This window comes from Sorex fumeus, unplaced genomic scaffold (assembly GCF_029834395.1).
Source record: "Sorex fumeus unplaced genomic scaffold, SorFum_2.1 ptg000063l, whole genome shotgun sequence".
NCBI lineage: Eukaryota > Metazoa > Chordata > Mammalia > Eulipotyphla > Soricidae > Sorex > Sorex fumeus.
Window position 1 is genome coordinate 6,567,093 of NW_026606120.1, and position 72,089 is coordinate 6,639,181.

Sequence of the window (72,089 nt, forward strand, 5' to 3'; positions counted from 1 at the left end):
CTTTGTCTTGGTGTTAATCTTCTACCTCCTAACACTTGTGGGAAACACAACAATCATCCTTGTCTCCTGCCTGGATCCCATGCTCCACACACCCATGTATTATTTTCTCACCAATCTTTCCTTTGTTGATCTATGCTTTACCACCAGCATTGTCCCACAGTTGCTGTGGAACCTCCATGGTCCAGACAAGACAATTACTCCTATAGGTTGTGCCATTCAACTCTATGTGTCTCTGGCACTGGGATCCACGGAGTGTGTGCTCCTTGCGGTCATGGCATTTGATCGTTATGCTGCTGTTTGCCAACCACTTCACTATGCTACAGTTATGCATCCACAACTTTGCCATTCACTTGCAGCAATAGCATGGTTAAGTGGGCTGGGGAATACCCTGATTCAAGGCACCATTACACTTAGATTGCCTCGTTGTGGAAACCGTAGAATATATCATTTCATTTGTGAAGTACCTGCCATGATCAAATTGGCCTGTGTAGACATTCATGCCAATGAAGTCCAACTCTTTATGGCATCGTTGGTACTGCTTCTACTTCCACTAGGGCTCATATTGATCTCATATGGCTTCATTGCCCAAGCGGTAATGAAAATAAAATCAGCTCAAGCGTGGCGAAAGGCACTTGGAACATGTGGGTCTCATCTTTTGGTGGTAACTCTCTTCTATGGAACCATCACAGCTGTCTATATCCAACCAAATAGCTCCTACGCCCGCAGTCAAGGAAAGTTTATAACTCTTCTGTATACTGTAGTAACGCCTACCTTTAACCCTCTCATTTACACTTTGAGAAACAAAGATGTAAAAGGAGCTTTGAAAAGACTGGTACTGAAGGATCTTAACAAGTCAAAGTGAAGATTCTAGTGAAGTAACCTAGCAGATCTGGCCTTAACTCAGGAAAAAGTGCTGAACAAAAGATATCAGGAGGTATTTTCTCAACAGAGTCTGACATATATACTGCAAATATAAAGACAAAAAAATATTTTGAAAAATTCACAAGCTACTGAAATGTTATCTTTCATCTCCTATTTGAATAACATGTTGTTATCTTTTAGCCAATTGGTTTACACAATAAAGTACAAACAACTCTTATTGTTCCCATAATTTTTATAGTTAAATTGTTCCCTCTCCATTCTTTTTCTTACATGGAACATGGCTTTTCCTTATTAAGGTAAATTTATTGATTTTTCTCCAAAATTAGTGCCATGCACTAATTAGAAAATATATTTTAATTGTTATTTAGCAGAGTATTTTAGAGGCTTTCTTATGTATTGCTTATCTGGATCTTGTGCCAACAGAAACTTATAGCCAAAAAGTGCACCTGAGATGGAAAACTGGACACTTTTATTCACCTTCTTTCGGCCACTCTTTAAGATGAAACATTCTACATCTACTTCTTTATAATGTTAACATCTCATTCATATTTTTCCTACATATATTTAATTGTATTAACAAGTAATGTGGTGGAATTTTCAAATTTTAGTTTTGAGATTTATGTTTTTGTGACTAAGTGATTTTAATTTTTAGTTTTTAAGTAAGCACTGTAATTTACAAAGTTTTTCATAATAGAGTTTCATACATAAAATGTTCCAACACCAACACTGCCGCCAGTGTCAAACCACCTTCTACCAGTGTCCCCAGGTTCCACCCAGCCCCCAATACACCTCTTTAACAGGAATATTTTAAGTTTTCTTATTGCAGTTTTGGTCTTGTGGTTTATATATGTACACATACCACATCTCTACAACACTAATGTGACTAAAGACCCTACCCCTATACCCATTACCCACTCCCTTTCATCTATTCTTAATCAATGGAATGGTATACAGCTGCAAGGAATTATGAAATTCCCTATAACTTGTATGGGACTGGAGAATATTATGCTAAGTAAGACAGAAGTAAAAATGCCAGATGATCTATTGTTATGTAATATATGGAATAACAGGACAAGGTCACTCGAGGTATCAAAGGGAAGATCCCTAGTTGATCCGAGACTACAGAAATAAGAAGGAAAGGAAGGGAAAGAAATCGAGGGGGATTAAGTGACTTTTTTCAGGACACCACTAATGTCAGTTGAAAGTGACAGTGAATTTGATTTTATTTGGGCAGAGAGAGAGAAATAGAGATCTTTTGAGTATTCTACCTTTATTTGTTTTAGGAGTAATATTTAGGGTAAAGTGCTCTTTAATCTTTTGCATCTGTTTTGACAGAATTACCTCTGCATTTTTTGTTTGTAAATTGCATATATGTGGTAGGTCCACTAATTATTAATGGCTGCAAAAGTGAAAAAAAGTTGGATTCATTTAGCTACACAGTTTGGTAGCTTACCATTAAACATGCTATAACCATGGTATTCAACAATTGTGTTCATTGATATTTAGTCAAAGGGTTTGAAATTTTAGTTCTATCTGATTTCTGTGAAAACATTTTATTAGGATTTTTAACTTGTCGCAAAGCTTGTCTCTTAAGACTCAAGCTTCTTTGTTTAGTCTTTTTGAGGCTACCCATGGCAGTTCCCAGGTTTACTCTTGGCTCTGTGCTCAGGAATCACTTCTGGTGGGACTTTAAGGAATCATATAGGTGTCCAGAATCTGTATCAGCTATATGCAAGGCAATTAAGAGACTCCCTCATTGATCTGGGCCCCGAGGCACAAACTTATGCTCATTTCTTTGAGAACTAGTAAAATTCTTTGTCTCTGACCTGCAGATGTGTATTTGGGGGTAGTAGGAGTCAGTAAGATATTAGACAGGATATTAAAATATTTTGTTTACATACAAAATGTTATAAAACCTTACTATCACCATTGTTTCCTAGTTCTTTATTTACTGAAGTATCACTTGTATCACTTGTCATCCCATTGCTCATCAATTTGCTCGAGTGGGCGCCAGTAACATCTCCATTCATCCCTATTGTGTGCTCGTGTAGTCCAATGGCACCTGCTCACTCCAGGAACACGAAAAGCATCAAACTGTTCATTCAGGGTCTTGACGAAGAAGTTCAACCATCTCGTAAGTGGGCAGCCAGGTGTTCTTTTGATGTCCCATGGAATCCAGCCGGTAATGGCTCTAGTCCAGTGGTCATCTCCAAATCACATTATGTGTCTGGCCCATCTGATTTTTGACACCTTGGCAAACGAGGCAGCATCCCTGATCCTTGATCCGCAACAGAGGTCGGAACTCTGGATTCCTTCTCTCACTTGAATGAAGCATGATACTCCAAGCATACTATTTCAAATTTTCACTCACTCTGTCACAAACTTCTGACTAGGGAAAAGTCAAGTTTTTTATTTGAGTTTTAACCATGCTACATGTTTTTTGTGCCCTGCTCTCAGACCATAAATTAAGTGGAAAGTGCATCTGTGTCATTTTGTTTTTGTTTTGGGCCAGATTTGGCAGTGCTCAATGATTAATCTTGGCCCTGCATTCATGGATAACTCCTAACAGTGCTCAGGAGATCATGTAGAATGCCCTAGATTGAACTTGGGTAGGCAGCATGTGAGCCAATCTGGGTCTCCAGCCATGCTATTTTGTGTGTTTGTCTCTAAACAGTCCAAAATCTACCTACACTTCTGTACACTTCGACAATTCCAAGTAAATTTAGAAAGTTTTAAAAATTTTTGTATGACTTATAGTCAGCTTTTATGCTTATTAAATTCTATCATAGAAGTGACATTATCATTAAAAATATCTCATAATACGAGCGGCTCTCCGGCACGGCCACCGCCCCGGAGGCACAAGGACTTAGCACAGAGAACCAGCCGCTTGGAGCAGAAAAGCAAACGGACTATGTGTTAAACCGCGCCACCAAGCCTGCCCGGAGGGGAAAGGGTGGGGTCCCGCTCGCCTGCTCCTCTCTGGAAAGAAAGATGGCGGCCGCACGGGAGCCTTGTGGACAGCAGGTCTGAGCCGGGCGCGGGGGGCAGCGGGGGCCTCATGGGAAGGGGGGCGTTCTGGGCCGTCCTTCACGCCCGACCGAGGTCACCGGCTGCCCCCCACGAGCGGCTCTCCGGCACGGCCACGACTCCAGAGCACAGAAACCAATCTCTTAACTATCTAACTTTGAATAGAAATACTTCCAGGGTTAATAAGTGAAACAGTAGAAATCCAAAACTGCGCGGCCGCTACTGCGGCCGCGCGACATCATTTTATTATACCAAGCTGTAGAAAGCAAATCATTTCACAACACTGTTTCAGCATATCTGATTGGGGGGGTTCGTAAACTCTAAACAATAATTGTGTTTCTTCTATCGAAACAATGTATCTAGTCAAAGTAGATAGAGTATTAACTAGAACTCATCTGCCTCACAGGAATTGGGAGGGGTGGGAGGTGGGGTTCTATTGGGGTCCACGGTTAAAAATAAGTATTGGTAAAGGGAAATGTGTTTGATACTTACATGACTGAGACCTAAACCCGAAAGCTCTGTAACTTTTCCCACAGTGATTCAATAAAGAAATAAACTATTTTAAAAAAAATTTTAAAAAAATATCTCATAATAATGAGCAAGGAGTGACAAAATTCTGACTCCTATTTACTTCCCATATCACATCTTTTTTTAAAAAGTAGTTTGAGGGAGCTGGAGCGATAGCACAGCTGGTAGGGCATTTGCCTTGCACGTGTCCAAGCCGGGTTCGATTCCCAGCATCCCATATGGTCCCCTGAGCACCGCCAGGGTTGATTCCTAAGTGCAGAGCCAGCAGTGACCCAAAAAGCAAAAAAAACTTGCCATCCCCCATTGCCACCCCAGATCAGGATTCTGTGAAACATGCCTGCTTCCTGGCTAAGCCTCAGTTCGACCACAGGATGCTCTGGAAGGTCTTGCCCTTTATCCTATGAACTCAAAGCATCTAGGAAATAGTTGGGAATCTTCACTTAGAGCTTGCCATCTCACCCCAAGATCAGAACACTGTGAAGTACACCTGTCAACTGGCTAGGCCTACCTCAGCACTGTGAGGCTCTGGAAGTTCCCAAGTAGTCCTGGAAGGCTCCAGCTAGGCCTAGGAAGGCCCTGGCACAATCCCATAAATTCAAAGCTTCTAGGTAAGCTACACTTAGAACTTTCCATCTAGACACAGATCAGGACCCCTTCAAAGTATGCCTTCTATCTGGCTAGACCACACTTCTGTCCTGGGAGGTCCCTGAAGGACCTGGCTAGGCCCCGAAGAACTTGTCCTTTGTCTCACAAACTTAATGCATCTAGGAAGTAGCTGGTGAAGCTGCGCTTTGACTTGCCATCTCTCACCAAGGTCATGACAATGGAATGGACAGCCAGTAAAACAGAAGAGGATATCAGAGCAGAAATGATAAAACTACAAGCAGAAATGACATAACTAAGTAATTTGGTTGGATAAAGGATAAAACCTCACTGGAAGACCTCAGCAGAAGACTATCAGAAACTGAAGACAAAATCAGTGAGCTCCAAGATGAGATGTAGAAAACTTCCAGACAATAGAAGAAGGTGTAAAAGAGATTCAAAGTAAATGAACAGTATACAAGAGAACTCTGGGATAAATTCAAGAGGAACATCATAAGAATCATCAAAGTCCCAGAGAGCCAGGAAACAACCCTAATGAAGTAGCAACAGAGATATAATTACCAAGAATTTCCCAGTGCTGAAAAAGTGTGTATGAACCCAGATGCAGGATACCTGGAGTACCAGCTAGAAAAGATCCAAAAACTAATCCAATACAAACCAAACTGAGAATAATTAAAACCATAGATAAAGACAGAATACTGAAAGCAGCAAAATCAAAGAAGGAAATTACATGCAAAGGATCATCAGTAAGATTTCCAGCAGATCTACCAAATGAGACCCTCTGGGCCCATAGACAACAGTGAGAAACAGTGAAAAAAAAAGTCTCAATGAAATGGATGCCTCACCAAGAATACTATACACAGCCAGACTTTCATTCATATCTGAATAAGCTATACAGAAGATAATGGATAAAACCAGCTCAGTAACTTAATAGTTTCAAAACATCTTTATAAGAAGAATTAAAAGGGTTACTTTAAGACAAGATGAATCCCACAAACACCCCAAACTTCTACAGAAAGATGGTACAAAAGTCCATAATAATACCACTCATTGTCAATATGTAGGAGTAGCAATTAGGAGAAATTGAGTGATAGGTGGGTTAGAAATTTGAATCCAACATACTGATTGCTCTCTACAAGAAACACAGTTGAACAGTAAGGGTAAGGTTAGACTCAAATCAAACTTTGAAACACAATACTTTGAGCAAACGTTGCCACAAAAGACTGGGTGGCCACACTGGTTTCAGACAAATGATATTTTAGAATTTAAAACTTATAAAAGATGAAGAGATTAATTTCTTAATGATCAAAGTATAAGCACATTGGAAAAAACTCACACACCCAAATATAGATGCACTTCATGAGGGATCAACAAAGCACGAAAAACAGGTGCTAATATATTTAAAGAAAGACAATGATAGCAAGACAACAGCAATCAGATTCTTCAACACCATCATACAACCACTTGATAGATCAACTAAATAAAAATCATCAAGGAAGAAATGAAAGAAAGGAGTTTAGTAGGGCTTAGTTATATAAAATATAACAAATATGAAATTTTATAAGCTTTCTCAAAAATCCTAATACAATTCTTCTCCGATGCACTTGACATTGACTGTGTGAAACCACATATTGGTCCACAGTACATATCTTCATAAAATCAAGAGCATAGAAATCATTATATTCTCAGACCAGGATGCACTGAAAATAAAAGTTAATCACAAACAGAAATGAAGAAATAAACAACTGGAATTAAACAGTTCATTACTTGTATAATCTCCAGGTGCGGCCAGGCAAGGCGCTGACAGCTCTCCCCTAGCCATTTGAGGGGCCTGGGCCGCTCCCCCAGCCCGGGTGGACAGGGCCATCAGGCAGACAGAGGAGGAAATGAGGGCCAAGCCAATCGATTGATCAGTTGCCATTAATTCCATTTTCCCCATGCGCCTGTTCCAGTCTCTCTGAGCCCCCCATTCTAGTCTCACACTGCCCCTCATTCCATCTCCTCATGTCCCTACCACTCATCTCTCCACGCTCCATCTGACAGCTTGGGTTCTCTCTCTCCACACACCTTCTCCTGTATTATTCTTCTACATTCTTCTCCCTCTGTGCCCCTTGCTAGTCTCTCTGCACTCCATTTTGCTGCCCACTCTTTCTCTCCTCTCCTCCCACTCTCTAGTCTCTCTCCAACCCCCCAGCAGTCTGGGCCAAGAATGCACCCAATCAGACAGCAAAATCAACATAAGAAAATCCTTCTTTTGCTCATCTGGCTCAAGGTCTCAAGGGCAGAAACACCACCTAGAGGTTATTCCAAAGCCCTTCCTGACTTCCCACGGGAAAAATACTTTTTAAGGTGTTTTTCTCCTTTCTTCAGTCCAATAACTCAGTCAACATCTTCACTGTCACTGTCCTCCCATTGGTCATCGATTTGCTCAAGAGGGCTCAGTAACATTGTGAGAATTGTTTCTGTGTTTGGCATATCGAATACATCACAGGTAGCTTGCCAGGCTTTGCCATGCGAGCTAAATACTCTTGGTAGCTTGCCAGGCTCTCTGAGGGGGGTGGAGGAATCGAACTCGGGTCAGCCATGTTGGCTGCGTGCAAGGCAAACGCCCTTCCCTCTGTGCTATTGCTCTAGCCCAATCAACATCTTAATACTAGTTATTTTTGTATGGACAGAGTAAGAGATACATTGAGGCTTGTAGGGCAGCTCTCCTGAGAACGTCTCGCCACAGACTCAGACTACAGTGCTCAAGCCAGATTAATCATTCCAAACCCTAGCAGGGTCCGAATCTACTTATTACTTTTGGATCATAACAGAATTTTTCCATGACCAAGCTCTTAACTTGTGGTTAAGCATTAGGCACTTTGGCCAGGCCCATTTCAATGCCAGGGTAGCACATAGCTCACTGCTTGCCCTGAGTCCATCCAGTCCCTCATCAGGTCCCTGCTTGGGGTGTTAGGAAGTAACGGCAACTGAGGCTTAGGTCTAGAGAACAGATGCCCAGGAGGTATCACTGAGAGTCATATATCACTGAGAGTCAATAAACTCCCATGTTACAAAAGCGTAGCATTTACTGTCTTCTTGTATCCATACAAAAAGGACATTACTCTGAATAAACTATGCAAAGGACTTAAGGAGAATAGAAAAACAATATTTACAATTCAACAGAGCACAAAGAAAGAGGTTACAAATAAACACAGAGGAATGGGAGCACTGTGATGGGAGTAACCCAATAAACCTAAGCACTCTGTGCAAGGTAGAAAGGACAAATCAATGTTATCCTACAATTACTGAATGACTGGTGATTCAGAGAAGAAATCAAAACATTCTTTTTTTTTCTTTTTTTTCCTTAAATTTTTATTAGTGAAACACCATGAGGTACAGTTGTAGACTTACAAACTTTCGTGCTCGGGTTTCAGTTATACAATGATCGAGTACCCATCCCTCCACCAGTGCCCATTTTCCACCACCAATGATCCCAGTATCCCTCTCACCCTTCCACCCCCCCCCCCATCCCACCCTGCCTCTGTAGCAGGGCATTCCCTTTTGTTCTCTCTCTCTTATTGGTTGTTGTGGTTTGCAAAAGAGACATTGAGTCGCAATCTTGTTCGGACTATAGTCTACTCTCATCACGCATTTCCCATCCTGAGAGGAATCTCCCAACACCCTTTATTTGGTGCTCCCTTCTCTATCTGAGCTGCCTTTTCCCCTAGCATATGCGACTGTCCTCAAAGCCATGGAGTAATCCTCCTGGTACTTATCTCGGCTATTCTTGGGTGTTAGTCTCCTATTTTGTTACTTTATGTTCCCCAGATGAATGCAATCTTTCTATGTCTGTCCCTCTCTTTCTGACTCATTTCACTTAGCATGATACTTTCCATGTAGTACCACTTGTATGTAAATTTCATGACTTCATCCTTTCTGACAGCTACATAGTATTCCATTGTGTAGATGTAACAAAGCTTCTTTAACCAGTCATCTGTTCTTGGGCACTTGGGTTTTTTCCAGATTCTAGCTATTGTAAACAATGCTGCAATGTCTGATGTCACTTCGACTATACATTTTTGCCTCTCCGGGGTATATTCCCAGGAGTTGAACTGCTGGGTCAAATGGGAGCTTAATTTCTAGTTTTTTGAGAATCGTCCATACTGTTTTCCAGAAGGGCTGAACCAGTCGGCATTCCCACCAGCAGTGAAGGAGGGTCCCTGTCTCGCCACATCCGCACCAGCACTGGTTGCTTTCGTTCTTTTGCATGTGGGCCAGTCTCTGTGGTGTGAAATGATATCTCATTGTTGTCTTAATCTGCATCTCCCTGATGATTAATGATATAGAGCATTTTCTCATGTGTCTTTTAGCCATTCGAATTTCATCTTTGATGAAGTTTCTGTTCATTTCATCACCCCATTTTCTGATATGGTTGGATGTTTTCTTCTTGTGGAGTTCAACCAGTACTTTGTATATCCTTGATATCAGCCCCTTGTCGGATGTGTGTCTGGCGAACATCCTTTCCCATTCTGTGGACTGTCTTTGTATTTTGGTCATTGTTTCTTTTGAGGTGCAGAAGCATCTTAGTTTAATATAGTCCCATTTGTCTATCTCTGTTTTCACTTGCTTAGCCAGTGGCGTGACTTCTTTGAAGACACTATTAGCTTCAATGTCATGGAGGGTTTTGCCAACTTTGTCTTCAATGTACCTTATGGATTCCGGTCTGATTTTGAGGTCTTTAATCCATTTTGATATTACTTTTGTGCATGGTGTTAGGTAGAGATCTGAGCCCATTTTTTTTGCATGTAGCCGTCCAGTTTTGCCAGCACCATTTGTTAAAGAGGCTTTCCTTACTCCACTTCACATTTCTTGCTCCTTAATCAAAGATTAGGTGATCATATGTTTGGGGGGAGATGTCAGTATATTCAACTCTGTTCCATTGGTCTGCTGTTCTGCCTTTGTTCCAGTACCATGCTGTTTTAATTATTATTGCTTTGTAGTAGAGTTTGAAGTTAGGAAGGTTGATTCCTCCCATTTTCTTTTTCCCAAGAATTGCTGTAGCTATACGTGGGGGCTTATTGTTCCATATAAATTTCAGGAGTATTTGCTCCAGTTCTTTGAAGAATGTCATGGGTATCTTAATAGGGATCACGTTGAATTTGTACAGTGCTTTGGGAAGTATTGCCATTTTGACATTGTTAATCCTCCCGATGCATGAACAGGGCATATTTTTCCATTTTCTCGTGTCCTCTTTTATTTCCTGAAGCAGCGTTTTGTAGTTTTCTTTGTACAGGTCCTTTACTTCTTTAGTTAAGCTAATTCCTAGGTTGTTGAATTTCTGGGGCACAGCAGTGAATGGGATTGTTTTCTTCATGTTGTTTTCTTCTCTCTCACTGTTTGCATATAGGAAAGCCATAGACTTTTGGGTATTGATTTTATAGCGTGCAACTTTACTATACAGATCTATTGTTTCTAGGAGTTTCTTGGTAGAGGTTTTAGGGTTCTCTAAGTATAGTATCATATCATCTCCGAATAGTGAGAGCTTGCTTTCTTCCTTTCCTACTTGGATGCCCTTAATATCTTTTTCTTGTCTAATTGCTATTGCAAGTACTTCCAGTATTATATTGAACAGTAGTGGAGAGAGTGGACATCCTTTTCTCGTCCCTGATCTTAAGTGGAAGGTTCTTAGTTTTTCCCCATTGAGGATGATGCTTGCTGTAGACTTATGGCAGATGGCTTTAACTATATTGAGAAAAGTCCCTTCTATCCCCAGTTTGGTGAGGCTTTTCATCATAAACGGGTGCTGGATCTTGTCAAATGCTTTCTCTGCGTCTATTGATATGATCATATGATTTTTATCTTTTCTTTTGTTGATCTGATGGATTATGTTGATTGATTTCCGAATGTTAAACCATCCTTGCATCCCCGGGATGAATCCCACTTGGTCATGGTGTATGATCTTTCTGATGAGTTGTTGAATTCTATTTGCTAGTATTTTGTTGAGAATCTTCTCATCCGTGTTCATCAGGGATATAGGCCTGTAGTTTTCTTTTTTTGTGTTGTCCTTTTTTTCCTTTTGATATTAGGGAGATATGGGCCTCATAGAAACTGTTTGGGAGGATTTCTGTTTTTTCAATTTCCTGGATAAGCTTGAGAAGAACTGGTAATAGGTCTTCTTTAAATGTTTGGAAAAATTCACTAGTGAATCCATCTGGACCTGGGCTTTTGTTTTTGGGAAGAGTTTTGATTACAGTTTCAATTTCCTTGATGTTAATAGGTCTATTCAGGTACTCTATATCTTCTTGATTCAGCTTCGGGAGATTATAGGAATCCAGGAATTTATCCATTTCTTCGAGGTTCTCTTGTTTCGTGGCATACAGACTTTCAAAGTAGCCTCTGATGATCTTTTTAATTTCTTTGGTTTCTGTTGTGATATCCCCATTCTCATTTCTTATTTGTTTTATTAGGGTGGGGCTGGAGCGATAGCACAGAGGTAGGGCGTTTGCCTTGCACGCAGCCAACATGGCCCACCCGAGTTCGATTCCTCCGCCCCTCTCGGAGAGCCAGGCAAGCTACCAAGAGTATCTCGCCCGCACGGCAGAGCCTGGCAAGCTCCCCGTGGTGTATTCGATATGCCAAACACAGTAACAACAAAGTCTCCAATGGAGACGTTACTGGGCCCGCTCAAGCAAATTGACAAACAACGGGAGGGCCTTTACCTTTATTAGGGTTCTCTCTCTCTGTTTCTTTGTGAGTGTTGCTAGTGGTTTATCTGTCTTATTTATTTTCTCGAATAACCAACTCTTAGTTTTATTGATCTTTCGGATTGTTTCTTTGGTTTCCATGTCGTTGATTTCTGCTCTAAGTTTTGTGATCTCTTTCCTTCTGCCTACTTTGGGCTCCTTCTGTTGATCCTTTTCTAGGATCTTGAGCTGTGAAGTCAAGTTTTTTATGTGCATCCTTTCTTCCATCTTGAGGTATGCTTGCAGAGCTATAAATTTTCCCGTTAATACTGCTTTCACTGCATCCCATAAGTTCCGGTAGCTCGTGTCTTCATTCTCATTTGTTTCCAGGTATCTTTTGATCTCATCCTTTACTTCCTTCCTGATCCATTCATTGCTCAGCATTGAGTTGTTTAGTTTCCAGGTGTTTGATTTGGTTCTCCGTGTCTGTGTGTGATTCATTTCTATTCTCAGTGCTTTGTTGTCTGAAAAGATTGTTGGTAGTATTTCTATCTTCCTGATTCTACTGAGGTATGTTTTGTGGCCTAGCACATGGTCTATTTTGGAAAATGTTCTATGCACACTGGAAAAGAATGTGTATTCTTTCTTTTGGGAGTGTAAAGTCCTGTACAGGTCTATAAGTCTATAGGTCCTTTTTCTTCTATTTCTTCTTTCAAAGTCAATGTTTCCTTGCTGAGTTTTGTTCTCATTGATCTAGCCAGAGGGGATAGGGTGATGTTGAAGTCTCCAGCTACTATTGTGCTGCTAGCAATGTCCTCCTTAAAATCCGTTAGCAGTTGTTTCAAGTATTTAGCTAATCCCTCATTAGGTGCGTATACATTTAAGAGTGTGATTTCTTCCTGTTGTATTTATCCCTTGATGAAGAGAAAGTGCCCTTCGCTGTCCCTTCTAATCTTTTTCAACGTGAAATTAATGTTGTCGGATACTAGTATGGCCACCCCAGCTTTTTTGAGGGAGTTGTTTGCTTGCAGGATTGAAAAATCAAAACATTCTTGGAACCAAAAGAGAATCAGGACATGAGTTGCCAGAACTTTTGGGACTTCGAAAAAGTAGTATTAGTAGAAAAATTCATAGCTATGCAAGCATTCATCTGGAAGGAAGAGAGTGACGACATAAACAACTGACTGCAAAGATTAAAAAAATGGAAAATGACCAACAAAAGGTGCCCAAAGTATGGAGGATGATAGAAGCAATAAAACTTAGAGAAGAAATTAACTGAAAAAAATAAAAACAATTGAAAGTATCAATGATACCAATGAAAAAATAAACAAGATCAATAACCACTAATAAGAGTAACAAAGGAAGATAATATGAAATGGCAGGGGGATGCCACAATGGACTCCGAAGAAATCTGAAAGATCATCAGAGATTATGTTGAAAAGTTCTGCCATTAAATGACAGAACCTGGAAGAAAAAGATAAGTTTTTGGAATGCTTTAACTTTACAAGGTTGAACCAAGATGATATAGAATATCTAAATAGACTGCTGCCTACAAGAATGATTCCTGAACAGGCAGGGCAAAAAAAAAAAACTCAGTGTCAAAGGATGGAAAACAATCTTGCATGCAAACAACTCCCTCAAAAAAGCTGGGGTGGCTATACTAGTATCCAACAACGTAGATTTCGGGTTTAAAATGATTAGAAGGGATAGCTAAGACCACTTTTTTGTAAACAAGGGATATGGACAAAAGGAAGAAATCATGCTCCTAAACATGTACTTACCAATGAGGGACCAGCTGAATACTTAAAACAGCTGCTAATAGATTTTAAGGAGGAAATTGGTAGCAACATAATAGTAGTTGGAGACTTCAAAACTGGCTTATCATCTGTGGATAGATCAACAAGATTAAAACTCAGCAAGGAAATACTGATTTTGAAGGAATAAATAGAAGTGAGATGGCTAAAAGACCTATACAGGGTTTTACATCCCCCTCAAAAAGAATACACATTCTTTTTCAGTGCACACAAAATATTTTCCAAACTAGACCACATGCTGGGTCACAAAACATATCTCAATAGAATCAGGAAGATAGAAATTGTATCAACTATCTTTTCAGACCACGATGCACTGAAGATAGAAGCTGATCACTCACAGACACAGAGAACCAAATCAAACACCTGGATATTAAACAATTCAATGTTGAACAATGAGTAGGTCAGGAAGGAAATAAAGAAATAAATCAAAAGATATTTGGAAACTAATAAGAATGAAGACACGAGCTACCAGAACCTGTGACGTAGCTAAAACCATGTTAAGGGGAAAATTCGTAGCTCTGCAAGCATTGCTGAGAAAGGAAAAAAGGTCCCACATGAATAACTTGACTTCACAGCTCAAGATCTTAGGAAATGACCAACAAAAGGAGCCCAAACTAGACAGAAGGAAATAAATAATAAAACTTAGAGCAGAAATTAACTGCATGAAACCACCCCCCAAAAAAAAAAACAATTCAAAAGATCAATGAAACCAAGAGCTGGTTCTTTAAGAAAATAACCAAGATTGATAAGCCACTAGCAAGACTCACAAAGAAAGAGAGAGAACCCTAATAAACCGAATCAGAAAGGAAAAGGGAGACATCACAACATAAACCAAAGAATTCAAAAGATCATCAGAGACTACTTTGAAAATCTGTATGCCATGACACAAGAGAACCTAGAAGAAATGGATAAATTCCAGGATTCCTATAATCTCCCAAGGCTGAACCAAGAAGATTTGGAATACCTGAATAGATCTCTCACTGTTAAGGAAATTGAAACTGTAATCAAAAGTCTTCCCAAAAGCAAAAGTCCAGGTCCAGATGGATTCACTAACAAATTCTTCCAAACATTTAAAGAGAACCTATTGCCAGTTCTTCTCAAGCTTTTCCAGGAAATGAAACAAAAACTCTCTCAAACAGTTTCTATGAGGCACATATCTCCCAAATACCAAAAGCAAACAGAGACACTACAAAAAAAGAAAACTACAGGCCAATAACCCTGATGAACACAGATGCAAAGATCTTCAACAAAATATTAACAAATAGTATCCGACACTCATCAAAAAGATCATACACCACGACCAGGTAGGATTCATCCCAGGGATGCAAGGATGGTTTAACATTCGGAAAATTAATTAACATAATCCATCATATCAACAAAAGAAAATATAAAAACCATATGATAAGATCAATAGATGCAGAGAAAGCATTTGACAAGATCCAGCACCTGTTTATGATGAAAACTTTCACCAAAATGGAATTGAAGGAACTTTCCTCAATATAGTCAAAGATATCTATCACAAGCATATGGCACATTATCCTCAATGGGGAAAAAACTGAAAGCCTTCCCTCTAAGATCAGGGACAAGACAAGGATGCCCACTCTCACCATTTCTGTTCAATATAGTACTGGAAGTACTTGCAAAAGAGGGTAAGCAGAAAAATATATTAAAGACATCCAGATAGGAAAGGAAGAAATCAAGCTCTCACTCTTTGCAGATGGTATGATACTATATTTGGAGAACCCAAAAGCTTCTATCAAGAAACTCCTAGAAACAATAGACTTGTATAGTAAAGTCACAGGCTATAATATCAATACCCCATAGTCCATGGATTTCCTATGCACAATTAATGAAAGAGAAGAAGGTGACATGAATAAAGCAACCCCATTCAAATCAGAAAATCAAGTACCTTAACTAAGGAGATAAAGGAGCTGTACAAAGAAGACTATAAAATGTTACTTCATGAAATATGAGAGGACACAAGTAAATGGAAACATATCCCCTGCTCAGCGATTGGGAGAATTAAGATTGTCAAAATGGCAATAGTTCCCAAAGAATTATACAATTTTAATGAAATCCCTATAAGTATACCCATGAAATTCTTCAAAAAAGTAAATCAAACACTCCTGAAATTCATATGGAACAACAAGCCTCCATGAGTAGCTAAAGCAATTCTTGGGGGGGAGGGGGAAAGATGGGAGGCATCACCTTCTGCAAACTCAAACTGTACTAATTAATAATAATTAATAATTATTAAAATTATTAAAATTAAAACAGCATGGTACTGGAACAAAGACAGAGCATGCTGACCAATGGAACAGGGTTGAATATCGTTACACAAACCTTCAAAAAATATGATCATCTAATATTTGATGAGGCAGCAAGAAATGTGAAGCAAAGCAAGGAAAGCCTCTTTAACAAATGGTGCTGGCAAAATTGGACAGCCACATGCAAAAAAAAAAATGGGCTCAGACCTCTACCTAACACCATGCACAAAAGTCAGATCAAAATGGATTAAAGACCTCAACATCAGACCAGAATCCATCAGGTACACTGAAGACAAAGTTGGCAAAACCCTCCAAGACATTGAAGCTAAAGGTATCTTCAAAGATGACACACCACTGACCAAGCAAGTTGAAACAGAGATAAACAAATGGGACTATCTTTTTTTTTTACTTTTTATTTTTATTTTTATTAGTAAAACACCATGAGGTACAGTTGTAGACTTATAAATTTTTGTGCTTGCATTTCAGTTGTACAATGATCGAGTACCCATCCCTCCACCAGTGCCCATTCTCCACCACCACTAATCCCAGTATCCCTCCCACCCCCTACATCCCCCCACCCCATTCTGCATCTGTGGCAGGGCATTCCCTTTTGTTCTCTCCTTTTGGGTGCTGTGGTTTGCAAAAGAAGCATTGAGTGGCAATCATGTTCGGTCTAGAGTCTACTTTCAGCATGCTTCTCCCATCCTGGGAGGATCCTCCCAATACCCTTTATTTGGTGCTCCCTTTTCTATCTGAGCTGCCTTTACCCCTAGAGTGTGCAACTGGCCTCCAAGCCATGGAGTAAACCTCCTGATATTTATCTCGGCTATTCTTGGGGGTTAGTCTCCTATTTTGTTACTTTATGTTCCCCAGATGAATGGAATTTATGTCTGTCCTTCTTTTTCTATCTCATTTCGCCTAGCATGTAATTTACATGTAGTACCACTTGCATGTAAATTTCACAACTTCATCCTTTCTGACAGCTAAATAGTAATCCATTGTGTAGATGTACCAAAGTTTCTTTAACCAGTCATCTGTACTTGGGCACTCAGGTTTTTTCCAGATTCTAGCTATTGTAAACAGTGCTGCAATAAACAAACAAATGCAGATGTCACTTCTACTATACTTTTTTGCCTCTCCGGGGTATATTCCCAGGAGTGGTATTGCTGGGCCAAATGGGAGCTCAATTTCTCGTTTTTTGAGAATCGTCCATACTGTTTTCCAAAAGGGATGAAGCAGTAGCCATTCCCACCAGCAGTGAAGGAGGGTCCCTTTCTCAGCACATCCGCAACAACACTGGTTGCTTTTGTTCATTTGGATGTGGGCAGTCTTTGTGGTGTGAAATGATATCTCGTTGTTCTGATCTGCATTTCCCTGATGATTAATGATGTAGAGCATTTTTTCATGTGCCTTTTAGCCATTCGGATTTCTTCTTTGAGGAAGTTTCTGTTCATTTCATCGCCCCATTTTCTGATGGAGTTGGATGTTTTCTTCTTGTGGAGTTCAACCAGTACTTTTAAATTCTTGATATCAACCCCTTGTCGGTTGTGTTGGCAAATATCCTTTCCCTTTCTGTAGATTGTCTTTGTATTTTGGTCACTGTTTCTTTTGAGGTGCAGAAGCTTCTTAGTTTAAGATACAAATGGGACTATCTTAAACTAAGAAACTTCTGTACCTCAAAAGAAACAGTGACCAGAATACAAAGACAATCTACAAAATGGGAAAGGAGATTCACCCGATACCCATCTGATAAGAGATTGATATGAAGGATATAGAAGGCACTGGTTGAACTCTACAAGAAGAAAACATTCAACCCCATCACAAAATGGAGAGATGAAATGAACATAGAAGATATTCGATTGGCCAAAAGGCACATAAAAGAAGACATTCCATTGACCAAAAGGCACATAAAAAATGCTCTTCATTACTAATCATCAGGGAGATGCAGATCAAAACAACAATGAGATATCATCACACGCCACAGAGACTGGCACACATCCGAAAGAACAAGAGCAACCAGTGTTGGCATGGTTGTGGGAAGAAAGGGACTCTCCTTCACTTCTGGTGGGAAAGCCGACTGGTTCAGCCCTTTTGGAAAACAGTATGGACGTCTTTCAAAAAACTAGAAATTGACCCAGCAATACCATTTCTGGGAATATATCCCAGAGAGGCAAAAAGGTATAGTAGAAATGACACCTGCACCTGTACGTTCATTGCAGCACTGTTTACAATAGCCAGAATGTGGGGGGGGGAAAGTCCAAGTGCCTGAGAACAGATGATTGGTTAAAGAAACTCTGGTACATCTACACGACAAAATATTATGTAGCTGTTAGAAAAGATAAAGTCATGAAATTTGCATATAAATGGATCAACATCGAGATTATCATGTTAAGTGAAATGAGTCAGAAAGAGAGGACATACATAGAAGGATTGCATTCATTTGTGGAATATAAAGTAACAGAATTGGAGACTAACACTCAAGGATAGTAACGATAAGGACCAGTAAGATTGCTCTATGACTTGGAAGCCAGTTTCACATGCTGCAGGGAAAAGCAACTCAGAAAGAGAATGGACTACTAAGTAAAGGATGCTTGGAGAGCCCGCTCAAGATGTAGATGCATGCTGAAAGTAGACTATAGACTGAACATGATGGCCATTTAATACCTGTATTGCAAACCACAAGACCCAAAAGGAGAGAGAGAGAGCACCTGCCACAGAGGCATGGGAGGATTGGGTGGGGGTGGTGGGAAGGATCACTTGATCACTTGACTTCCTGTTAATCATCGATTTGCTTGAGCAGGCGCCAGTAACGTCTCCATTTGTCCCTGTCACGTGCTAGTGTAGCCCAATGGCGTCTGTTCGTTCTAGGAGCACGAAGAGCCTCAAACCGATCGTTCATGATCTTGATGAAGAAGTCTGGCCATCTGGTAGGTGGGCGGCCATGTGGTCTTTTGATGTCCTGGGAAATCCAGTCAGTAATGGCTCTAGGGCAGCAGTCATCTCCAAATCTCATTACGTGACCAGCCCATCTGATTTTTGACACCTTGGCAAACGAGACAGCATCGTGATTCTTGATTGTGGATGGAGGTCAGAACTCCAGATTCTTTCTCTCATTTGAGTGAAACGTGATACTCCAAGCATAGCTCTTTCAATCCTTCTTTGGGAGACCTGAATAGCGTTCTCATCCTGTTTACATAGGGCCCAGGTCTCTGAGACATATGTTAATGCAGGAAGAACAGTGGAATCAAAGAGATGTGCCCGGAGCTGGAGGTTCTTCGTCCTCTTAGCTATTTCTTCAACGCTCTTGAAAGCGTTCCAAACCGCTCTCTTCCTCCTGCACAGCTCGGGTGCCAGGTCATTTGTCATGTTGACTTCTCGACCTAGGTACACATAACTATTGCATTCGGAGATGGTCGTTCAGTTGAGAGCGAATGGAGAGTCAGGAAAGAGACTGTTTCTCATAAACATTGTTTTCATAAGATTCAACTGTAGTCCAACCTTTCCACACTCACGGTCGAAGTCGGTCAGCATTTGTGCCACTTGGCTAATGTTTGGTGTTATTAAAACAATGTCGTCAGCAAAGTGGAGGTGGTGTAGTTGCCGACCATCTATCTTCACTCCCATTCCTTCCCATTCCAGTCGTCGCATGATGTTCTCGAGGGTGGCACTGAAGAGTTTCGGTGAAATGTTATCACCCTGCCGAACCCCTCTCTTGACAACAATGATTACTTCATTGTAGAATGGTGAGATCCTGGTAGTGAATCCGTAATACAGCTCACGGAGGATCCTGAAGTATTGAGTTTGAATGCCTTGATTGGCTAGGGCTTCAATGACCGCTTCCGTCTCAACAGAATCAAAGGCCTTCTTTAAATCAATGAACATCAGTGATACTTTAAAAATAAAAATAAAGAATAAAATAAAATAAAATACACCCAATTGAATGAGGGAAAAAAGGGATGTCTTGCAGTATTTTTATTTGGATTTCTTGAATCTGGTTGCATGTGCTCTTCAGCTCTAAGAAAGTCTTAGCAATGATGTCTTTGACAGTTTCTCTTCGTCAGGTTTTCTTTCCCTTTATGGGGTACAAAGAAGGAGATTAATTAAAGGCCACATTAGCAGTTGCGGCTCTGAAATTCACTCCCATCAGGTTTCTGACCTATAATTGGAGTTTTAGGGCTCCTTGCAGCTGGAAATCGGAGTTAGGGCTATCTCCTCTGGGTCCCAGGCTCCTGCAGAGTTCTAGAGGCAGCCCTGGCTGTGTCTCTATAAGCCACCTATAACTAACTTCTACTTTCAGCATCACTGAGAAGAGAGATGATATGATCTCTATGCTCTTGACTTTGTGGAGGTGTTTTGTATCCCATCATGTGATGTATCTTGGAAAATATCTCATGTACATTGAAGAAGAATGTTCCTTGGTCTTTTGAGGATGAAAGGCTATATCTGGAGCAATAGCACAGCAGTAAGGCATTTGCCTTGCGCCCAGCCAGCCTGACCACGCTGGGTTTGATTCCTTCGCCCCTCTCGCAGAGCCCGACAAGCTACTGAGAGTATCTCTCCCACACGGCAAAGCATGGCAAGCTACCCGTGACATATTCAATATGCCAAACACAGTAACAAGTCTCAAAAATGGAGATGTTACTGGGCCCGCTCGAGCAAATCAATGAACAACGGGAGGACAGTGTTTGTTTGTTTTATATATATATACTTACTAACCTTCTTTCTTCCATTTATTCCCTCATATAAAGCCTTTCTTGCTGAGATTTAATTAACATATTGGTAAGTGTTGAACAGTGTTGAGGTCTCCACCTACTACACTGTGTTGCTGTCCATGCCTTTCAAGTCTATTAGCATTTGTTCAAAGTATTTTTGCTGGTCCCTGATTAGTGCATAGAAATTTAAGAATGTGAGTTCCTCCTAATATACATATCCTTTGATCATTATGAAATGATCTTCATTGTCTCTTCTAATCTTATTCAGCCTGAAGTCTATGTCATCTAATATTAGTACGGCCACCCCAACCTTTTTCAGGAGTTGTTTTCTTGAAGAATTTGTCTTCCAACATTTGACTTTGATTCTGAGTTTACTCTGACTGTTCAAATTCGTTTTTTGCAGGCAGCAGAGTGTTTATTTCAATTTTCTAATCAATCTCATCACTTTGTCTCTTAATTGAAGCAATGAGCCCATTGACATTGAGAGAAATTATTGTTACAGAGTTTTGTGCAATCTTTCTTCAAGAGTTTGGCATGTTTGCAGGGTTTGTCTTATCTTCAAGTAGCCCATTATTTACTTATAAATACGGTTTTGAGTCTATGAAGTTATTGAGTTGTTGTTTATCTGTGAAACTTTGTGTTGTTCCTTCAAATCTGAATGAGAGTCTGAATGTGATTTCTCATAACATTGAAGATGATGTTGTACATATCTTTGTTGACACAGATATCTCTGGTCCAACTTTTATCCACGTGATAGACATTCTTTTTTTGATTTAAAGACCATGAGTTACAGTTTCAAAGCTGTTCATGGTCAGGTTCCACCCACCCTTCCACCAGTGTAACCAGTGTACATTTCCCACCACCAATGTCCTCAGTTTCCCTGCCACCACTCGCTGCCTCAGATGGTCTCTATGGTAGGTGCTTTCAGCTTTCATTCTCTCTCTCTCCCTTTGTCTTTTTTTCTCTCTCTCTCTCCCTCTCAATACTGAAAGGTTAGTATTTGTTACTTTAACTATTTTCTTCACGCAGTTCTTATCTAGAGTGATCATGTCCAACTATCTTTGTCATACTGTGTTGGAAGGCAGCCTGAGCCCCTTGAGACGGTGACCATGGGCTGAGCTCAGGTCTGGAAATTGACTATGGAAGCGCAGTCATGGAGCACAGGGAATGTCTTGTGCCTCCCTGACATGGGAACAGCCCCAGTCTTTGGTCTCTAGTTTGGGACCTTAATGTGTTATGGTAGTTAACAAGTTAACTAGTAAGTGATCATACATGATCGATGATAAAGGAGGAAATGTGATATGGGATTTACCAGTAATAGGATAATTGCTTTTATTAGTAATAGGAACCGGTTTTTATGATCATGGTAAGTATATAACCACTTGATTTATAGCATTTTTAATGTGCCTCTTGGCTATTTGTATTTTGTCTGAGAAAGTTTCTATTGATTTTTTTAAATGGGGTTGTATTTTTTCTTCTAAAATTCTACCAGAGTCTTATGTCTCTCATGTATTAACCCCTTATCAGATGGGTATTGGGAAAATATTTTTTGCATTCTGTGGGTTGTCTCTATATCATGGTCACCATTCATTTCCTTTGAGTGCAGAAGATTCTGCGTTTAATGCAATCTGATTTGTTTATCTTTGCTTTCACTGCTTGGTCAGTGGTATTTCATCTTTGAAGATGCCTTTATCTTCAATGTCATGCAGTGTTCTGCCTATGTTTTCCTCTATTCACCTTATGGTGTCAGAACTGATAACGAGATATTTAATCAATTTTTATCTGACTTTTGTGCCTGGCGTTAGAAAAAGGTCTGAGTTTGGGGATGAGAGGAATTGTTTGCATCTTTGCTTGTTTGTTTTTTCATGTAGCTGCCCAGTTTTCCCAGCTTCACTTATTGGAGAGGCTTTCCTTGATCCATTTCGTATTTCTTGATTCTTTATTGTTAGTTACTATTCCACAATAACCCGGTGCTTTCGAGGCCTACAGACGATTCCCAGCTGATAGAAAAAGTATGGGTTGCAAACACATTGCCAAACAATAATCAACAACTTTTATTCTTAATACGACAGGCTTGATAAAGGAAAGAGGATCTGTTAGAGAGTTGGAAACAGTGATAGATTGTGAAACAATGCAGGCCAAGTGTAGCACAAAGAAGTTTAACACAAACACATGGAATTTTGAGTATCTCAAAAAGTTCCATAGAAGTGCTGCAATGTGTGAAACAAAAGGGTGGCAGGTAGCTCAATTAACATAACCTTCTAGCAAAGAAAAATAGGCCTATAGCCAAGTTTAATTGCTTGTAATAGAGGAACAATTACTACAAATTATGGGGGGAGAGTTTTCTTTGGCACTCTCTTTGCCATTTTGGGGGGAGAGGAATATCTCTGAATACTTCTAGCTTCAAGGAGAATCTCCAGATGTTTTATCAACAGGGTAGCATTGCCCAGATGGGTCAAGAGCAGTGCCAGTATGGAATTCAACATTTTATCAGAAATTTAGTGATTATATATTCGAGGTCTGTCTCAGGTTACTTAACTCTATTCCATTTATCAGTGGGTCTGTTTTTATTCCACTACCATGTTGTTTTAATTACTATGATTGTGTAGTACAATTTGAAATTGGGGAGTTGATGCCTCCAATTTTCTTTTTCCCAAAGGATTGCTTTAGCAACTCATGGAGATTTGTTTTTCCATATTAAGTTCAGGAGTATTTAATCTATTTCTTTCTTTGAAAAATGTAATGGATATCCTAATAGAGTTAACACTGAATCTATATAATGCTTTGGGGACTATTGCCATTTTGACAATGTTAATTCTCTTAATCCACAAGCAGGAGATGTGTTTCCATTTTCTCATGTATTCATTTTTTTCAAGTAGTGTTTTGTAGTTTTCTTTGTATAGGTCCTTCACCTCTTTATTTAAGCTGATTCTGAGGTACTTGATTTTCTAGGATACAGTTGTGGGTGGGATTATTATTTTCTAATAATATCTTTTTCTCCCTATCATTGTTTGTATATAGGAAAGCCATGGAATTTGGGGTATTGATTTTGTAACCTGCCACTTTACTGTACAAACCTATTGTTTCTAGGAGCATTTTTGTGAGTCTTTACGATTTTCTAAGTACTGTATTATGTCATCCACAAAAAAATAATAAATTGACCTCTTCCTTTCCTATTTGGATGCTCAATATGTTTTTCTTGCCTAACTTGCTATGTCAAGTAATTCTAGTACTATGTGAACTAGAAGTGGCTAGAGTGGGCATCTTTGTCTTGTGCCTGATCTTAGAAGGAAGTCTTCTAGTTTTTTCTCATTGAAAATAATGCTTGCTGTGGGCTTGTTGTGAACGGCTTGACTAGACTTGACTATATTGAGGAAAGTAGCTGTTACTCTACTACTCTACTCCTTCCAGTGAGTTTTTCATTTCACCTACCAGGATTTTCAGATCTGTCATTTCTGCTTGTAGTTTTGTATTTTCCTTATTTCTGCTCTCAGATCTTTTTGTACTTTATCGGCACTGTGTTCCAAAGTTTCTTTTTTTTTTATAAAGATATATTTTGTTTAACTTGTATACCTCAAACATCATCTTCTATAGTCAATATATTCATTAGAAATTTTACAGTAGTTTTATACAGCATTTTTAATATCAATTGTGCATTTTATGCTTACATCTCTTCTCAATTCTGAATCACATTTCAGTAGTCCTGTTTTAAGTGCTCAATAGTAAGAAAAAATTACTGTATTGGACTATATGATGATAGAGATATTAAACTATTGAGCTCCATATGTGTCCTTAATGGCTCTATTCTAAATTCCTTATCAGAGAAGTTATATAGCTCATCATTACTGGTTGGGTCATCTGGTTTAGCGACTTCACTCAGTAAGCCATGCCTGGTGCATTCCTGTGTTGCTTTACCATTGTGACCATTGCAGTTTGGAATTGTTTTTTGTGTGTTGTTGTCCAGTTAGAAACCTACAGTTGGGATTTCTTTGTATCTCTATGGGGAGTTATGCAGAGGTGAAGAAATGTGAAACCTAGGTTCACTGCTATCTCTGATTTACAATATACATATATATGATATATACACAATATATACATATATATGATATATGGGGCTGGAGCGATAGCACAGCGGGTAGGGCGTTTGCCTTACACGCGGCCAACATGGCTGACCCGAGTTCGATTCCTCTACCCCTCTCGGAGAGCCCGGCAAGCTACCGAGAGTATTCGATATGCCAGACACAGTAACAACAAAGTCTCCAATGGAGACGTTACTGGGCCCGCTCGAGCAAATCGACGATCAACGGGAGGGCCTTTACCTTACCTTTACCTATATGATATATACAAGAAACTTCTTTGCAACTGCATCCATGCAGTTTGGGGGTTAAAATTTAGAGGGACATGATGAGGGGCAGTGTTTGGAATGGCTTATAGTGTAAGAGTAGACATATGTAAATTAGGTATATTATGGATTAGGTGTGAATTTTAGGGCTAAGCTACCGGTTGGAAATCATGCCCATGCCATTATCAAGGTGAGCTTAAGGTTCAAATTGGTGTCAGGGTTTAGAGTTATGTTTATTAAGGTAAGGGTTAGTATTAGCTGATGGCAAGACTTGCACTTAGGATTGAGTTTCAGGTCTAGCTTAATGTTTAGGTTTAAGAAGGGTTAGGATTACCTTCCAATATTAAATGTGAGCCAATTCTAAGCCTCTTATGGAAGACTGTTAGTCTATGACAAACGCTAACGCTAATCTATTAAGAAAAAAATCTAATCAGTCACGGATTTTGATAACCAATCCTGAAGCTAAGAGTAGCCCTCAGCGCTCATCAGCCAAACAATACAACATATTTTCAGACTGACGACACTAATCCCACCACTACTCTTGAAATAAACACTGAATCTAGCCAAATACAACCCTCAAGGAACTGAAATCAAAACAAGAGCCTATTTCTTAGCCCAAACAACTAAACTTAAAGCCTGAAGTGAATCCTATGCATCAGCAGAGCCATAAACCAGTCAAAATTAAAGCTTACCCTCTCTTCCCTTTAAACTACTCCATAGTTGAACACTAATTTAATAAGCCATAGCAGGTCTCTACAACCCAAGTCATGCCAAACCCAATACTAAACTCACATAAATCAATTTCTAATGGTAATGCGTAAAGCAAACCCATAACCTAAACCTAGCCAATGCCTAAGGCATAAGGCGAAACCTACCACAACCAGAAGCCTAAAACTAAAACCACTTCTTCCCATTTTTTGAGGGGCTGGAGGTTTTCTCTTGTATAACTCTACTAGTGTCTTGTCACTGTCACTGTCCTCCTGTTGTTCATCGATTTGCTCGAGCAGGCCCAGTAACATTGTGAGACTTGTTACTGTGTTTGGCATATCCAATAGGCCACGGGGAGCTTGCCAGGCTCTGCAATGCAGGTGAGATGCTCTCGGTAGCTTGCTGGGCTCTCTGAGGGGGCAGAGGAATCGAATTCAGATAGGCCAGAATATTAACCCCTTATCAGATGGGTAAAGGTAAGGTAAAGGTAAAGGCCCTCCCGTTGATCGTCGATTTGCTCGAGCGGGCCCAGTAACGTCTCCATTGGAGACTTTTGTTGTTACTGTGTTTGGCATATCGAATACTCTCGGTAGCTTGCCGGGCTCTCCGAGAGAGGAAGAGGAATCGAACTCGGGTCGGCCATGTTGGCCGCTTGTAAGGCGAACGCCCTACCGCTGTGCTATCGTTCCTGCTTGGTCATAATGTTTGATGAATTGTTGGTTACTCCTGGTGGAGCTTGGATGACATATGTAGTGCCAACGATCAAACCCAGGTCAGCTAGATGCTAGAGGAACACTAAAACGGTGCACTGTATCTCTGACCCCTGAGTACAGGTTTTAAAATAACAATATAGAGAGACCTGTGAGAGATCATAATGGGTAATTACACTGCTAATCTGGGTTCAATCTCCATTGCCACATGTCACCCCTGAGTACCTCCAAGAATTATCTCAGGCCATTATGGTAGATCTGTGCCCCAAACTACCTCAAGCTCACTGACACCCAGGAAATAAATAACTTCCCACCACAATACCGAGTTGCTCTTCTATTAATCTCATGCATTCCTTGTTGCTATGAAAAACTAAGGCCACATGTAGAAGTAGCCAGGCATTAGGTCAATACAGCCCTCATTATGGTAGATTCTGTGTCCCAAACTGCCTCCAGCTTGCCAGCTTCCAGAAAATATTTCCCTGCCACACTCTCAGGTTGCATCTATCTCTAATCGCCCATATTCCCTGCTGCTCTGAAAACACACGCCCACTTTTTCGAGTTGTCAGGTATTAGGGCCCTGCTCCACCATTATGGTAGATTCTGTGTCTCACACATCCTCCACCTCGCTGGATCCTGCCCTATTCCTGTTTTAGAGTTGGTCTTGCTGTATCATAAATTTGTGTTCTGTGTGGGAAAGACAAAAGTGAAGGGAATCACTCTTGGTTGAGCTATAAACTTATATGTCAAATGTTTTATTCGAAAGAGAAAAATGTAATTTTAAGTCTTAAAATTGTAAAGCTTTTTAGTCAAAGCATACTAATATGTTCATGTATTAACCACAGATCTATTTCCTGGGTCATAGTCCATAGATTCACATGTTGCTGCAGGTAGAAATCTAGGGAGACTCTATACTGTAAGCTGGAACACAGTATCTCCAGTAAAAATTAGCTCTACAAAAGAGAATGCCCTGCCACAGAAGTGGGTGAGGTTGAGGGGACAGAGTGGGGTGGTGCGAGGGATGCTGGGACCATTGGTGGTGGAAAATGGGCACTGATGGAGGAATGAGTACTCGATCATTGTATGACTGAAACGCAAGGCCAAAAGTTTGTAAGTCTTTAACTGTACCTTATAGTGATAAAAAAAAAAAATTTAAATCAGCTATAGGGGCTGGAGCGATAGCACAGCAGGTGGGATATTTACCTTGCACGCAGCCGACTAGGTTTGATTCCCAGCATCCCATATGTTCCCCCAAGCACCGCCAGTAGTAATTCCTGAGTGCAGAGCCAGGAATAACCCTTGTGCATTGCCGAGTGTGTCCCAAAAATAAAAAAAAAAATGTAGCTCTAGACACAAAGACTACTGAGATACAAGACCTATCAGAAGACCCAAGAAAACTTCTAGTACAGAATTTCATACTCAGAACATTGTCTGGACTCCTGAGAAGAGAGGCACCACGAGTACAAGGAAGAAGGATGTCACAATAACATGATAATGTACTACTAGTAACTCAGTGCTTTTCCCTATGAAAATTCCAAGGCAATCATGGAAATCCATATATAACCCTGTTCCAAATGTAATAAGTGCTCTCTTCACTCTAAAGAAAACTACATTCTCTCCTGAATGTAAATTTTTTCCTCTCTTCTCATATTTAAGACATGAGATCCCAAACTAAGAAACTGGTTTTCCAGCTGCAGAACCTGGGAGTCATAAATTTGTTCTTGTTCTTGACAACAGCCATAATGAAACAAGGAGGCACAAGTAATTTAAAACTAAAATTTATCATATTAAAGCATAATTTTTTAAAAGTCTCTAGGAATTTTGTGTGGTCTGGAGAAAGGTTACGCTTAGAGGAAAATAGACAGGGGGAAGAAAAATAATTAAAGGAAAACGTGTAAAATATTTTTCTTGTTTTTTATTTTGTAGGTTTATGTTCATTTTGTTCCCACTATATTCTTTGAATGCTAACTAATAAACATATGTATTTATACACTAAAATGTGCCTAAACAAGCACGTGATAGTTTGGTTTTGATGAATGTATAGCCAGCACTGAGATATTTGAGCAAAAATTAACTCTTACATTTTAGGGTTTTGTAGTATATCTTGAGTTTTCTTTTTAATTAGACAATTTTCTTTTTTAGACTAATCAGAAGTATGCCAATCTCTCTAGCTATTTAGATCCTCTTTGCTAGTCTTCTTAGTGCCCCCTTTACCTCCTTGTTCCTTAGAGTGTAGATGAGTGGATTTAGAGTTGGAGTTACAACAGTGTAGAAAAGGGTGAAAAATTTGCCATTTTCATGAGTATAGTTATTCTTGGGTTGAAGATATACAGCTGTGACTGTGCCGTAAAAGAGAAAGACTACAAGAAGGTGAGAACTACAAGTGCCAAATGCTTTTTTCTGCCCTGCAGTCGATTTTATTTTTAGAACAGCCTTAGCAATAGAACTATAGGACCAAATAATTATCATCAAGGGTACCACCAGGAGAATAATACTGGATATGGACATTTGTAATTCATTGTAAGTGGTATCTGCACTAGAAATCTGAATCAGTGCTGGTACTTCACACACAATGTCATCTATCTCTTGACCGGAGCAGAAGGGTAACTGGAGAGTAGTAGGAGACTGAATCAAAGACTGAACCAGGCCAATCCCCCATGCAAGGATGGACAGGTTCAGGCATAGTTTTGTGTGCATAATAATATTATATTGAAGAGGATGACACACTGCCACATAGCGGTCAACAGCCATGACTACAAGAATGACACATTCAGTGGCTCCAAGCCACAAGAAAACAAAGAGTTGAATGGCACAACCGACATAGCTGATGGTTTTTTCAGGACCCCAGAAATTAATTAACATCTGTGGAACACAGCTACTAGTGAAACAGAGATCTAAAAGGGAAAGATTGGAAAGAAAGAAATACATTGGGGTGTGGAGTTTGGGATCCTTCCAGGAGATGATAATTATAACCACATTTCCAGTAACAGTCATACAATAAAAAAATAGAGTTACCCAAAAACAAATCTTCTCTAGGTATGGTTTTTTAGAGAATCCAAGGAGGATAAAATCACTGTGACTTTCATTGCAAGTTTGGGTCATATTCCTGTAACAGTTGTCTCTTTGAAGACCAGTCCAAATGTAGTTACTTAAAAATCTGAAGGTTCCAGTGAAAGATAAGAAGAGGACCTGAATGATGAATTGTTTGCTTCCACTGCAATGTGATTTTTGTCTCCTGTATTTTAAGGAAAAAATAAAATATTTACTTACTTTTACAAAAATAATCCATTTTACTAAATATTATGGTATTCAACTACTTAATGGAACTTTTAATAGTTATTTCCTATACTGCTTATATTCTTGCTCTTTGTCTATCATTTTCATTCAAATCATTACACAAACCTTTATTTGAGAAAATATGCCTCCTATATAATGGGTAGATCAGAATTTTTTGGCAAGATGTAAAGGAGGTTTCTTTTTTAGGGCGAGCGAAGGCAAGGTGGGTTACACCAAGCATTGCTCAGGGTTTACTTCTGGTTCTGTTCTAAGGGATCATTCTTTCAAGGGCTTGGGAGACCTTATGGGGTGCCAGTGATCAAATCTGAGTCAGCAGTGCAAAAGGCAAGCACCCTACCCTCGGAACTCTCTCTCCAGCTCAGAGCGAGAAATTTTTTTAAAACAAAAAAGACCTGATATTGATAAAAAGCAGAAAATAATATACCTATACTAGATTTGCCGTGTAATTAACAATTTTCTTTAGCTTGCTTAGTTAGTTTACTTAATCCTTTAGAATAAAAAGAAACCACATGGCAAAACACTTCCTGGATATCTTACTGTAGTTCATATTAAATAATGCTGTGACTAATTCATCAACTTTAAATAATCCTAATCATAATAAAGTTATATGTAGAAAATAAAAATCTTTGGAATAAGATGAAATCATTTAAAATCATATTAAAATAGTACCTGTGTCAAATGGTAATTTCTTAAGTCATAAGTACAAGGAAAAATTTTGACAAGATGTGACATTTATAATTTGTTATTTCATAAGTATACATTACTGATAAATTATCATACTCTTAGTGAACTTTGAGTGACATAACTGCATGATCAATCTTTTTATCTGTATATGTTTTGCCTTTAATTCTTGGAGCTCAATATTTAATATTATGAATCTGTTTTTTCCTATCTACCACCCGTAATGTTACCTGTCCATAATAAAATATAATGACCACCCACACAATTAAAGTTGATTCATTTGAATTTAACTAATGATTTTCATGCTTATAAGACATTATTGTACAGTTATTTTCAGGTACAAATATTTTGTAGGTTATTAAGATAAATCAGATATTTTATGTCTCACTATTGGTATTATACTGAGATCCCATTATGTCATGTTCTTTAAAAGCCCTATATTTCCTTCAGTATTTTTCCTGTGCCATATTTATTACATCCTATAGAAATTTTTCAAATAATAGTTTAAATGTAAGCACTTTGGTTATAAAATTCTATTCAGATATTTCAAAAGAAAGTTAAATTATAATGTTTTTAGAATGTCTCTCACAGTACCTGAGAAATAGTAGAGATATTTAAGGCATTTTTGTTGCTTACAGATGACTCAGTTTTGATCCCTAGCACTATAAATGCCCGGCTACGCTTCGGCCAGGAGTGATCACTGAGAATAGATATAGGAGTAAGCCTTTACAGTATATGGCCCCCCAAATAAATAATGTCACTGACACTGTCCTCCCGTTGTTCATCGATTTGCTTAAGCAGGCCCAGTAACATTGTGAGACTTGTTACTGTGTTTGGCATATCGAATACATCATGGGTAGCTTGCCAGGTTTTGCTGTGAGGGCAAGATACTCTCGGTATCTTGCCGGGCTCTTCGAGAGCGGCAGAGGAATCGAACTCAGGTCCACTGGGTCGGCTGCGTGCAAGGCAAACGCCCTACCTACTGTGCTATCGCTTGAGCCCTTAAAACAAATAATAATGACTTGTAAATTTTCTCATTTCCAAAATCAAGATGCCTCCTAATTCATCCTTTAACTTTCACCTACTTTTCTCTTAGTCTACTTGAATCTTTCCACTTTTTTCTCGTTCTCTTTCTCTATATGCAGTTATGTCTATATATCTATATTAAAGTCCATTCCTAATTACATATCACTGAAGGATATTTCGTATCCTAAATAAATTATTCATTAAAATTTATGGGTCTAGGTTAAATAATTTTTCTTGCATGCAGGCTACCTGGGTTTCATCCCCAACACCACATATGGTGCCCTTAGCCCTGCCAGGAGCAGTTCTGGGACACAGTACCAAAAATACTTCCTAAACACTGTTGGATGAACCCCCAAAGTAAAAAGTAAAACAAAAGATAAAATAAATTTAAAAAAATTTAAATTAAAAATTAAGACAGGAGTTTTTATCAGTTTGTAAGTAGTTAAATATAAGAATTTAGCTTATATTTACTATATCATTACCTTCATTTCTATTTCCATTAACCAATATCGTCTTTTCCCTACAAATAAAATGTATCTCTCTATTGTTCTTTTAGATCAGTCATTCTTTCTCCCAGAACCAAGAATTTTTTACTGAGATTCAGTATACTCCAATCCTGTGCTTATAAATGTGTCATACAATATTCACGTTTACATCTTACCTTCAAAAGTAGATAACTTGTTCCAATATATATCATATCTTTAGATCATTTGACTGTTCTGGAAGTTAGATTCTTCTACCAACCCTAAAAGTGACTTAACTTAAAATGTTGGATATATTTTTTCTGTCTGCCCCTTAAGGTCTCTCTGACACTGTGGGAGTCCACTGGCACATAACCAGGTACCATGTTGTAACAAAACACATTTAATTACCCTCAAGGGACTCTTTGGACAAAAGTGTGTGATTGCTAGTGAATTCTGGCAAATTTTCCTTCATTTGCAGTGACATATACATTTGTGTATATACATTTACACAGACTTATAGATGTATACACATATATACAATTTTCAGGATGTCCTAAGAGAATTGATTGAATAGAACTTGTCCCTATATCTCTTACTATTCATTCTGTCTGAAATATGTTTGAAAATCAGTATAAGTTGTATACAAAAACACATATAAGTGTCTTATATGTCTTGAAATATATGGATACTATGATAAATTTGTATCACTGCTTGCATTTATTATCTTAGAAATCAATGAATGTTATAATTAATACAACTATAATTTTTGTCACTATCACTGTCACTGTCTCCTTGTTCTTAATCAACTTGCTCTAGTGGGCCTAGTAACATTGTGAGACTTTTTACTGTGTTTGGCATATCGAATACATCACAGGAGCTTGCCAAGCTTTGCTGTGGAGGCAAGATACTCTCGGTAGCTCACCAGGCTCTCCGAGAGGGGCAGAGGAATCGAACTCGGGTGGGCCATGTAGGCCGCATGCAAGGCAAATGCCCCACCTGCTTGCTATTACTCGGGCTGGAGCAATAGCACAGCGGGTAGAGCATTTGCCTTGGACGTGGCTGACATGGTTGACATGGCCGACTGGAGTTCAATCCCTTTGCCCCTCCTGGAGAGCCCAGTAAGCTACTAAGAGTGTCTCGCTTGCATGGTAAAGACTGGCAAGCTCCCCGTGACATATTCAATATACCAAACACAGTAACAAGTCTCACAATGTTACTGGGTCTGCTCGAGCAAATCGATGAATGAGAGGACAGTGACAGTGAAAATAATTTTTGAAGAAATTAAATAATGTTCCCCATTAGTCAATTATTAGTCTAGAGTCATGGTTCTTAAAATGCTTATTAAAATAATTCTGTAAGTTCCACCCATAGGTTTTTAATTCTGTAGGTTCAAGTAAAGGCCAAAGAATTGTTTTCATGACAAAGTCATAGGTGATGGTAATGATGTAGTTAAAAGGGCCACACTTTCATTATGCTATCAGACCACATTGATTTCAGACTGAAGAAGGTCACAAGAAACAATGAAGGTCATTTCTCTTTTTTCTTTGCAATTTTTATACATTTTATTTTCTAAAGTAGTTCACAATAGTGAAGCTTGAACTGCCCAGAACAACTGGAATGCATACCCAGACTGACAGAAGTTCACCCAGGGCAGCCCTTGGGGGAGAGGACTTAGGTACTGCTTCTCAGGGCCCTGCTGAAAGCCACTGTCTGCCTTTCCTTTGTCTGGTGAATCTATTAATTGCCCTATTCAGGGCCTGCCATCAGTTCCTACCACCCCCACCCTGCCCCTTTCTCTGTACCCAGTTCCTGAGCCATCTGGTGTCCTGCCAGACACAACCTCCCTTTATCCAGTACATGCAGTGCCAGGGGCGCCCCATACCTGGATCCCCTATTCTCAGGAACTCAAGGATCTGAGCACGGCCATTAAGGAGGATGATGTTAAGGCGCCTTGGACAAAGTCAATACTGTACACTATTTCTCTATTGCTTAACACTCCGCAGACTGGCGGGACATTGCTCAGGCTGTCCTGCTCGGGCTGTCCTGCCGGGCTCTCTTTTCCTTCAGTGGGAGGCATTTTATAGAGACGAGTGCCGGGAGGCTGACTGCCATAATGCGTACTCCCACATCCCACCAACTTGGACCTTGGATCACCTGCTGGGAGAGGGAGTAGCTAGGGATCCATACTCCCTCTCACAACAGCCAGCTGGATTTTTTCGCCCAAATGTGAAAATCGGTTTATGTGTAAATCAGTCCTGGGAAAGGCTAACACCTGACACTGACTGACCCTCTGGCATGTCTCTAACTTCCCTGCATCAGAATAAGCTTTTTGCTGACTTTGTTCAGAGAGTCAAAGAAAGTGTGGAGCACAAAGTCTCAGAACCTATTATTCAGGACGAGATGGTACACCAACTGTTCTGGGATGGAATGACTCCTCAATGTAAGTGTGCCTGAGAGGACATGCAGCATGACCATTACAAGGATTGGATCATAAAAACACAAGGTGTAGGATCATCCTCCTTCCATGCTGCAGTACTGGCTGCTGCCTTGCAGGATTACTGCGTGAGCAACTCTCGCTGCTTCAAATGAAGTGAGTTAGGTCACTGGAGAAAAAACTGTCCCAAGAAGGACTCCCCCAGAGGAGATCCCTCCAAACCTAATACCCTCTGCCCTCGATGTCAGAAGGGTCATTATTGGAAAAAGGACTGCAAGTCCAAAACCCATAAGGATAGGTCCCTTTTGAAGACTCTAGCACCTTCACCTTTCCCATTGCCACCAAAAATTTTCCGGACCATTCCAATAGTCCAGAATTCCCACTGATCCCCTTGTCTGATAACAAAACTCTTAATTCTTTGTACCAGAATGAGGAAAGAAAAAATGGTAATATCTGACCACTTTAGGTTTATAACAACTTTGTCATAATTTAATTTGCCGGCTTTATGTTTTCAAAAGCGTTTTCTTGACCCATTTTTAACAAGCAGAAAACAGGCTGGTCAGGCTGGGAAATGGGGGGACAAAGGTTCCCAATGGGCCAACAGGGCAAATTTTACTCTAGGGATAGCCCCTTCCTTTCTCAGTCCATCAGTTTTCTCCCTGTCATTCTAAAAGAGTCAGATTGATTGATAAAATATATGTGTGTGCACATGTACAAGAGCTGTTTGTTGTCTTTCTGTCTGTTGTGTTGAGTACTCAAATACTAGAGTCTGAAACTAAAGTGAATTAAGAGTTCAGAGAATGTAAGGCTTTATCTTACAAACCTCAGCCAATGGTAATGAAAAATTATACTGCTTTCTAGAATTATAAAATTGGTTACAAAACTTATCCTACCAGTGTCTTATTTGCTCTCTGAGACTTTTGGTAATTAAAAATTTTTAGAGCTACTAAGCAAACAGTTATAATGGGACAGTAGTAGATGTCAGCCTGATAGTCTGAAGCCACAGCATTGTGCCTTTGTAAAAGTTTTAAAGATACCAGGTTTTCTTGCTGAAGTTTCAGACCAGCTTCAGATCCAAGAGACAGAAAACTGCCTCCTTTGGCTTTGGTGACCTTACATCTCAACAGACGAGGCTGCCCCCGCTCCTTATCAGCTGAGGCAAATGAGAGCTGAGAATGAAGATGATCAGTGTTATGTTGATTACAGACTTGGAGTTAATATTTACGTGTTCAAAGTTTTGAATGCATTTTGAATAGAATATATTTCCAGAAAATGAAATATGTCTTTGTGGTAAAAAGGAATTTAAAGTTTAAAGTATTCAGGCAGAAGAGTTTTGTCTCGAGAATTATGGAAAAAATAGGAGAAAAAAATAGCAAAACCAAAAGGGATTTTTGGCTGACCTTCATACTAAGATAGTTACAGACAATCTAAAACTTTGCTACCTTTCTCTGTACTACATAATTTTCAGGATTATTTAAAATCACTTGATCACTTGACTTTCCGTTAATCATCAATTTGCTCGAGCAGGCGCCAATAACGTCTCCATTTGTCCCTGTCGCGTGCTAGTGTAGCCCAATGGCATCTGTTCGCTCCAGGAACATGAAGAGCCTCAAAACGATCGTTCATGATCTTGATGAAGAAGTCTGACCATCTGGTAGGTGGGCGGCCATGCAGTCTTTTGACATCCCGTGGAATCCAGTCAGTAACAGCTCTAGTCCAGCGGTCATCTCTAAATCTCATTACGTGACCAGCCCATCTGATTTTTGACACCTTGGCAAACGAGACAGCGTCCCTGGTTCTTGATCGTCGACGGAGGTCAGAACTCCGGATTCTTTCATTTGAGTGAAACGTGATATCCCAAGCATAGCTCTTTCAATTCCTCTTTGGGAGACCCAAATAACGTTCTCATCCTGTTTGCCTAGGGCCCAGGTCTCTGAGGCATATGTTAATGCAGGAAGAACAGTGGAATCAAAGAGATGTGCCCAGAGTCGGAGGTTCTTCGTCCTCTTAGCTATTTCTTCGACTCTCTTGAAGGCGTTCCAAACCACTCTCTTCCTCCTGCGCAGCTCGGGTGCCAGGTCATTTGTCATGTTGACTTCTCGACCTAGGTACACATAGCTGTTGCATTCGGAGATGGTCATTCCGTTGAGAGCGAATGGGGCATCAGGAACCAGGCTGTTTGTCATAAACATTGTCTTCGTAAGATTCAGCTGTAGACTGACCTTTCCACACTCCCGGTCGAAGTAGGCCAGCATTTGTGCCTCTTGGCTGATGTTTGGTGTTATTAAAACAATGTCATCAGCAAAGCGGAGGTGATGTAGTTGCCGACCATCTATCTTCACTCCCATTCCTTCCCATTCCAGTCATCGCATGATGTTCTCGAGGGTGGCACTGAAGAGTTTCAGTGAAATGGTATCACCCTGCTGAACCCCTCTCTTGACATCGATGATTACCTCTTTGTAGAATGGTGAGATCCTGGTAGTGAATCCACAATACAGCTCACGGAGGATCTTGATGTATTGAGCTTGAATGCCCTGATTGGCTAGGGCTTCAATGACCGCTTCCGTCTCAACAGAATCAAAGGCCTTCTTTAAATCAATGAACGTTAAACAGAGCGGCATCTTGAACTCCCAAGAAACCTCAATGAGCTTGGTTATCGTGTGGATATGGTCGATGGTGCTGAATCCTTTGCGGAACCCGGCTTGCTCACATGGTTGTCCTTCATCTAGTGTTCTGCCAATCCTATTTAGGATGACTCAAGTGAACAACTTGTAGATGACAGACAATAGGCAGATCGGGCGATAGTTGCCAATGTCATGGATGTTTCCCTTCTTGAACAGTAGTATGGTCCTGCTGGTTTTCCATTGGGATGGAACCTTGCATTCAGACAGGTAGCGAGTGAAGAGCCGAGCCAGTGTATTGATGAGTACTGACAGCAGGTTCTTCAGGTGTTCAGGTCTGACCTTGTCTGGGACAGGTGCTGTTCGTTTCTTTACTGATGAAATGGCGTGTCGGATTTCGGAAGGGAGAACATTGGGAATGACATATCCATCCTGTGGAATTTGGTATGTCGACAAGTGGACATGGCTATCGAAGAGATTTGAGTAGAAGTCATGGATAATCTTCTCCATTGCCGTTCTGGAGGATGTGATAGATCCATCAGGATGTCTGAGGGCAGTCATCTTGGTCTTGTAGTTGGCGAAGGACAGGCGGGCGTTACGAATACTTTTCCCGGCTTCTGCCGCATCTACCAGCACTTCAACTCTTCTCTCTTTGAGGTCTTCCTTGATCGCATCTCTGCACTGTTTTGCAAGCTTGGACATTCGCTTGTGGTTGCCTGAGGCATGCGCCAAACCAGGTTGGCGAATAAGCTCAAGAGTTTTCGAAGACAGGAGGTTTTTTGTGGCTATCTCTCTCGGCGTTCCTCGCACAATCATGGAGGTGCTAAACCAGTCGATCGTATTCCTTGTCAATGTTGTCAACAATGGCATCTTCCCATGTTGCCGCAATAGAATCGATCCTCGGAACATGTTTAAAATACAAGTTTAAAACTGCATATATGACAATTTGAGTTGTATATTGGAAAGAAAATTTTAAAAGTGAGGTTAAAGTCATTTAATGGAGTGGGCCCAGTAACATTGTAAAACTTGTTACTGTGTTTGGCATATCGAATACATCACGGGTAGCTTGCCAGCCTTTGCCATGCAGGCGAGATACTCTCGGTAGCTTGCTGGGCTCTCCAAGAGGGGCGGAGGAATCGTACCCGGGTCAGCCATGTCGGCCACGTGTAAGGCAAAGGCCCTACCTGCTATACTATCACTCCAGCCCATTTAATGGAATAAAATACAAAATGCAGTTCACTGGAAATAATATGAATTGGGCAAAGATTGAGGGAATATGTAGGTAAATGAAATATATAAATCTTTGAGCATTTTAATCCTCTTGTATCCGTGTACAAATGTAATGCTTTTGAAAGAGTACTGCAGAGTAAGGACTGGAGCGATAGCACAGCGGGTAGGACGTTGGTCTTGCACGCAGTCAACCTGGGTTCAATTCCTCCATCCCTCTCAGAGAGCCCAGCAACCTACCAAGAGTATCCTGCCCGCATGGCAGAGCCTGGCAAGCTCCCCGTGGCATATTCACTTGATCACTTGATCGCTTGACATCCCATAACTCATCGATTTGCTCAAGTGGGCACCAGTAAGGTCTCCATCCGTCCCTGTCATGTGCTAGTGTAGCCCAGTGCCGTCTGCTCGTTCTAGGAACATGAAGAGCCTCAAACTGATCATTCAGGGTCTTGACAAAGAAGTCTCATCATCTCATAGGTGGGCTGCCACGCGATCTTTTCACGTCCCATGGAATCCAGTCAGTAATCTCTAGTCCAGCGGTCGTCTCCAAATCTCATTATGTGTCCAGCCCATCTGATTTTTGACGCCTTGGCAAACAAGACTGCGTTCCTGATTCTTGACCATAGACGCGTGTTGGAACTCCGGATTCTTTCTCTCATTTGAGTGAAGCGGGATACTCCAAGCAATAGCTCTTTTGATTCCACTTTAGGAGACCCTAGGAGCATTCTCATCTTGTTTTCGTATGGCCCAGGTCTCTGAGATGTATGTTAATGCAGGAAGAACAGTGAAATCGAAGAGATGTGCGCAGAGCCAGAGGTTCTTCGTCCTCTTAGCTATTTCTTCGACTCTCTTGAAGGTGTTCCAAGCTGCTCTCTTCCTCCTGCGCAATTCAGGTGCCAGGTCATTTGTCATGTTGACTTCTCGACCTAGGTACATATAACTGTTTCATTCAGAGATGTTCATTCCATTGAGAGAGAATGGAATGTCAGGAATTAGACTTTCACTGTCACTGTCCTCCCATTGTTCATCGAGTTGCTCAAGCAGGCCCAGTAACGTCTCCATTGGAGACTTTGTTGTTACTAGGGCTGGAGCGATAGCACAGAGGTAGGGCATTTGCCTTGCATGCAGGAATGAGACTATTTCTCATAAACATTGTCTTCATGAGATTCAGCTGTAGTCCAACCTTTCCACACTCACGGTCGAAGTCAGCCAGCATTTGAGCCACTTGGCTGATGTTTGGTGTTATTAAAACAATGTCATCAGCAAAACGGAGGTGATATAGCTGCCGACTGTCTATCTTCACTCCCATTCCTTCCCATTCCAGTCATCTCATGACGTTCTCGAGGGTGGCACTGAAGAGTTTCAGTGAAATGGTATCACCCTGCCGAACCCTTCTCTTGACGTCAGTGATCACCTCCCTGTAGAGTGGTAAGATCCTGGTAGTGAATCCGCAATACAGCTCATGGAGTATCCTAATGTATTGAGTTTGAACGCCCTGCTTGGCTAGGGCTTCGATGACTGCTTCAGTCTCAACAGAATCAAAGGCCTTCCTTAAATCAATGAATATTAGATAGGGCAGCATCTTGAACTCCCAAGAAACCTCAATGAGCTTGGTTATCGTGTGGATATGGTGGATGGTGCTGAATCCTTTTCGGAAACCAGCTTGCTTGCATGGTTGTCCTTCATCTAGTGTTCTGCCAATCTTATTCAGGATGACTCAAGTGAACAGCTTGTAGACAATAGACAGATTGGCGATAGTTGCCAATGTCGTGGATGTCTCCCTTCTTGTACAGTAGTACAGTCCTGCTGGTTTTCCATTGGGATGGAAACTTGCATTCAGACAGGTAGCATGTGAAGAGCCAAGCCAGTGTATTGATGAGCACTGACAGCAGGTTCTTCAGGTGTTCAGGTCTGACTTTGTCTGGGCTGGGTGCTGTTCGCTTCTTTACCAAGGAAATGGCGTGTTGGGTTTCGGAAGGGAGAATATTGGGAATGACATATCCATCCTGCGGAATTTGGTATGTGGGCAGGTGGACATGGCTATCAAAGAGATCTGAGTAGAAGTCATAAATAATCTTCTCCATTGCCCTTTTGGAAGATGTGATAGATCCATCAGGATGTCGGAGGGCAGTCATGTTGGTCTTGTAATTGGAAAAGGACAGGCAGGCATTGTGAATGCTTTTCCCAGCTTCTGTTGCATCTGCCAGCATTGCTGCTCTTCTCTCTTTGAGGTCTCCCTTTATCACTTCTCTGCACTGCTTTGTGAGCTCAGATGTTCACTTGTGGTTGCCTTAGGCTTCTGCCAAAGCCACGTTGGTGAATGAGTTCGAGAGCTTTCAAAGACAGGCATTTTTTTGTGGCTATCTCTCTCTCAGCATTTTTCGCACAATCATGGACGTGCTGAACCAGTCAAACATATTCCTCATCAGTGTTGTCAATGACAGTATCTTCCCATGTTGCTGCAATAGTGCCAAAGAGCTCCCAGTTAGTGGTCGTTCTGGGAGTGCCAGTTAATACATATGGAACAATAAACTCCCGCAAATAGCTAAAGCAATCCTTGGGAACAAAAAGATAGGAGACATTCACCTTCCCCAACTTCAAATTGCACTACAAAATGGTATTAATTAAAACCCGCAGATCAATGAAACACACTTCAATATCCTGACACTGACACTCATATATATATGATTCACTTAATCTTTGATAAAGGAACAAGAAATATGAAGTGGAGCTGGCAAAGCCTCTTCAACAAGTGGTACTGGGAAAACTGGGCATCTACATGTGAAAAATTTAACTCAAACTTCTTTCTAAAGCCAGCCACAGAAGTCAGACCAAAATGGATGTCACACCTAAATATCAGGCCTGAGTCCATAAGGTACTGGGAGGAAAATGTAGTTCAAACCCTCCTTGACATTGAAGCTAAAAGATCTTCAAAGATGAAACACCACTTAGCAAACTAGTGGTAGCAAATATAAACAAAAATGACTAAATTAAACCAACTAGCTTCTGCACCTCAAATGAAATGGCGACCATGATACAAAGACAGCTCACGAAATAGGAAATATTATTTCCCAAAACCTAACAGATAAGAGGTTAATATCAAAGATATATAAGGCACTGTTAGAACTTTACTAGAAAAAATCTAACCCCATCACAAAATGGAATAAGAAATGGGCAGAAACTTCCTCAAAGAAGAAATATAAATGGCTAGAAGGCACCTGAAAAAATGCTTTACATCACTAATTAACAGGGAGATGAAAAACCAAAACAAAATGAGTTATCAATTTATACCACAGAGACTGGCACACATCCAAAAAAACAAGAACAACCAGTGCTGGTATAGATACAGGTAGAAAGGGACTCTCATTCATTGTTGGTGGGAATGCCAACTGATACAGTCTTTTTGGAAAACAATATGGACATTCCTCAGAAAATTACAAATTAAGCTCCCATATGGCCACCAATACCACTTCTAGGAATATATCCTGGGACCCCTCCAAAAAAACCATACACTGAAGAAATGCCATCAGTACTTCTACGTACATTGCAGCACTATTCACAATAGCCAGAATCTCGAAACAACCCAAGTGCCCCAAAACAGATGACTGGATAAAGAAACTATGGAACATCTACACAATGGAATATTTTGTAGGAAAATTGAAGTTATGAAATTTTCTTATAACTGTCTGAGCAAGAAGAGTATCATGCTGAGTGAAATGATTCAGACGGAGGGGAACAGATATAGAGTGACTTGTGGGATTTATAAAAATGTTATGAGACTAATATCCAAGGTCAGGGAAAACAGGCGTCAGTGGTTGGAAGCTACTACATGTGTGTGTATGTGGGGCGGCGGTGGAGGGCAGCTAGAAAAGAGAAGGAACTAGTATGACAATAATAGTTGGAAATGATCACTCTGGACAAGAACTGAGTGTTGATACATGATAACTTTCAGTATCTGAATTGCAAACCATAATTTTTGAAAAAAAGATAGAGAGAGAGAGAGAGAGAGAGAGAGAGAGAGAGAGAGAGAAGAAAAAGTCCTGGCTATATAGTTGACTGTCAGGAGGGTAACAGGAGACATTGGTGGTGGGAAACGAACACCGGTGAAGGGACGGGTGTTGGAACACTATATGACAAATCATGAAAAACTTTCCAAGTGTATATCTCAGTGTGATTCAATAAATAAATAAGTGAATATATAAAAGTGCTCTACCTCACTAATTATCAGGGAAATTCTATACCCTCCTCAGACTAGGCAGCCCAGCGATGTCAGGACACTGTTCCTCAAGACTGTCATTCCCCCCCGCCCCCGCATGGTTTGAAGGCTCCATGAAGCAGAGGAGGAAGGAGTAGACTGCCAACTACCTCCTTGGCTCACCCAGTCCTAATCCTAAGATACTGAATCAGAGTAGTGGCAACAGGATATTGTTTGTTCTCAATTTCACTTCTTCATATCTCATCATCAGCATACAAAACATCTTAACTTAGCCACATGCAACATACAAGAAACACCTCAAGCTAAAAATGTCACAATGGGAAAGCAATGCAGAAGCACACCATGCTTAGTGAGTGAAGATGGTAGCCCTGAAGGTTCAAACAATGATAACGAGCTATACAAATCCTCTTATAAGGACTTTGGTGAGGAAATGTTGGAAAAGTTTCAGGAACAGAAAGAGACATTGGAACTGGAAGCACGAAAGGATATAAAAGCATAAATGAGAAAACTACAGAAACTAATAAAACAAGTCAATGGTAAACAGAAAAAAAAAGCTTGGGCAGCCATAATTATATCAGACCAAACAGTATTTATTCTGAAGAGATGTATTAGAGATAAGGATGGACATGCTACTTATTGGTTAAGGGAACAATAGATCAAGAAACACTAACTTTAATTAACATATATATGCACCAATATAGGATTAGCAAAGTTTATTGCTTTTGCTCACAAACTGAAAAAAACATATGAATAGAAACACACAATAGTAGTGGGGGACTTCAACACTCCACTGTCATATCTGGACAGATCAACTAGACAGAACTTAGTAAAGGCATAAGAGAACTAGAAGAGCTAGAATGAAGAACTAGAGAGCTATGGCTTGTGAACAAATACAGGGATTTATGTTCTTAAAAAGTGAAGTACACATTCTTCTCCAGTGCACATGTAACATTCACCAGGATAAATAATGTATTTGAGCATAAGGCAAACTTACAGAAATTCACAAACATTAAAATCATACCAAGTATCTTATCAGACCCCAAAGCCATAGAGATATAAATTAATCATAGACGAATATGTGGAGAAACTCTAACACTTGAAGACTAAACAATACACTACTAAATTACAACAGGATAAAAGAGGAAATCAAGAAAAAAATTTTAAAAAGTCATTGAGGATCATTTTCACTGTATCACTGTCATCCTGTTGTTCATCGATTTCCTCAAGCAGGCACCAGTAATGTCTCCTTCGTCCTAGCCCTGAGATTTTAGAAAGTGCCACATTCGGGGCTCTTTCAGGGTCAGCGTAAAGAGACCCATCATTGTTACTGGTTTTTGGCATATTGAATACACCACGGGGAGTTTGCCAGACTCTGCCATGTGGGCAGGATACTTTTGGTAGCCTGCCAGGTTCTCCAGAGTAAGAACTAGATAATAGGATGTTGCGCTTCGGGAATCTGGGTTTTATAGTCTCTGGGTCTTGGCCGTTGATGGGATTACACAGCGCTGGGGGGCAGTTGGTGGGTGTAATGCCTACATACTGGAAGTTGGGGGATCTGGGTTGGTGGAGGAGGCCCAGTCCCAGTCCGAGCAGACTTGGAGATCTACGCCCTGGGTCCCGCCCACCTGGGTTCCTCTGCCGCTTCCTTCATGTGTGAGGCTCGTCTGAACATGTGGAGAGTGATCTTAAGCATGGCTATGGCTGGAACTGGAGGTCTTCAGCTGCCGGGGCTCTGCTCGGGGTGGGGAGGGAAACTCAACCCACCCTCCTCCATAGGACCCCGGTGAGGACAGCCAGGCATGGAGGCAGGAGACTCTGCACTGTTCTCTTCAGGGAGCTGGGTTTTATAAAGGAACCCAGGTATGCGGGATCCAGGGTGTAGATCTCCAAGCCTGCTCTGATTGGGACTGGGCCTCCTCCACCAGATTTCCCATCTTCCAGTATGTAGGCATTACACCCACCAACTGCCCCCCGGCGCTGTGTAATCCCATCAACGGCCAAGATCCAGAGACATTGAGGATAGTGATCATAAAGAAAAAGGGTATCAAAATCTGGACACAGCAAAAACTAAACTTAGAGGGAAACACATAGAAATGCAAGCCTACATTAATTAGTAAAGCAGAAAAAGACAAAATAAACAACCTAAATGCACATTTCAAACATCTGGAGATCAATAAGAAACTAATCCAAACCCATGGAAGGAAACACTGATGAAGAAGCAACAGTTAAATACATCAGATTGCTGAGAAAAATCCCAGAGCTTCAGATCATATGTACACAGATCCAGGTGTCAAATCAAAGATATCCAAGTAAAAACACTCCAAGACACGTCCTAATCGAATGACAAATGTTGGGGAACAGTTTACCCCTTGACACGTTGTGCACTGGGTCCAGGCAGATGTGGGGCAAAGGGTAATGGGTATGAGGAGAAACACCCTCCAGGAGCAGCTGATGGCTGGTCACTTTATTGCCAAATAAGCACATAATTTATAGAGGATCTTGGCTTAAGAGGATGGTCACAGAAAGTTTAGCATTATTGGCCTATCACTTCTCCAACTCTGTTTTGCCCTAGTCCAATCCCAATCAAGGTTAGTTACTGCAGTTAGGATAACTTGCTAAGCATATGTGACAGTTTCTAAGGTTCATGTGACTAGGGGGTCAAGTGAGTCTCAAGGACAAACACCTGGTGCTGGCTGACACCCTGTTCTTGCCAACTTTGCACACATACTCCCTCTTGAGAGGCTTTGCTTCTGGGCTGCTTTGCAAGGTCAGGTCTTATCTTCACCAGTGTCTGTCACCATACTCCACTTCTCCCCCTTTTTATTTAATTCAAAGGCTAATAGCAGAAATAATAGAAAGATCATAAAGGGTTTAAAGATATATTGCCCTCTCATTTCCTTTGCTAGTAAGACATTTAAACTATTGTATTAAATTGACTTCTAGTCATTTTGTATTAACACAGCAAGAGATGTATTAAGTTTAAAGGTGGCTCCTCCTGAGGACATCTCCCTATCAGATTACAGTCCTCAGGCCAGATTAGTCCTTCCCAACCCTAGCAGGGCCCTTGTCCAGTCACTTCTCTTAGGGTCATGACAGAATTTTTCCACAACTATGCTCTTAAAGGTAAAGGTAAAGGCCCTCCCGTTGATCGTCGATTTACTCGAGCGGGCCCAGTAACGTCTCCATTGGAGACTTTGTTGTTACTGTGTTTGGCATATCGAATACGTCACGGGGAGCTTGCCAGGCTCTGCCGTGCAGGCAAGATACTCTCGGTAGCTTGCCGGGCTCTCCAAGAGGCTGGAGCGATAGCACAGCGGTAGGGCGTTTGCCTTGCACGCAGTCAACTATGCTCTTAACTTATGATAAGTTTTGTGGCACTTGGCCTATCACGTTTTGATGCCAGGATAGCTTGCAGCTTATCCTGGATCTATACAATCCCTTCATCGGGACCCTGCTCTTGGGTGCTAGGAACTAAGGGCAACTGAGGCTGAAATCAAGTGAATATGACAGATGTCTGAGAATAAATATTATTCAAAGTCTATTAACTCCCATGACATAATAGCACAATTCGGGTTGTTGGGCATTTGAATGAATCAATGTTTATGGCCAAGTTCATGTTGACAAGGACACTGACACCACCGACATCTCTTTTGTCACATGTTCAGAGGAACAGTTCTTCTCCAGTGTCGAAAATGGCGTGATGTGATTGATGTCTTCTCATCTCGGTCAGACCAATGATATCGTACTTGATCTTTCAAGCTTGTACCATCAGGTCCTTGATGTATGCATCCTATGCCAGCATACGTGCATTGAAAGTACAGGCGGTCATTTTTGTCCTTCTTCGTTTTGGCAGCCTACTTTGGCCTTGATGTTTTATCACCCTCTCCTTCCTTCTTAACGCTGCCATCTTGGTGGCTCTTTCAGGGTCAGGGGAATGAGACACATATTTTTTTATTTTTATTAGTAAAACACCATGAGGTACAGTTGTAGACTTACAAATTTGTGTGCTTGGGTTTCAGTTATACAATGATTGAGTACCCATCCCTCCACCAGTGCCCATTCCCCACCTCCAATGCTCCCAGCATCCCTCCCACCCTCCCACTTCCCCATCCCACCTCACCCCTGTGGCAGGGCACTCCCTTTTGTTCTCTCTCCTTTTGGGTGCATTGGTTTGCAAAAGAAGAATTGAGTGGCTATCATGTTCGGTCTATAGTCTATTTTCAGCATGCATCTCTCATCCTGGGAGATCCTTCCAACACCCTTTACTTGGTGCTCCCCTCTCTATCTTAGCTGCCTTCTCCCCCAACATGTGCGGCTGGCCTCCAAGCCATGGAGTGTACCTCCTGGTACTTATCTCAGCTATTCTTGGGTGTTAGTCTCCCATTTTGTTACTTTATATTCCCCAGATGAATGCAATTTTTCTATGTCTGTCCCTCTCTTTCTGACTCATTTCACTTAGCATGATACTTTCCATGTAGCACCACTTGTATGTAAATTTCACGACTTCATCTATTCTAATAGCTGCATAGTACTTCATTGTGTAGATGTACCAAAGTTTCTTTAACCAGTCATCTGTTCTCGGGCACTTCGTTTTTTCCAGATTTTGGCTATTGTGAATAGTGCATCAATGAACATAGAAGTGCAGATGTCATTTCAACTGTACTTTTTTGCCTCTATGGAATATATTTCCAGGAGTGGTATTGCGCTAGGTCAAATGGGAGCTCAATTTCTAATTTTTGAAAATTGGTTGAATTTCTCATCTCATGATTGCTTAATTTCACTAGCCAGTGCTTTCTTAATTTTGACTGCCAATGTATTGAGTGTTGATTTCAGGTCCCAATTGAAAGTGCTTGAAAGTTTTAATGGGCTTGTGTATTTTCCTGGGTTTCTATCACTGTCTGCCACAACAGTTGAATTCCTTAATTTCCCCATTTTCATTTAAATTTATGTGGATTCATATTTGAAGTTTAGATTCTTAGTTACTTAAGAATTGATATGAAACAAATCTCAAAACCCAGCAGCTTTTGGCAGAGATGTGTCCGGTCCCCGCAGTAGGTTACTGGTGCCAGGCCACCCCAGGGGGGGAAAGGGTTCTGTCCCTCCACCTGCTCCCCCTTGGTGTCTCGGTAGCCACCAGCCTCCAGAAGTCATCGGAAAGTCAAGATTAGGCCCGCAGTGATGAGACAAGCGAGGCCTCTCGGGATGGGGGTGGAGCTGTCCCTTTCCTCCCCACCCCAACAAGATCCCTAATCGCCGCTCACGAACAGCGTCTCTAGCTCCTGATCAAGCTGCTTAACGGCCATGATCCCAGAGACTCAGGAACAAATCTCAGAACCCTACATGTTTTGGCAGAAATCCCCCCAGATTTAATTGTTAAATTTTCAGAATTCCAAAATTGTGCAGCCACTACTGTGGCCGCACAACATCATATGTTATTCATAACCAGCAATAGAAAACAAATTGTCTACTGCTGCATTTTTGGCAGATCTGAGTGTTGGGGGGAAATCCCAAATAATAATGGTGGGTCTGGTGTTGAAATATTGAATGTAATCAAAGTAGAGAGAGAGTTATGTGGAAATCATCTGCCCCACAGTAAGGGGGAGGGTGTGGGATGGTGGTCTACTGGGGTTTGGGGTGGTGGAAAATGGACATTGGTGAGGGTGTTTCATTGTATGACCAAGGCTTAAACCTGAAAGCTTTGTAACTGCTCTCACGATGATTCAATAAATAAAATTATTTTAAAAAAAGAAAAAAAATAAGGTGGAGTTCATGCCCAATTCAGTCAGCCTAATCAACGGCTGAATAACTAACACTAATCCTAATTTTTAAAAGAAGAAATGATATGTTCAATTGTTTATGCCTCAAGTCAGCTGATAATACCGATATTATTTAGATTTTTTTCTTTACCATGCAGAGCTATTAGAGCATGGCAAGGGGATTTTGAACAGTCACTCCATTTAGCTGACTGAAAAAAGTCAGTGAATCATGCTTATTGTATCCACTGTCTTCAACATGAAGAGTATGTTCAATAATAATATTGTGGTTTTGGGTTTGGAGAATTATAGCAGACATCAGAGGGTGTGGCATCTTGATCTATGGGCTGGAGTCAGTGAGGAATAGGCCTTGAGGTTTCCAGGCCAAAGGCTTTAAGTTCAAAGCTTCACATTTTGTCATTTTGAGTATAATGTGTCTTAGAGGTTTCATAATTGGATCTATTTTCACTGGAACCTTTTATGTCTCTTGAATTTTGGTCCAGGAATTCTCAACTATTGGAACTTCTTATCAATTCTTTCTGTAACTATTTTTTTTCTCATTCTCCTTCCTGTTCTTCAGGGACTCCAATGATTGTTACACAGTTCCTTTTGAATTCATCCCAAGTCCTCTAGTATACATTTCTTTTCATATTATTCATATTATTTCCCACCTCCTGCTGTCTCCTCATTGGTCTTTGTTCAGCTTTTATTCTGCTGTTTATTCTGTTTAGAGCTTCTATTAACTTTTTTTAAATATCACATACCATGTTCTTCATTTCTGTTATTTCTTACTGCAGTTGTTTGTTACTTTCATTTAGACTCTCATACTTTCATGTGCTTTGCTGACTTCCTGTGCTATCATTTCATTGAACTCATTGAGGATGCTCATCACAGTGTCACTAAAAAACACAATCTGAGGATATATGGCTATTGCTTATGTCTTTGGTAATATTGTTGTCACTCATCAGTCTTGGTGGGCTTCTTCTCGTTTTCTCCATTGGTTTTCTAGTGTTCTTATTGTGCTGGTAATGTGAATTTTTTGTAGCTATCACCCTTCCCCTCCACCTAAGATACTGAGCCAGTAAGCTGGAGATTGTTCTCTGCCTTTTCTGCCCATCCTCACAGAATTACAAGAAGTGTAACTGTGAGAAGCATGTAATTTGGTGAGTAGATTTATTGCTTGTGGCCACATAAGTTTCTACATGCTTCAGGGACTCGGGCATGGGCATAGTTTGCGTATGGAGGCTACTGGTTGTGGTTGCCTCCCTTTCTAGAGTAGGCCCAGTGTTATTAGCCAGAGACAAACATAACCTGGAATTGTGAAATAGCAAGAAGGCTTGATATTTAGTAAGGTTTTTAAAATATTTTTTCTTTATATAAATTTTCAATGTTTCTGTTAAGCAAATTCTTAGGTACTGGATCTTCTGAGGCAAAATTTTGAATGAGGTTGTTACTTTTTCATTTTTCTCTACTCTACTTTATTATGTGCATATAAAATGCCTTGGATACAAAAGGCAGATCAAGACCTCAATATCAGTGAGACTCGAACTGTAACCCAGGATCTACTCCAATGCGTGGCTCCTCTTGCCCCAGGAACACCAGGGACTGGGGCTGTGGTGAGAAGCAACAGCGAAAAGAAAGCCCCCCATCTACAGTCATGCACAGATGAGCACCTAAGCGAGAGGAGATATCTGCGTCCTTAGACATGTGCCCAGAAGGACTGCACTCATTTGTGGAGTATAAAACAAAATAACATGAGGCTGACAGCTAAGGATAGTAGATACACAGGACAGGAAGATTGTTCCATAGCTGTAAACCTGCCTCATGAGAAAAGGGGAGAAAGCAGCTGGAATAGAGAAGGGATCACTAAGAAAATGATGGCTGGAGGAACTGGTCGGGATGGGAGATGTGTGCTGAAAGTAGATATTGGACCAAACATGATAACCTCTCAGTATCTGCATTGCAAACCACAATGCCCAAAAGTAGAGAGAGAGTATGGGGAATATTGTCTGCCATGGAGGCAGGGGGAGGAAATACTGGGAAAGGGGGTATATACTGGGACAATAGTGTGGAGAATATGCACTGGTAGAGGGATGGGTGTTTGATCATTGTTGTAACCCAAACATGAAAGCTTGTAGCTATTGCACGGTGATTCAATAAAAATTTTTAAAAAGTGTGCCAGTTCTCTCCATTCTCCAGCACCGCGGCTTTGCTCCCTGCTCCAGGTGTGTGACCCCCCTCCCCCCACGCCAAGCCAGCACTCCACCTACAGCACCAGCAGGGGTGTGGCCTCTGCAACAGAGGACGTGACCTTTGCAACAGGGAGCATGGTCTCAAGTCGGGGCGGTGGCCTTATTTTCCCCTTTCCCAGCAATCTAGAGTTACATCTCAATCTTCATCACCCAATTCCGTAAGGAACATCCTAGCTATCTTAAACACAAAAGGTCAATAGTGCACTTGTCTATTCCAATTGCACCAAAATACTGGTGAATGCAAGAAGCTATACAAGCCCAATATAAAAAATCATATCCTCTGAAAGCTTCACTAGAGGCCTCACATAACTCACAAAGGAACACCTGAGAGGAAAGACCTATTCTAAAAGGGGAAAAAAGGCAACCACCATCAACCGAGCTCATCCAGAATCCTTTCTCGAAACAAGAGAGAACAGTGATAGTGAAGATAGTGAACTAGAAGGTTACACCTCCATAAAACCACCACATGAAGAAACAGCACAAATACCTACCATGGGGAGAGGATGAAGAAAAGAGTTCAGAAGCCTCAATAGGTGGTAGCCACAAATATGATCTCTCCGACAAAGAATTCAGAGATGAAGTGCTGAAGATGTTCAATGAACTCAAGGAAACGGTGGAACAGGCATCCAGTAAATTAAGGGATGATATGAAAGAAACAGAGGAATGTACAGCCAAGAAAATACAAGAAGAAATGAGAACAGAAATTAGTAATCTATACACAGAAGTGTCACGAATAAAGGAAAAGGTAGATGAAATAAAAAATTCAGTGGGTGCCCTCAACAGTAGAATGGCTACAGCTGAAGACAGAATCAGTGATCTTGAAGATGAGCTATAGGAAGCTTATAGGCAACAATAAACAATGGGAAAAGACCTCAAAATAGCTCTAGGGCAAATCAGACACCTAGGGGATGAGTACAAGAGGAACAACATTAGAATTATCGAGTACCAGAGGTCAGGGAGGCATAGTGAAAGAACCACAGTGAAAGAAATCATTGCTGAAAAGTTCCCAGAGCTGGAGAATGCAGGCATCCAGAGCCAAGGAGCCTGGAGAGTGTCAACTAAAAAAGACCCTAATAAAAAGTTCCCAAGATACCTCATAGTTAAAATGATGGATGTCATGGATAGAGACACAATACTGCAAGCAGCAAGGTAGAAGAAGGAAATCATATACAAAGGAGCACCCTTTAGATTTACAGCAGACCTAACAGAGGAAATCCTCCAAACCCGAAGACACAATGATGGGGTATAGTTTTAAAAAAATCAATGAACTGTACACTTCACCAAGAATGCTTTATCTGGCTAAACTCTCACTCAAACTGAAAGGATCAATATAATATTTCGTGGATAAACAACAACTAGGAACTTCATAGACTAAAAACCAAACTTTAAAAGAAGGACTATAGAGACTACTGTAAGACAAGAAGCCCCCCTCCACAATCACAACAAACCCTCACAGAAAGATGGCACAAACCCCATGACAATAACCTCTCTCAATGTCAATGGTCTAAATGTACCAACTAAGAGACACAGAGTGGCAAAATAGATTCCGAAACTAAACCCAATATTCTGCAGCCTACAAGAAACACATCTGAACAGTAAGAGCAAACATAGACTCGAAGTCAAAAGATGGAAAGCAATCCTGCAACAAACAACTCCCTCAAAAAACCTTGGGTGGCCATACTAGTATTTGACAACATAGATTTCAGGTTTTAGAAGGGACAGTGAAGGCCATATTTTTAATAATCAAGTGATATGTACAGCATGAGAAAATCACACTCCTAAACATATACGCACCCAATGACAGACCAGCTTAATTTTTGAAACAACTGCTAAAGATTTTAAGAAGGACATTGGTAGCAACACAATAATAGTTGAAAACTTCAACACGATTAAAACCCAGTAAGGAAACACTGGCTTTGAAGGAAGAAATAGAAGAGAAAGGGCTAATAGATCTATACAGGACATTACATCCCCCCCACCAAAAAAAAAGAATACACACCCTTTTCCAGTGCACAGGGAACATTTCCCAAAATAGACAACATGCTGAGTCACAAAACATACCTCAATAGAATCAGGAAGATAGAAATTGTATCAACTGTCTTTTCAGATCACGATGCACTGAAGATAGAAGTGAATCACACACAGAAACGGAGAACCAAATCAAACGCCTGGAAATTAAACAACTCAATTTTGAACAACGAGAAGATCAAGAGGAAATCAATGGAGAAATCAAAAGATATCTGGAAACAAATGAGAATGAAGACAAAAGCTACCAGAACATGTGGGATGCAGCTAAAGCCGTGTTGAAGGGAAAATTTATAGCTCTGCAAGCATTTGTCAGGAAGAAAGAAGGGCTCACATAAATAACTTGACTTCACAGCTCAGAAAGGATCAACAAAATGAGCACTAAAGAGGCAGAAGGGGCTCGCGTCCCCGCGTCCTCCCGGAGCCCCGGAGCCCGCCGGCCGCGCCTGCACCCGCCAGGTGGGTCAGGGGCGTCCAGCCGGGAAGTGCTCCTGCCCCCCCAGCCGCGCCTCAGATTCCCGCCTGAAGCCCAGTGGGGAAAGCGCCCGTCCATCTCCGGGGGACCGACCACCAGTCCGTGGGCTCCTCCCCTCCAGGTGGGTCGGGGGCGTCCAGCCGGGAAGTGCTCCTGCCCCACCAACCGCGCCTCAGATTCCCGCCTGAAGCCCAGTGGGGAGACTGTAGACCACCCTTCCTCCATTTCAGGATCCTGGGTGGGTGTCGCCTGGGACAGGCTCGGGGCGTGGCCACCAGGAAAGGGGCGTGGCCTCTTAAAAGTGGGCGTGGCCTTCTCCTTGGCGGGTGGCCACTAACGCGGCCGCAGTTATATCACTCACATCAAGCACTGAGGACCCCCATCCCACAACTTGCTGCCTAATACCAACCAAACATTTCCCACCTCTTCTACTGCAATCCAACAACAACCCACTCGCCTACTCAAGTTCCAACAAAGACCTGTTTGAAAACAGCTGTATGAGTTCATTTCCAAATAGCACCTCCTCCAAAAGTTTCACTCAATGTCTATTATAAAACAAAGAATAACGCCTGACTGAGAAGAACGTCAAACTCAGAAACGTAGAAGGGTGCCTACCATGGACAAAAACTTATCCATAATCCCTTCCCACTATAAGAGGGAATAGTATAATCTGTGCTGGACGGAACCGAGACCCATTGTTTGGCAACAAAACTGAACGGCTCCTGGCAGTCTCTCCTCATTCAACCAGGTACAGCCTGCCCCACGGCTTGAGACTCCCCCAGGGAATGTGCAACTAGCTTGATCCCCGCGAATTGCTGGTTTTCTCCCTTGACCTGCGCGGGACAGGAACTGAGGCAACATCAGATCCCGCGGCAACAAAGCTGAAGGGATCCGGGAACTCTCTCCTCACTCAACCAGAATAGTAACAGTGAAGGTGAAGGACTAAAGCACACTGGTCACAATGGTAAAGCAACGCAAAAGCCCACCAAACTTTCTTATTGAAGAGGCTAGCCCAGAAGACACCAACAGTATTGTAGTATTAGACAACCTCTCTGACAAGAAATTCAGAAGGGAGCTACTTAGGATGCTTAGGGAACTAAAAGAAACAATGGAAAGCAATGCCAATAAAAGACAAGAGGATTTGAAGGCAGAAATGAGAAAAATGCAATCGGAAATGTCGGACCTGAAAACCCTGGTAGGTGAATTGAAAACCTCAGTGGAAGGCCTCAGAAGCAGAGTAACAGGTGCTGAGAACAGAATCAGTGAGCTTTAAGATGAAGTTCAGAGACTCGCCAGAAAAGAGCAGAAAATGGAAAAGAGACTCACAGTTCGGGAACAGATGGCAAGAGAAGATCGTGATGAAGCCAAGAGGGGTAACATAAGAATTATTGGAGTCCCAGAGGGACAGGAAGAAAAGCCTGATGAAGAAGAAACTGTCAAAGAAATCATTGCTCCAACATTTCCAGAGCTGAAGAAAACTTGTAACCACATTCAGGAGGCCCAAAGGGTACCAGCTAGAAGAAATCCAAACAAAAATACCCCAAGACACATCCTGAACAAAATGACCAAAACTTTAGACAGAGACAAAATTCTGAAAGCAGCAAGATCGAAGAAAGAAATCTCTTACAAAGGAGCATCCTTAAAATTCACAGCTGATTTTTCTGATGAAACCCTCAGGGCCAGAAAACAGTGGTGGGACATAGTGAGAAAACTCAATGAAATAAATGCCTCTCCAAAAATACTTTACCCAGCGAGACTCTCATTCATGTAGAAGGAACAACACACAATTTCACAGACAAACAACAGCTCAGGAACTTCATAGACTCAAGACCATGGTTACAAGTACAACTAAATGGGCTACTTTAAGACAGGACAGGCCCCTCAAATACACCTAATTTCAACAGAACAATGGGACAAAATCCCATAACAATAATCTCTCTCAATGTCAATGGGCTAAACGCACCAATTAAAAGACATAGAGTGGCAGGATGGATTAGAAAGTTGAACCCAACATTCTTCTGCCTGCAAGAAACACATCTCAATAGTCAAAGCAAACACAGACTCAGAGTCAAAGGCTGGAAAACAATCCTACAGGCAAACAGCTCCCATACAAAAGCTGGGGTAGCCATCCTAATATCAGACCACATCGATTTCAGAGTGAGGAAGGTCATAAGAGACAGTGAAGGCCATTTCTTATTGATCAAAGGATCTGTACAACAGGAAGAACTTACAATAATAAATGTATATGCACCTAATGAGAGACCAGCAAAGTACTTAAAACAACTACTCATAGATTTGGGAAAAGACATTAATAGCAACACAATACTAGTGGGAGACTTCAACACCGCTTTGTCACCTCTTGATAGATCAACCAAACTCAAGCTTAGGAAGGACATACTTCATCTGATGGAAACAATGGAAGAAAGGGACTTAGTAGATATATACAGGACCCTTCATCCACAAAAAGCTGAATACACATTCTTCTCAAGCATATATGGAACATTCTCCAAGATAGACGACATGCTGAGCCACAAAACATGCCTCCACAAAATTAAGAAGATAGAGATTGTATCAACAATCTTCTCAGACCACAATACGCTTAAATTAGAAGTAAATCACACACAAAAACAGAAAACTAAATCAAACACCTGGAAATTAAACAGTGCGCTATTGAACAACGAGTGGCTTAGAATGTAAATCAAAGAGGAAATCAAAAGATTCCTAGAAACGAATGAAAATGAGGACACGAGTTACCAAAACTTATGGGACACAGCAAAAGCTGTCTCAAGAGGAAAGTTTATAGCTCTACAAGCATTCCTCAGAAAGGAGGAGCAAGCCCACATAAATAAACTAACCTCACAGCTTAAGAGCTTGGAGAAGGACCAACAAAAGGAGCACAACCCGAACAGGAGAAAGGAAATAATAAAACTCAGAGCAGAGATTAACAAGATGGAAACCAAAAAAAAACAATCCGAAAGATCAATGAAACCAAGAGCTGGTTCTTTGAGAAAATTAACAAGATCGATAAGCCTCTAGCAAAACTCACAAAGAAGGGGAGAGAGAAAACCCTAATAAACCGAATCAGAAATGAAAAGGAGATCATCACAACAGAAACTACAGAAATTCAAAGGATCATCAGTAAGTACTTTGAGAAGCTTTATGCCACGGAACATCAAAACCTCGAGGAAATGGATAAATTCCTAGACTCCTACAGACTCCCAAGGCTGAACCAAGAAGACCTGGAATACCTAAACAGACCTATCATCATCAAGGAAATTGAAATGGTAATAAAAAGTCTCCCCAAGCACAAAAGCCCTGGCCCGGATGGATTCACTACTGAATTCTTCCAAATCTTTAAAGAAGACTTACTCCCAATCCTCTTTAAGCTTTTCCACGAAATTGAAATATCAAAAACAATTCCGAATAGTTTCTACGAAGCGAATATCACACTGATACCAAAAGCAGACAGAGATACCACAAAGAAAGAGAATTACAGGCTGATATCCCTGATGAACACAGATGCAAACATCCTCAACAAACTACTAGCAAATAGAATCCAACTACTCATCAAAAGGATCATACACCATGACCAAGTAGGATTCATCCCAGGGATGCAAGAATGGTTTAACATTCGGAAATCAATCAACATAATCCACCATATCAACAAAAGAAAAGATAAAAAGCATATGATCATATCAATAGATGCAGAGAAAGCATTTGACAAGGTCCAGCACCCCTTTATGATGAAAACCCTAGCCAAAATGGGTATAGAGGGGACTTTCCTCAACATAGTTAAAGCCATCTACCACAAGCCTACAGCAAGCATCATCCTCAATGGGGAAAAAACTGAGAGCCTTCCCTCTAAGATCAGGGACGAGACAAGGATGCCCACTCTCTTCACTGCTGTTCAATATAGTACTGGAAGTACTTGCAATAGCGAATAGGCAAGAAAAAAATATTAAGGGCATTCAGGTAAGAAAGGAAGAAATCAAGCTCTCACTATTCGCAGATAACATGTTACTGTACTTAGAGAACCCAATAACCTCCACCAAAACACTCCTAGAAACAAAAGACTCGTATAGTAAAGTTGCAGGCTATAAAATCAATACCCAAAAGTCCATGGCTTTCCTATACGCAAACAGTGAGAGAGAAGAAAGCAACATGAAAAAAACAATCCCGTTCACAATTGTGCCCCAGAAAATCAAGTACCTAGGAATCAGCTTAATTAAGGAAATAAAGGACCTGTACAAAGAAAACTACAAAACGCTACTTCAGGAAATAAAAGAGGACATGAGGAAATGGAAAGATATCCCCTGCTCATGGGTCGGGAGACTTAACATTGTCAAAATGGCAATACTACTGAAAGCATTGTATAAATTCAATGCAATCCCTATAAGGATACCCATGACATTCTTCAAAGAAATGGAGCAAACACTCCTGAAATTTATATGGAACAATAAGCCCCCACGAATAGCTAAAGCAATTCTTGGGAAAAAGAAAATGGGAGGAATCAACCTCCCTAACTTCAAACTCTACTACAATGCAGTAATAATTAAAACAGCGTGGTACTGGAACAAAAGCAGAACTGCAGACCAATGGAACAGGGTTGAATACACTGACATCTCCCCTCAATCATATGATCATCTAATCTTTGATAAAGGTGCAAGAAATGTGAAGTGGAGTAAGGAAAGCCTCTTTAACAAATTGTGCTGGCATCACTGGACGGCTACATGCAAAAAAAATGGGCTCAGAACTCTGCCTAACACCATGTACAAAAATAAGATCAAAATGGATTAAAGACCTCAACATCAGACCAGACACCATAAGGTACATTGAAGATAAAGTTGGCAAAACCCTCCATGACATTGAGGCTAATGGTACTTTCAAAGATGCCACGCCACTGGCCGAGCAAGTGAAAACAGAGATAGATAAATGGGACTATCTTAAACTAAGAAGCTTCTGCACCTCCAAAGAAACAGTGACCAAAATACAAAGACAGTCTACAGAATGGGAAAGGATATTCACCGAATACACATCTGACAAGGGGTTGATAACAAGGATATACAAAATACTGGTGGAACTCCACAGGAAGAGAACATCCAACCCCATCCAAAAATGGGGCAATGAAATGAACAGAAACTTTTCAAGGAAGAAATCCGAATGGTAAAAAAGCACATGAGAAAATGCTCTACCTCATTAATCATCCGGGAGATGCAGATCAAAACCACAATGAGATACCATCTCACACCTCAGAGACTGGCCCACATTCAAAAGAACAAAAGCAGCCGATGCTGGCGTGGATGTGGCGAGAAAGGGACACTCCTTCACTGTTGGTGGGAATGCCGACTAGTTCAGCCCTTTTGGAAAACGGTATGGACGTTTCTCAAAAAATTAGAAACTGAGCTCCCATTTGACCCAGCGATACCACTCCTGGGAATATACCCCAGAGAGGCAAAAATGTGTAGTCGAAGTGACATCTGCACTTGTTTGTTCATTGCAGCACTCTTTACAATAGCCAGAAACTGGAAGAAACCTGAGTGCCCAAGAACAGATGACTGGTTAAAGAAACTTTGGTACATCTACACAATGGAGTACTATGTAGCTCTTAGAAAAGATGAAGTCATGAAATTTACATACAAGTGGTACAATATGGAAAGTATCATGCTAAGCGAAATGAGTCAGAAAGAGAGGGATAGACATAGAAAGATTGCATTCATCTGGGGGATATAAAGCAACAAAATATGAAATCAATACCCAAGAATAGCTGAGATCAGCACCAGAGGATTACTCCATAGCTTAGAGGCCAGCCGGATATTCTAGGTGAAAGGGCAGTTCAGATAGAGAAGGGAACACCAAATAAAAGGTGTTTGGAGGATCCTCCCAGGAGGGGAAATACATGTTGAAAGTAGACTATGGACTGAACATGATTGCCACTCAATGCCTCTTTTGCAGACCACAACACCCAAAAGGAGAGAGAGAACAAAGGGAAATGCCCTGCCACAGAGGCAGGGTGGGAGGGGGGTGGGGGGAATTGGGCACTGGTGGAGGGATGGGTATTTGATCATTGTATGACCGAAACTCAAGCACAAAGATTTGTAAATCTACAACTGTACCTCATGGTACTTCACTAATAAAAAAAAAAGAAAAAAGAGGCAGAAGGAAGGAAATAATAAAACTTAGAGCAGAAATTAAGGACATGGAAATCAAAAAAACAATTTGAAAGATCAATGAAACCAAGAGATAGTTCTTTGAGAAAATAAACAATATTGATAAACCACTAGCAAGACTCACAAAGAAAAAGAGAGAGAGAGAAGATGATTCAAAAGATCATCAGACACTACTTTGAAAGTCTAATAAACCGAATCAGAAAGGAGAATGGGGACATCATAACAGAAACCAAGTAAATTCAAAAGATCATCAGAGACTAATTTGAAAGTCTGTATGCAATGAAACAAGAGAACCTAGAAAAAATGGATAGATTCCTGTATTCCTATAATCTATTAAGGCTGAACCAAGAAGATTTGAAATATATGAATAGACCTATTACTATCAAGGAAATTGAAACTGTAATAAAAAGTTTCTCAAAAACAAAAACCCAGGTTCAGATGGATTCACTAGAGAATCCTTCCAAACATTTAAAGATAACTTCCAAACATTTAAAGATAAGGAAATTGAAACTGTAATAAAAAGTTTCTCAAAAACAAAAACCCAGGTTCAGATGGATTCACTAGAGAATTCTTCCAAACATTTAAAGATAACCTATTGCCAGTTCTTCTCAAACTTTTCCAGGAAATTGAAAAAACAGAAACTCTCCCAAACAGTTTCTATGAAGCACATATTTCCCTAATACCAAAAGCAAGCAGAGAAACCACAAAAAAAAAAATACTACAGGCCGATATCCCTGATTAACATGGATACGTAGATCCTCAACAAAATATTTAGCGAATAGAATCCAAAAACTCATCAAAAAAACCATACACTGCGACCATGTGGGATTCATCCCTGGTATGCAAAGATGGTTTAACATTCAAAAATCAATCAACATAATCCATCATATCAACAAAAGAAAAGATAAAAACCATATGATCATATCAGTAGATGCAGAGAAAGCATTTGACAAGATCCAGCACCTGTTTATGATGAAAACTCTCACCAAAATGGGAATTGAAAGAACTTTCCTCAATATACTAAAAGACATCTACCACAAGCTTGTGGCAAGCGTTATCCTCAATGGGGAAAAACTAAGAGCCTTCCCTGTAAGATCAAAGAAAAAACAAGGATGCCCACTCTCACCACTACTATTCAATATAGTACTGGAAGTACTTGCAATAGTGGTTAGGTAAGAAAAAAACATTAATGGCATCCACAAAGGAAAAGAAGAAATCAAGCTATCACTATTTGCAGATGATATGATACTATATTTAGAGAACCCTAAAGCCTATACCAAGAAGCTCCTAGAAACCATAGAGTTGTACAGTAAAGTCGCAGGTTAAAAAATCAATATTCAAAAGTCCATGGCTTTTCTATGTACAAATAATGAGAGAGAAGAAAGTGACATGAAAAAGCAATTCCATTCACAATCATGCTTAAGAAACTTAAGTACCTCTGAATCAGCTTAACTAAGGAGGTAAAGGACCTGTACAAAGAAAACTACAAAACGATACTTCATGAAATATAAGAGGACATGAGGAAATGGAAACATATCCCATGCTCATGGATTGGGAGAATTAACATTGTCAAAATGGCAATACTCCCCAAAGCATTATACAGATTCAATGCAATCCCTATAAGGATACCCATGAAATTCTTCAAAGAAATGGATCAAACACTCCTGAAATTCATATGGAAAAATTGCTAAAGCAATTCTTGGGAAAAAGAAGATTGGAGGCATCACCTTCTCCAACCTCAAACTCTATTACAAAGTGGTAATAATTAAAACAACATGGTACTGGAACAAAGTTAGAGCTGCAGACCAATGGAACAGGGTTGAATATCCTTACACACAGCCTCAAATATATGATCATCTAATCTTTGAAAAGGGAGCAAGAAAAGTGAAATGGACCAAGGAAAGCCTCTTTAACAAATGGTCCTGGAAAATTGGGCAGCCACATTCTAAAAAATTGACTCAACCTCTACCTAATACCTTTCAAAAAAGTGAGATCAAAATTGACTGAGGCTTCCACTGAGTTTTTCAACTCTACTACCAAGTTTTCAGTTCTGTCATTTCTGTTTTTAATTTTGTTTGAATTTTCCTCATTTCTGCTCTCAAGTACTCTTATATTTTATTGACAGTGAATTCAATTGTTTCTTTTAGCTCCCTATGGATCCATAATAGCTCCTTCCAGACCAGAATCCATCAGGTACATTGAAGACAAGGTCGGCAAAACCCTCCACGACATTGAAGCTAAAGGTATCTTCAAAGATGCCACGTCACTGACCAACCAAGTGGAAACAGAGATAAACAAATGGGACTATATTAAAATAAGAAGCTTCTGTACCTGAAAAGAAACAATGATCAGAATACGAAGACAATCTACAGAATGGAAAATGTATAGTACAAATTACATCAGCACCTGTATGTTCATTCTAGCATTCTTTACAATAGCCAGAATCTGGGAAAAATGAGTGCCATAGAACAAATGACTGATTAAAGAAACTTTGGTACATCTACACAATGAAATACTATGCAGCTGTTAGAAAGGATGAAGTAATGAAATTTTCATATAAATGAATAGAGAGTATCATGTTAAGTGAAATGAGTCAGAAAGAGAGAGACAGACATAAAAAGATTGCACTCATTTGTGGACTATTAGTAACAAAATAGAGATTAACACCCAAGGATAGTAGAGATAAGTACCAGGAGGATTGCTCTATGGCTTGGAAGCTGGCCTCACATACTGGGAGAAGAGGCAGCTCAGAGAAGGACGTGGGGGTGATACTGGGATCATTGGTAGTGGAGAATGGGCACTGGTGGAGGAATGGTACTCAAACATTTGTATGACTGTAACATAAGCACAAAAGTTTGTAATACATTAAAAGCACTGCACTGTAGCACTGTCCTGTTGTTCATCGATTTGCTCCAGCAGGCAGTAGTAACGTCTCACAACAAATTGTGGGACTTGTTGTTACTGTGTTTGGCATATTGAATACGTCACGTATAGCTTGCCAGGCTTTGCCATGTGGGCAAGACACTCTTGGTAGCTTGCGAAGCTCTCCAAGAGGATCAAAAGAATTGAACCCAGGTCTGCCGTGTGCAAGGCAAAATAATAAAAAAAAATACACCCAACTGAATGATAAAAAAGATATCTTGAAGTAGTTTTATTTGGATTTTTTGTAGGTGGTACCTCTCAGGCTTCCTGAATATGGTTGCATGTGTTCTTCAGCTCTAGAAAAGTCTTAGCAATGATGTTTTTGATGGTTTCTTCTTCGTCAAGGTTTTCTTTCTGTCCCTCTGGGACTCCAGTGACTCTTATGTTATTCCTCTAGGCTTCATCCCGATTTTCTCTTGACATCTGTTGGTTAATTTTGAGGCTCTTTTCCATTTTCTTCTGTTGTCTGGAGATTCTCTGCATCTCATCTTGGAGCTCACTGATTCTGTCCTCGGCAGCTGTTACTCTGTTGCTGAGGCTTCCACTGAGTTTTTCAACTCTACTACCAAGTTTTTCAGTTCTGTCATTTCTGTTTTAAATTTTGTTTGAATTTTCCTCATTTCTGCTCTCAAGTACTCTTGTATTTTATTAACAGTGAATTCCATTGTATCGTTTAGCTCCCTATACATCCATAATAACTCCCTTCTAAATTCCTTATCAGAGAGATTGTCTAGCTCGTTATTACTGGTTGGCTCATCTGGGCTAGCTTCTTCACTCACTTATCCTGGTGCTTTTCTGCGTTCCTTTACCGTTGTGACATGTGTGGTTTGGGTTTTCATGCTCACTATTACTATTGTGTTTTTGGTGCATCATTAATTGAGGTAGGGGTCAATGAAGTATTGCCTAATGTGTTTTGGTAGTCAGGCTACTCTAATGAAAGGCCCACATAAGGATCTAATTTATGGTACTTATGGGGTAAAGAGAAGGAGATTAATTCAAGGTCACATTAGCAACTGCGGCTCGGAACTCCACTCCCATGAAGCTTCTGACCTATAATTGGATATTTGGGGCTCCTTGCATCTGGAAACCAGAGTTAGGGCTATCTCCTCTGGGTCCCAGGCTTCTGTGGAGTTCTGGAGGCAGCCCTGGCTGTGTCTCTGTAAGCCACCTTTAATTAACTTCTTTTTTTTAGCATCAATGTCTGAGAAGACAGATGATATGATTTCTGTGCTCTTGACTTTGTGGAGGTGTTTTGTATCTCATCATGTGATGTATCTTGGAAAATATCTCATGTACATTGAAGAAGAATGCTCATTGATCTTTTGAGAATGAAAGGCCCTATGTATACTTACTAACCCTCTTTCTTCCATTTATTCCCTCATATAAAGCCTTTTCTTGCTGAGATTTAATTAGCATGTTGATAAGTGTTGAAGAGTGTTGAGGTCTCCACCTACTACACTGTGGTGCTGTGAATGCCTTTCTTCAAGTCTATTAGCATTTGTTTAAAGTATTTTTGCTTCTGGTCCGTCCTTCACGCCCTACCGAGGTCACCAGTTGCCCCTCACGAGCGGCTCTCCAGCACGGCCACGGCCCCAGAAGCACAAGGACTTAATGCAGAACCCGACAGCTTGGAGCAGAAAAGTGAACGGACTATGCGTTAATCCAGGCCATCAAGTCTGCCGGAGGGGAAAGGGTGTTGCCCCATTCGCCCTCTCTTCTCTGGAAAGAAGGATGGCGGCCGCATGGGAGCCTTGTGGACAGCAGGTATGAGGCGGGGGAGTGGGGGCGACTAAAACCTCATGGGAAGGGGGGCATTCCGGTCCGTCCTTCACGCCCTACTGAGGTCACCAGTTGCCCCCCGCGAGCAGCTCTCCAGCACGGCCACGGCCCCAGAAGCACAAGGACTTAATGCAGAACCCGACAGCTTGGAGCAGAAAAGTGAACGGACTATGCCTTAATCCAGGCCATCAGGTCTGTCCGGAGGGGAAAGGGTGTTGCCCCAGTCGCCTTCTCCTCTCTGGAAAGAAAGATGACGGCCGCATGGGAGCCTTGTGGACAGCAGGTATGAGCCAGGGGAGTGGGGGCGACTAAAACCTCATGGGAAGGGGGTCATTTTGGTCCGCCCTTCACGCCCTACCGAGGTCACCAGTTGCCCCCCATGAGCGGCTCTCCAGCACAGCCACAGCCCCAGAAGCACAAGGACTTAATGCAGAACCCAGCAGCTTGGAGCAGAAAAGTGAAAGGACTATGCGTTAATCCAGGCCATCATGTCTTCCCGGAGGGGAAAGGGTGTTGCTCCCTTCCGCCCTCCTCCCTCTGGAAAGAAAGATGGCGGCCACATGGGAGCCTTGTGGACAGCAGGTATGAGCCGGGGGTGTGGGGGCGACTAAAACCTCATGGGAAGGGGGGCGTTCCAGTCCGTCCTTCACGCCCTACCGAGGTCACCAGTTGCCCCCCACGAGCGGCTCTCCAGCATGGCCACAGCCCCAGAAGCACAAGGACTTAATGCAGAACCCAGCAGCTTGGAGCAGAAAAGTGAAAGGACTATGCATTAATCCAGGCCATCATGTCTGCCCAGAGGGGAAAGGGTGTTGGTCCCTTCTGCCCTCCTCCCTCTGGAAAGAAAGATGGCGGCCGCATGGGAGCCTTGTGGACAGCAGGTATGAGCCGGGGTGTGGGGGTGACTAAAACCTCATGGGAAGGGGGGCATTCCGGTCTGTCCTTCACGCCCTACCGAGGTCACCAGTTGCCCCCCGCGAGTGGCTCTCCAGCACGGCCACGGCCCCAGAAGCACAAGGACTTAATGCAGAACCCGGCAGCTTGAAGCAGAAAAGTGAACGGACTATGCCTTAATCCAGGCCATCAGGTCTGTCCGGAGGGGAAAGGGTGTTGCCCCAGTCGCCTTCTCCTCTCTGGAAAGAAAGATGGCGGCTGCATGGGAGCCTTGTGGACAGCAGGTATGAGCCGTGGGACTGGGGGCGACTAAAACCTCATGGGAAGGGGGGCATTTCGGTCCGCCCTTCTCGCCCTACCGAGGCCACCAGTTGTCCCCCCTAGCGGCTCTCCAGCACGGCCGCGACTCCAGAGCACAGAAACCAATTTCTTAACTATCTGACTTTCAGTAGAAATACTTCCAGGGTCAATAAGTAAAATAGCAGAAATCCAAAACCAACATTTAATTCTTGAACCCAGCTGTAGAAAGCAAATCACTTCACAATGCTTTTTCAGCATGTCTGATTTGGGGGGGGTGGGAAACTCTAAATAATAGTGGTGAATCTTTTATTGAAACAATGAATCTAATCAAAGCAGATAGAGTGTTAACTAGAATTCATCTGCCCCACAGGGACTGGGAGGGGTGGGGGTGGGGTTTTATTGGGGATCTTCATGGTGAAAAATAAGTATTGGTAAAGGGAAATGTGTTTGATATTTGCATGACTGAGACGTAAACCTGAAAGCTTTGTAACCTTTCCCACGGTGATTCAATAAATAAATAAATAAATTTTAAAAAAAATAAAATAAAGTATTTTTGCTGGTCCCTGATTAGTGCATAAAAATTTAAGAATGTGAGTCCTCCAAAATACATACCCCTTGATCACTATGAAATGACATTCGTTGTCTCTTCTAACATTTTTCAGCCTGAAGTCTATGTCATCTGATATTAGTGTGGCCACTACAACCTTTATCAGGAGTTTTTTTTTTTTTTGAAGAATTGTCTTCCAACATTTGACTTTGATTCTGAGTTTACTCTGACCAAATTTGTTTCTTGCAGGCAGCAGAGTGTTTATTTCCATTTTCTAATCAATCCTGCCACTTTATCTCTTAATTGAAAAAATGAGTTCATTGACATTGAGAGAAATTATTGTTATGGACTTTTGTGCAATCTTTCCTCAAGAGATTGGCATGTTTGTAGGGTTTGGCTTATCTTATAGTAGCCCATTATTTACTTGCAAATATGGTTTTGAGTCTATGAAGTTATTGAATTATTGTTTATTTGTGAAGCTTTGAATTGTTTCTTCAAATCTGAATTAAATGTCTGTCTGGGTAAAGTATCCTTGTTAAGGCATTAATTTCATTGAGTTTTTTCACCATTGTCTTTGGGCCTAGAGGGTTTCATCTGATAAGTCTACTATAAATATTAAGGATGCTCCTTTATATATAATTTCCTTCTTTGATCTTGTTGCTTTCAGTATTCCATCTATTGTTTTCATGATTCTGATTAAATATGTCTTGGAGTATTTTTATTTGCATTTTTTAGTTGGTACCCTTTGGACCTCTTGGATCTAGGAATTTCTCAGCAATGATGCCTTTGACTGTTACTTCATCAAGGTTGTCTTCCTGCCTCTCTTGAACCCCAATAATTCTTATGTTCCTTGCTAAGCTTAACTCTGGTTGATCTATCTAGAGGTGATAAAGCTGTGTTGAAATCGCCCACTAGTATTGTGTTACTATTAATGACAGACTTACAAACTTTCATGATTACATTTCAGTAATACAATGATCGAGTAACCTCCCTCCAACAGTGCCTATTCTCCACCACCAATGTTCCCAGTATCCCTCCTGCTACTCCCACCCCATGCCCCTTGAGTCAGGCTCTCAACCATGAACAAATCTTCTGGGCCCTGGTTTCAATGGTCTTTGGGTATTAGTTGCAATTATATTTTTATATCTCACAAATGAGTGCAATCATTCTATATCTAGCCCTCTCCTTCTAAATCATTTTACTCAGCATAACACTCTCCATGTCCATCAATTTATAAGCAAGTTTTATGACTTTATATTTCCTGATAGCTGCATAGTATTCCACTTTGTAGATATAACATAGGATCTTTATCCAGCCATTTGTTCTCAGGCACTCGGATTGTTTCCAGATTCTGGCCATTGTTAATAGTGCTACAATGAACATAAAAGTGCATATGGCTTTTCTGCAGCATGTTTTTGGGTCCCTGGGGTAAATTCCCAGAAACGGTATTTCTGGGTTGTATGGAAGTTCAATTCATAGCTTTTAGAGAAATGCCAATATTATTTTCCAAAAAGTCTGGGCCATTCTCCTTCCCCCCACCCTGGGATGCGAGATGATGCCACCTCTGGCAATCATCTACTTAAGCTCCCACAAGGCCATGATCCAGAGACACACAAACAAATCTTGGACCCTGAGCAACATGCTGCAAAGATGGTACTGGACTTTGCAATAAGCCATTTCCTCTGGGCTGCTCCAGACAGGGCAGGTGCTGTCCCTCTGCCGGCCTTCTAGGAGCCCCGGCAGCCGCCATTTTCTAGAAGCCAGTGATAAGCTCCAGGTACAAGTGTTGGAAGCAGCAAACGCCAGGTCTCACAGGACAGGGGAGGAGTGAGCCCCCTTCTCCTTCCCCACACCCCAATGGAACTCCGAGATGATGCCACATTCAGCCACAGTCTACTTGAGCTCCCACAAGGCCATGATCCAGAGACACACAAACAAATCTCAGACCCGAGCAACTTGCTGCAACAATCTCTTCAGACCCTAATTATTAAAATTTCAAATTCCTAGAGTGCACGACTGCAAGAGAGGCCACGAAACATTATATTATATCCATAACAAGCAGTACAAAACACATTGGGATTGTTTTGTTGGGGTTTTTTTTTTGTTGGTTTGGTTTGGTTTGGTTTATTTTTGCATGTAGCTACCCAGTTTTTCCAGCTCTACTTATTTGAGAGGCTTTCCTTGACCCATTTGATATTTCTTGATCCTTTATTGTTTCTTACCATTCCACAATAACTGTGTTCCCTGGTGCTTTTTAGACGATTTCCAGCTGTTTGAAAAGTTATAGGTTGTAGATATATTGCCAAACAATAATCAACAACTTTTATTCTCAATGCCACAGACTTGGTAAAGGAAAGAGGATCTGCTACAGAGTTGGGGAAAGTGATAGAATGTGAAACAATTCAGGGCAAGTATAGCACAAAGAAGTTTAACACAAACACACAAAATTTTGAGTATCTCTGGGAGTCAAAGTTCTACAGAAGTACTAAAATGTGTGAAACAATTGGTTGGCAAGTAACTCGATTAACATAACCTTCTAGCAAAAAAATAGAACTAATTTAACTAATTAAACCAAGTTTAATTGCTGGTAATAGAGGAACGATTATTACAAATTATGGGAAGAGAGGAGTTTCCTTTGGCACTCTCCTTTGCCATTTTTGGGGGAAGAACTGTCTCTGAAATCTTCTAGCTTCAAGGAGATTCTCCAGATGTATAATCAGCCAGATAGCATTGCCCAGTTTGCTCGGGAGAAATGCCAGTATGGCATTCAACATTTTATCAAAGATTTAGTGATTACACATTTGAGGTCAGTCTCAGGATACTTAACTCTATTCCATTAATCAGCAGGTCTGTTTTTTATTCCACTACCATGCAGTTTTAATTACTACCACTGTGTAGTACAATTTGAAACTGGGGAGTTGATGCCTCCAATTTTCTTTTTCCCAAAGGATTGCCTTAGCAATTTTGGAGATTTATTTTTCCATTTGAAATTCAGTAGTATTTGTTCTATTTCTTTGGGAAAATGTCATGGGAATCCTAGTAGGGACAGCACTAAATCTGTATAATGCTTTGGTGAGTATTGCCATTTTGAAAATGTTAATCCTCCCAATCCATTAGGAGGAGATGTGTTTCCATTTTCTCGTGTATTCCTTTTTCTTGAAGTAGTGTTTTGTAGATTTCTTTACATAGTTCCTTCACCCCTTTATTTAAGCTGATTCTGAGGTACGTGATTTTCTAGGACACAGCACTGGGTGGGATTGTTTTTTTTAATATCTTGAGAGATAACACAGCGGTAGGGCGTTTGCCTTGCACGCAGCCAACATGGCCGACCCGAGTTCGATTCCTCCGCCCCTCTCGGAGAGCCCGGCAAGCTACCAAGAGTATCTCGCCCGCATGGCAGAGCCTGGCAAGCCCCCGTGACGTATTCGATATGCCAAACACAGTAACAACAAAGTCTCCAATGGAGACGTTACTGGGCCCGCTCGAGCAAATCGACGAACAATGGGAGGGCCTTTACCTTTACCTTACCTCTATCATTATTTGTATATAAGAAAGTCATGGAATATTTGGTATTGATTTTGTACCCTGCCACTTAACTGTACAAACCTATTGTTTCTAGGACCATTTTTGTTAGTCTTTACAATTTTCTAAGCACAATATCATGTCATTCGCAAAAAAAAAAAAAATGATAAACTAACCTCTTCCTTTCCTGTCTGGATGATCGATATATTTTTCTTGCCTAACTGCTATGTCAAGTAATTCTAGTACTATGTGAAATAGAAGTGGCTAGAGTGGGCGTCTCTGTTTTGTGCCTGGTCTTAGGAGGAAGACTTCTAGTTTTTCCTCATTGATAATAATGCTTGCTGTGGGCTTGTGGTAAATGGCCTGACTATATTTAGGAAAGCAGCTGTTACTCTGCTGCTGAGGCCTTCCAGTGTGTTTTTCACTTCACCTACCAGGATTTTCAGATCTGTCATTTCTGCTTGTAGTTTTGTATTTTCCTCATTTCTGCTCTCAGATCTTTTTGTACTTTATCGGCAGTGTGTGCCATTGTTTCTTTGAGCTCCTTATGTAACCTTAATGGTTCCATTCCAAATTCCTTATCAGAGAGGCTATATAGCTCATCATTATTGTTTGGGTCACCTGGGTTAGAACTTTACTCACTAAGCCAAGCCTGGTGAGTTTCTATGTTGCTTTACCATTGTGACCATTGCAGTTTGGAATTCTTTCTTATGTGTTGTTGTCTGATTAGGAACCTGCAGTTGGGATTTCTTTGTATCCCTATGGGGAGTTATGCAGAGGTGAATAAATGCGAAACCTAGGTTCACTGGTATCTCTGATGTATGATATATATGATATATACAAGAAAGTACTTTGTGAGGATGCACTTGCGTTCATGCAGCTTGAGGGTTAAAATTTAGAGGGACATGATGAGGGACAGTTTCTGAACAAGGACAACGGATTCTAGTGGTGAAATGCTGCAGGATCTGATCCACAATTTAAATATATACAAATATGAAGGTCAATTATTGAAGGCAAAAATCTTTGTGCTCTATATGTGCTCTTCTTAGAAGTCCGACAACTCTGGAAAAAAATTATTTCTAATCATTTTTTAAAAGTAATAAATTAATTTTATCCAAAATTCATAACTATTCTATTTAATTAGTTTATAAAATAATCAAACACTCCTTAAGACAATCCCTGTCATCCTATACCTCTCCCTCTCCTTCTGACTCATTTCACTCAGCATGGTACTCTCCATGTCCATCCATTTATAAGCAAATTTTATGACTTTATTTTTTCTAACAACTGCATATATAGTATGTAGTATTCCATTGTGTAGATGTCCATAGTTTCTTTTAACCAGTGTTCTGTTTTCAGGCACTCAGGTTTTATCCAGATTCTGCCTATTCTGAGTAGTGCTGCAACAAGCATAGAAGTGCAGGTGCTGTTTCTGCCATGTGTTTTTTGGCTCCCAGGTATATTCCCAGAAGTGATGTCACTGGGTCAAACTTAATTGCTAGTTTTTTAAGGAAGGTTCATACTGTTTTCCAAAATGCTGGACCAGTTGACAGATCCACCAACAGTGAATGAGAGTTTATTTCTCCCCACATCCACGGCCAGCAATGACTGTTCTTCTTCTTGGGGATGTATGCCAGTCTCTGTAGCATGAGGTGATATCTCATTGTTGTTTGGATTTGAATCTCCCTGATGGTTAGTGATGTAGAGCATTTTTATGTCTTTTCACCATTTGAATTTCTTCTTTGAGGAAGTTTCTGTTGATTTTTTCTCTCCATTTTTTGAAGGGATTAGATGTTCTTTTCTTGTAAAGTTCTACCAGTTACTTATATATCTTTGATACTATTCCCTTGTGAGATGGATATTGAGTAAATATCATTTACTATTAAATGAGTTTGTCTTTGTGTATTGGTCACGGTATCTTTTGAGGTGCACAGCAACTTAGTTTAATGTTGTACCATTGGCTTATCTTTGCTTGCACTTGCTTGGTTAGGAATGTTTCATCTTTGAAGAATCATTTAGCTTCAATGTCATAGAGGCTTTTGCTCATGTTTTACTCCATGTATTTTATGAATTAAGGTCTGATGTTGATGTCTTTGATCCATTTTGATCAGACCGTTTTTCATGGCATTAGATAGAGATATGAGTTCATTGCTTTGCATGTAGCTGCCCAGGCTTCATAGCACCACTTGTTGAAGAAGCTTTCCTTGTTCCACTTCATATTTTTATTCCTTTAGCAAAGATTAAATGATCACATATTTGAGGGTCTGTGTCGGGATATTCAACTTTGTTGAATTGGGATATTGCTATTCCAATACCATGCTGTTTTAATTATTACTGCTTCGTAGTAGAGTTTGAAGTAGGGGAAGGTGTTGCCTCCCATCTTCTTTTTTTCAAGAGTTGCTTAAGCTATTTGTGGGGGCCTATTTTTCCTTATGAATTTCAGGAGTGTTTTCTTTATTTATTTGAAAAAATGTCATGGGTATCATTTTAGCAACTGCATTGAATCTACATAGTTCTTTCGGGAATATTTCCATTTTGAAAATGTTAATTCTTCTGATTCATAATCACGGGATGTATTTCCAATTTCTAATGTCCTCTTTTATTTCTTGAAATAGTGTTCTGTAGTTTTCTTTGTAGAGGTCCATCAGCTATTTAGTTAAGCTGAATATTTAGTTCACCTATTTAATGAAGCTGATTATTTAGTTGGAATTGATTCCAAGGTATTTGATTTTCTGAGGCACAATTGCTATTTAAATTTCTCTTTCTTCTCCTTCATTATTTGTATATGTTTCTTTCTTCTCTTTCATTATTTGCATATAGGGAATTCATGAACTTTTGGGAATTGATTTTGTAACCTTCCACTTTACTATGCAAATCTATTGTTTCTAGGAGCTTTTTTGTAGAGATTTTAGTATTTTCTATGTATAGTATTATGTCATCTGCAAATAGTGAAAGCTTGACCTCTTTCTTTCTTATCCAGATGTAGTTGATATCTTTTTTTTTCCCTAACCACCTAACCATGGTGGCTTGTACTTCCATTACTATACTGAATTGGAGTGGCGAGAGTAGTCAACATTGTCTTGAGCCTGATCTTGAGGGAAAAGCCTTTAATTTTTCTCCATTGAGAATAATGCTTGCTGTGGACTTGTGATACGTGGCTTTGACTACATTGAGGACTGTTCCTTTAACTACCATTTCGTTAGGAGTTTTCCCATTTTGTTTGAAGTTT

General features: G+C 40.7%; 2 protein-coding genes across 2 annotated transcripts in view; one reads left to right on the forward strand and one right to left on the reverse strand.

Annotated features, from left to right (window-relative positions):
• The window catches only part of LOC130036079 (olfactory receptor 2G3-like), a 939-nt gene extending 77 nt beyond the window's left edge, over positions 1-862 (forward strand). The window contains exon 1 of the mRNA XM_056128051.1: positions 1-862. This exon is cut by the window's left edge and continues 77 nt beyond it. Coding sequence (XP_055984026.1) covers positions 1-862 — 862 coding nt within the window.
• Positions 863-21,149: 20,287 nt separating this feature from the next.
• LOC130036080 (olfactory receptor 2H2-like) lies at positions 21,150-29,360 on the reverse strand. The gene is made up of 3 exons (XM_056128052.1): positions 28,449-29,360; positions 27,870-27,899; positions 21,150-21,263 (listed from the first exon to the last, which is right to left on the reverse strand). The coding sequence occupies exons 1-3, from the start codon at positions 29,358-29,360 to the stop codon at positions 21,150-21,152; spliced, it is 1,056 nt and encodes a 351-aa protein (XP_055984027.1).
• Between the last annotated feature and the right edge of the window lie 42,729 nt (positions 29,361-72,089).

What these genes read in the sequence shown, in the direction of transcription:
- LOC130036080 (XM_056128052.1), bottom strand. Translation starts at nt 29,360, where the DNA reads ATGACCCAAACTTGCAATGAAAGTCACAGTGATTTTATCCTCCTTGGA. An exon ending in AGGGGGCACTAAGAAGACTA is followed by an intron (nt 27,900 to 28,448) that starts GCAAAGAGGATC and finishes AAATATGAGAAG; the next exon opens with AGAGGAAAAAATTTACATTC. An exon ending in ATTTACATTCAGGAGAGAAT is followed by an intron (nt 21,264 to 27,869) that starts GTAGTTTTCTTT and finishes AATCAAAAAAAG; the next exon opens with AATGTCTATCACGTGGATAA.